The following is a 72,089-nucleotide window of genomic DNA, read 5'->3' as shown; positions in this document are numbered from 1 at the left end:
TAAACTGTCATCTGTATTACTGATCTTACACATTCTGACTGATGTAAGATGGAATCTCAAAGTAGTCTTGATTTGCATTTCCCCGCTGGCTAACGATATTGAATATTTTTTTTAAGTCTTTCTCTGTCATTTGAGTTTCCTCTATTGAGAATTCTCTGCTTAGATCTCTACCCCATCTTTTAAATTGAATTATTTGGTTTTTGATATATAGTGTCTTGATTTCTTTATATATTTTAGATAATAGTCTTCTATCAGATATGGAGCCATTAGGTAAATGATAACCAAGCTATATTCTGTAGACCCACACAGGTTAGCTAAAGAGGAGGGGTATAGGTCAGAGCATCTCTATCCCTGGGAAGGAGAAACAGAATAGAATTTAGGGGCATACTGGGGGCAGGTGGGAATGGAATGGGAGATCAGATATTGGGGGGGGGGTGAGGTGGAAGGAGAGAGTGTGGGGAAAGACAGCTGGAAATGGAGACATATGGGGTGGTGTCCTTTTGCAATGGAAACCTTCTGGAACGTATGAGAGGGTTCCTAATGAGGACTCCTATTAAAGGATATACAGAGTCCCAACTGGTCATCTCATATTGCTAGGCAAGGCTTCCAGTGGCAGGATATGGTTGCATGGGTTGCATATGGTTTTGGCCAAGGGGTCCCATGAAAATCCCCAAACAACCCAGGCTGATACTAAGACAAAGGACTTCTTTCTACAAACTGATAACAGGGCCCCATTGCTGAGGACAATACCCACACATCTCATCGAACATGGAGAAGATAAGCTGGTGCATACATGGGACCCTCATCTATACTTTTTAGGCTTGCTGCTGCAGGGTACTGAAAGAGAAATGTAGACACCAAACCAGGCACAAATCTTTTGACCTACAGTTTATACTGCCTGCAAAATACACTAAGGCAATTGTTGCACAGAACTAACCAATGACTTATTTTACTTAAGGCCCATGAGAAGGAATTGGACACCACTTGTGTAACCAAGAAAAAGAGACTAGATAGCCCAGAGACCTAGGATAAAACCAAAACCTATTAGTCAAAAAAAATCAATAAAATGACTCCTGCTGATATTCTACTATACTCATAGATTATTGCCCATTCAGTCATCATCAGAGAGGCTTCTTCCAGCAGCAAATGGGAAGAGATGCAGAGACACAGCCAACATTGTGTGGAATGTCTTCATGGGTGGTCTCCATCAAATCTCTCTCCTTGGATCTCAGGTTGTAAGCATCAGAAGGGATGGAGGACACCAAGAGAATAAGGACCTCTGACTCCATGAAGCAAGGACCATATAGCTCACAGGGACGGAAGTGGCAAGAACAAAGACTACATGAGTCATCACCAGAATATATTGTATGAGAAAATAATTCATGTTCAATAAGAGAAAAAAGAAAACAAAAAGAAATGTAGTTATGTACAGATACTGTAATTGTTCAGACCATTGACATGATCAGTTACTGCTGTTTTATATCTAGGAGAGGAACAAAAGATAATAAGACAGTAAAAGCTTGCCTCTTTGTTGTAAAGCTGAGATATATTTTTGTTTCCCTGTAAATTTTGTAAAGACTAGATGACTTGATTGAAATTTTTAGTGACCTAATTAGCACTTCATTAATTACCATAGCACATATGTGGTCTGTAGGTACTTACTTATCCTAAATATCCAGTTGGTATAAGCTCTCTACACACCTGCATTCTGCAAAACATTGTGCTGGGACCAGATTCAGATCAGATAAAATAGAGGGAAAATCATATCATTTCTGCCTCCTCTCAATCATCCTTATTGAAAGAAATTCCCTGGGGAAAAGTAAAAATGTGACTCTCAAGTCAGGATCATTTCTGTTTGTTTTCTTCCCATCCTATTCTAAGATCAATTTCACACACACACACACACACACACACACACACACACACACACACACACACACACACAAATGTTCCTCCTAGGTTTGGACAAAATGAAATCTAAGTCTAAATAAAGTTATATGCTCTTTAAAATCAGTGAATCTTCTGAGAATAGCCCCCAGACTGATTGCTATGAACAAAGTGCTTCTGTATCTTTCTCCTCCTTTCATGAAAATGAATCCAAGAAATGGATTAGTTTCATTCATTTATTCCTCACCCTGGTGAAGCATATTTGCCCACTTGTCTATTCATTGTGAAGTCATTCAGTCAACATATACTTATGATGCCAGGACCTGGGCACAGGTGTGTGTGTGTGGCACACTGCTGTCACTGTGGCTCAAAGGTCATTTGTATTTAGGTTGTGTAACTGGGCCACCCTTAACAGTCCTGTAACCTTTTCTGACAAAGTGGGTGTATTTTTCAGGGTTCTCTAGAATCACAGAACTTATGGAGTGAATCTCCTATTTCTTCAGATAGGAACAATGATAAATTCTGGTATTTCCCCTCTGCCCTATGTGTGATGGTTTCTCTCGGTCCTTTCCTTTGAATCTGTTCAAAGAGCATCAAAAGTATGTCTTCTTAATTCAAAATCTGGAACTATACCACAGTGACTGCTGCTAAGTGAGAGAATTATTTCCTCTAACCAAGTGGGATGTGAATGAGGCAAAGGACAATAAAGGAAGAGAGGGATGGCCATGAAATTCACAACCAGAATCACCAATGTTTGTATCTTGCCTCTACCATTAACAAGCTACATGACATGGGATAGTATACACACATTGATTCTTACGTTTCTTATTTATTTGCTTTAGTATATCTATGATTCTGCTCAGCCTTTTTTTTTTTTTTAGAAATTCACTAATGTATTGTTTTAGTTGTTTTCATGCTATAACAGAAAACCACAGACTAGCTAATTTATAATGTAAATGTACATACTTAGCAAGGATGTTGGTCTCAGGAAATTCAGTATCAAGATGCCAGTATCTAATGAAGACTTCCCTGATGCATCATAGCATGGCAGAATGCTGCCCATTTCAACAGCAAGGGAATGTGTATGCTTGGCATTTACTTCAGAGCAAGACCTGCTCCAAAGTTCCTTTTATGGTGTGTAAGTCAGTGGGCTTTCATGATATGCCTCACTCTGAGGGATTCCATATTATAGTCAACATTTGATTCCTTTGAGTGCAAATACAGAGGCAGAATGACTCTGCACCTTGGTGCTTGTGTCAATGCCACCGTCTGGCTGTTACCACACAAAAAGCACAGACTAAAAACTCATGGCTGAAAGTAAGATGAATGCCATGCCTTAAATTTATAAATGTGAATTAGAACTAAACTACCTCTTAAGACTGTTAAAATCATGTCCAAGAGGCATTAGCTTGGTTTTGTCCCTAGTGTTGATCTGACCTACTAAAATCTGACGTGTTTATTTGCTCACTCACCTGTCCAGGTCTGGGCTTACACTTTTACTCTAAGGCTCCAGCATCTTCCATGCTCATCTCAGTTCTGCTGTTTGACTTGACCCTGAGGCTTGGCACTACATTGACCAAAAGGCTTTTGTTGGCAGTAGCAAAATCAGCATGTTTCTGACAGGTTTCTCTATCTAATTCCCACATAGTTAACACATTGAATCCATATCAATATTTTGCTTTCTCCAGAGAAGCCCTTTTGGAAGTCCTCAGACTCTGTTTTTGGTGTCCTTGTAGCTAGTAGCCATTCTGTAACCTATATAGCTAGGTATATAGACAAATGGAAGCATGGATGGATAAATGATAGAAAGATAGATGATAGATAGGTAGGTAGGTAGATAGATAGATAGATAGATAGATAGATAGATAGATAGATAGATAGATAGATAGATGATAGATTTACTCTGAGAGGTAATATGTGACCTGAGATTTAATATTAGTAGCTAAGTTTGTAGTGAGTAAAGTCATGTTTTCCTTAGTTATCTACCAAGAAAAATGTGGACTACATGGCAAATCACTGCCAGTGGAACTAATGTAACATACATTTACTGCTACTCAATAAATTCTTTAGCTGAGGGTGACTCAAATGTGTCCATCTGTGTTCCTGACACAGTGCTTCCTTTTCTTATGAAGCCACTAATCTCAACATAGTCCCCAATCACCCCCATGACCTTCCTTCTTTAATTATAACCATTTCCCAAAGGCACAATTTCAAATAGCAGTGTATGAATCTGACAATTTAAATTTCAAGACATGAGTTTTTGAGGAAACATTGAAACCATATGGAAGTAATTTGAAAAGACTGTAAAGTTCATATCAAATTAATTATTACCTTAATCAAATTTTATGTGTGACTATTAGTGATTAAATCTATAAACTTTGAAACTAGACAATGTCTAATATTAAGTATGTGATATTTACAATTTTATTCCCTTTTTAAAACTTAACTTTTTATTAATTTTATTGCCATGATTATCATGGAGTTTTATGACATTTTCAGAGACTAATGTACATAACATTCATTGCAGAAACTTTGGGGTTTAGAATAATCAGGAATGCCAGCTAATTTTTTGTACATGTTATGAATGGATAGAAATTACTTTGATTAGTAAAAGCTTAGGGGCCTTAAAACATTATATAAAAATTAAAGCAGAAATTCTTCCACGGACTCGAGATTACCTTGATCGGCTTCATGTTGCTTTAGCAGAATATCATGGACTGCTTAAACCATCCTAAACATAAACAAATTTTCCTTATGTTTATGGACAATGTTAAGTCCAAGCTCAAAGGGTGACCATCTCATAAGGGCTGTATGCATGACAGTATACTAGAAATGAGAGCAGGAGAGCTAGAAAAAGAGATAACAAGAAAGAGAGAAAGAAGTAAAGTAAGAAGAGAATGATGAAAGCAAGGAGAAAGAGGACAAAAGAAGGTAACGAGGAAAGAGAAAAGAGGGAAAAGAAAGAAAGAGACAGGAGGATGAAAGAGAGAGTGAAACAGTGGACCCAAGAAAAGAAATAGCATTTATGCACCCAATGGAAAGAAATGTAGAGTAGGGAGCAGAGGAAATTAAATGGTAGTTATTGCTTCTTGCTCCATCCAATATTTGGGCATAAACTTCAAGAGAAATGATAGAAGATACATAAATAATTTATCAGTAAGGGAATTGAATGCAGAAATGAGTTTTAATGATTTTGAGTTCACCCTATGTGAATACATTGCATGTAAACCATGTCACTATATAATAGTGCTTTAGAGAAAGAGCAGTATGCAACATCATACAAACTGGATGTAGGACCAGTTTGCTAGAGAGTAAATGTGATGAAAGATGGGTGTCCTGGTTAGGTTTTTATTGCTATGACAACTTTGACCACAAGTAACTTGAAATTAATGGTATGACTTACCTTGTAATTCCACGTCTCCATCCATCACAATAGAAAGTACGTATCAGGACAGATACCTGCAAACAGGACCTGAACCAGAAACCATGGAGGAGTGCTGCTTATTGGCTTGTTCTCCACACCCGTTTTAAGCCTGCTTTCTGAAACTACTCACTGTCCACAGTGAGTGGGGCCCTTCCACATCAAACATAAATGAAATTATAGCGCCTATACTTGCCTGCAGGCCAAACTGGTGGGGGCATATTTTCAACTGAAGTTCCCACTTTTCCTGACCACCTTAAGTTGTGTCAAGTTTACACACATACACACACACACACACACACACACACACACACACACACACACACACACACAGAGCACAGCACAAAATAGCAAAGTTTAGGATGACAGCCTTGGCAGCAGTAGGGTAGAAAACACAATGGTGTATCAGTGATTAATATATGGGCATAGGAACCAATGGTATCAACAGAAAAACTCTGGATTTCCATCAAAAGGAGAGCATAAACAAAGACCAGCAGCAGTGAATGCAATCATTACATGGGCGATATGTTTCTTAGAGAATTAGAGGCTTGAGAACAACAGACAAACAAATACAAGAGCCAGTACAGGATCATCTGCTCCATTTTCACCAGCTTGAAGACACCTACATGCTGACTTTATGTTTACAGATCTTCCCAGGTAAGGGTAAATAAACCCACCATCCTTGTTGTGGTCCTAATTCTGGATTCCAAAATACATAGTTTTTTGTTTTTTCATTTGTTTGTTTTTTAAGAAAAAGAAAATGCTACCTTCTAAGACATACTAATGTCTCTTATGGGTTTGTTGGACCCAGCAGTTTTCATTAATGGTGAATGGATTGTTTGGGTCAGATGCCATTGACAATTGCTAAAATCATTTGAAAGTTTGTCTGGTCTGTTTTCTTCATTCACAAGCTTGCACATCTGCAGGAATGACTAGTGTTTCCCATTACCTTTTCCCTGTCCAGAGCACTGTCTTTGGCTTCTTCACAATAAGCAATTACAGGATAAATTCAACTGCTTAGGTCACTAGAGTCCAAAACACCCAGAAAGAAATCCTAGAATTTTTAAGAGCTTATTTCAGAAGTTACTTTCATAGCGTTTTACTTTTAGAGGGGGCTATGTTACATTTAGTAGTGAATGGTTCAACAGAATGAGTGTGAGTGACATAGTTTGATGCAGGAAATTTTTAAATATATAAATGCTTTAGATTATAGTGTGTGTGTGTGTGTGTGTGTGTGCGCGCGTGCGTGCGCGCGCGCGCGCACATGCTTTAAATTATAATAAAATTATAATTCCCTCTACCCTATCCTTCCGGAAAAGCTTTCAAGATAACTGCCCCTTGCTTTCTTTCAAATTATTGTCTTCTTTTTTCTTCAATTACTGTTAGAAATGCACATGAGGTAGCTTGTGTGTGTGTGTGTGTGTGTGTGTGTGTGTGTGTGTATTCCTAAACGTATAAATACAACTTGTCCAGTCTGTATAATGTTGCCTGTATGCATATGTTTTCAGGACTGACCATTTGGTACTGGATAACCAACTGGTGTTCTCTTCCCTAAGGAAGGCTATTTCTCCTAGTCTCAGCACTCCTTAGTTGCAAACACCAAAGGACAAGAGAGTTTTCCGTAGTATTCTACATATTTTTCTCCAGTATTCTACACAGCAGTTCACACTTTGAATACATAGGTTAAGTAATCCCATGGGGGGAGATTTATATGAGAATCAACAGCCACTGAGATGTTACCCCGTAAGCTTCTTCCATTTAATGTGAAGTAAAAATGTCTCATATTACTAGTAATAGGCTGTGTTAGACTTTTTCAATTAGTCCTTTAAAATGAACTCAATATCTTATTATTACCTTAACTAAATGACACAGCTGTTGTTATGCTATTGTACTGCTGCAGAGAAAGATGAGAGGTGAAATCAGGAACCTTGTCCTAGTTAACACACCTCGTTAATGCCAGAATAGTGACTTAATCTGTACTTTATTGATGAATGTTTTTCAGTAACTACCAGTTCTGGAAATCTTTAAGGTAAATCTAAAACTGCTTCTAATGAATGCATATTCTAGAATAAGTCGCACTGGTGGCCCAGTAAAAGCTCATGGAAGCAAAAGCAGTTGGCTGTTATTTAAACACACTCTTGCTTCTTTCATCTCGAATTTTTAGGGGAACAAGGACTTCACAGTGGCAGTAACTTTACTGAAACTTGATGACCAGAGCCTGGGATGCTCTGAAACCCTACTCAAGGTCAAAGATACTTCATTTTTCTCTGTAGATGGTGAAGTCAAAGCAAAATTTGTATGGAATGCAGAACCATGTTTCACATTGGTCTTTGTGGTGCCAACTGTAAGATAATTTCTCTTGCCATTTCATGCCTCAGAAGACTTTTAGTTACCGTGGTTTAAGAAATCAGAATCTTTTGCAATATTTTAAATTCAGTGTTTGCTCATCGGATTGCTGATTGATGCATATATGAAACACCCAACCATCAAAGCTGTGTAGTATAACAAAGGCTATACACTCCAGTAAGGAACTTCAGTGTTAATAACAAGACAATGAACTGCAAATATAACATGAAAAGTTAGAAATATGTTTAAGATATTTTTCAAAATATGAAATCTTTTTTTTTTTTTTTTTTTGGTTTTTCGAGACAGGGTTTCTCTGCGTAGCTTTGCGCCTTTCCTGGAGCTCACTTGGTAGCCCAGGCTGGCCTCGAACTCACAGAGATCCGCCTGGCTCTGCCTCCCGAGTGCTGGGATTAAAGGCGTGCGCCACCACCGCCCGGCTCAAAATATGAAATCTTAATATAATATTATGGATTTATTTTTACTTAGTCACAAAAATCAGACTTTTTGAAAATGACTTAGTTTCTAATTGTCCTTTTTTAGAAAATTCTGTTTGAGCAGTAAATCTGTTAATGCAGTAGATATATGAGAACGTAAAGTAGATGCTATTTCTAATTGGTTGATAACTCACAGAGAACATGGAGTGCTAAGTATTTTCCATATTTAGAAGTTGTGACTGCAAATAAAATTTCCTTCCAGTATAAGAAAATTCCCTACAAAACCAAATAAGTTCCCATGAAATTTGTTATGATTCCCAGGCAATTTGCTAACAGATCACAAGAACAAATTCTTATCTTTTTGTTTGGTTCTATACATATAACTGTGTGGGGGGAACAAGTCATCTTGACTATACAACTGCCATGGCAGGCTTAGAGGCACAGACACATCTTTTGTGATAGGTTTACTGACAGGCAAAACCCAGATCCCGGAAAAGCCATAAGTTAACACCACCCAGGAATCCACCCAGCATCTAAGGGGAAGTCCCTGACATCCCAAACATTCCAATTATTATGCAAATTTAGATAAGATTATCAGATGTCCCTGAGCCTAGCACACAACTATTTTCCTTTTACAGATACCCCTAAACAAATGTCAGCCAATCAGGTCCTGAACCCTAGAAATCCCCTCACCCCAACCTCTGATAACGATTAAAATCCTACCCTACCTGGGCTCTGGGCTCTCTGCTCTCACCACAGCATCAGACAGAGAGTCCAAGCTCCAAGCTTGAAAATAAAGGCTCTTTGCTTTTACATATGGGATTCAGTTTCTGTGGTGGTCTTTTTGGGGTTCTTGCTATCTGGGCATAACAATAACTGATTACATACATGCTAAGACACACAGTGACGACTCCTCATGAGGAGATGATAGAACCACATGTTATATATAGTGCATCCTATATTCACATTTGTCTTTGAGAGGATTATCAGTTGACAATCCACAGGAAGAAGAATATACCTTCACAGTGGTAGGTTGGGACTTTGTGGACTGAGTTTAAAGTTAGGGATCTCCCCTCCCACAGAAATTGGGAGGGAAGAGTAGTGTTTTTTTAAATGACAGTGATTCAGATATACTATTTTATTGCTACTAATCTCAATTCTTTGCTTCTATTTTGATTCTTCAAACTTTTCTTAAGGTATGAATTTTATATCAAAATTTATAAGATTAATATATATATATACATTTTAAACTTTGTTAATGGTCATATAGAGTAATAACCAATTCTAGGACAAAGGCTTCATTTAGCTGCCTATACTTGTCTTTGTGTTCGAATCTCTCTCAGTTTTCTGCAGGAAATCACGACCAGGCCTAACATCAAATTTGAAGTCTCCAGAAAGATGATAGGGCCCCACAACAATGGTTCCACATGGACAATAATAATACTGCTAAGCTGACAAACATCACCCAAAGATCAGCTTTGGACTACAAACTGCTGAGAACAATTTTTAGCTGAGATGATTCAGTTTCACAGACTCCTGGAACAAGGACTTGAGATAAGCCTTGGACTTTGGCATTATGTAGAGACTGGACAACAAACAATATAGCTATCTTTCTTAGAACTTGACAATTAACCCCAATTTTTTCTTTTCAGAATCCCCTAAAGATGCCTTAACCCACAAACAGCAGGGAACAATTTTAAGAATACAATGCCCACATTCCCAAAGAGGTGGGGTGGGGCAGGTGGTTTTTGGGCTTTCAATGGTCTTGGGTTTGGGATAATTTTCATTGTTTAGGAGGGTTGGTTACAAGTTGCTGTTGTTAATGGTTAGGGTAAGGGATAAACAAAAGGAGATTAGATTTAATGGTATTGTTTGAAAAAAAGAAGAAATATAGAAATGATAGAATAGAGGGTAGATTATTGAATCTACTCTGAAAAGAAAAGAGAGGATGCTGCCAGCAGCCACCATGAGAAGCAAGATGTAAAGATACCGGTAAGCCATGAGCCACATGGCAAAGCATAGTTTTATAGATATGGGTTAATTTAAGGTGTAAGATCTAGCTAGTGAGAAGCCTGAGCCAATAGGCCATACAGTTTGTAACTAATATAAGCCTCTGGGTATTCATTTGGGTCTGAGAGGCTGTGGGACCTCAAGGATATGGGAGCTGGGTGGGCACAGGAAAACTTTCAGTTACAGGGAGGGAAGAGTATTGTTTTATAAATGACAGTGTTTCAAATAAATGGTCCCTACATCCTTGAGAAGTATAGTCCTGGGCCTAAGAACTGGAAACAGACAGTTTAACAAACAAACAACAACAACAGCCATAAAAATCTTCTATATATCCTAAAAAGGAGGAATAATTTAGATTTGCATTTTCCAAAACAGATATTTAAGCAAACTCCATGAATTTTATTTTCTTCTTTAAGGTGGGAGAATTAACTCTCATAGTTTTAATTTTTATTAGCTCTATGTACTGCTTATGATGGACTCTGGTTTTGAAAACAGTGAAACCACTTACAAAAAAAAAATTGCAGGGGTAATCTATAAAAATCAAGAAAACCAGACACTATCCTTCGTGTATGAAGAAAACACTTGGGATTACTACTGCCCTGTGCGTGCCCTAAGTTTCATATTTAAAGATACTAGCAGAATATTCCACAATATTTATATTAAATGCCCTTTTAAAGACAGATAATTTACACACAACCCCACACTATTTATGTGATGGTTTTATTTGAATAGGCTTTTTATTTCTAGTCTCTTTTATCCTCAACCTTTCAAGATGCTAATATTTGCTTTATGCATGGTCTAAATAGGTCCCTGGTGAAACTTATTGTAACAGAAGTCATGTTTTATTCATAATTCCCTTTCTTTCAGAGGATTTTTATAATTGCAATTGATTAATTGAAATATAGTTACTAATTGTCATTGCTCATTGCAGAAAAGCAGACATTATTTCTTCTATTTATGTATCTAATTGCACAATTTCTCATGATACCTCAAATTACCTACAAAGTAGCATCATGAGGAGGAATTTTTCAAATGTAAGTATTTTAATGACTATGTGAGATGATTTTTTTCTCTTACTAAGGTGAACATAGAACAACAAAGTTGCATTAAACGTGAATATGGGCAGTTTGGCTATGACACAGTGATAATGAGGGTGCCAATCCCTGTAGGGGTAGCTTTCTTGTGGAGATTATGACGTATAAACAACAACCTCAGAAAAATGACCTTTAGACTTGAGTGTCCCACGGGAGGCTAATAGCATCACTTCCCAGGGAGGGACTCTCACTGAAATGTGTGTTAAGGTAAACTCTAGATTCCAGAGAACTCTTTATGGCAAAATCAGGGTGCAAAGTTTCAATCGGTTTTCCTTGGCCAGATACTGGAAAGTGTTGAGGACTTCTGTATAATGGCAAAATACAAAAACTTAAGATATCTGTACTTACCAACATGGATCATGCACCCTGCTAACTGCTGAAAACGCAGAGCCTCATAATGTGATAGTGTGTGTGTTGTGTGTGTGTGTGTAATAGGAAAATTAAAGTAGCTAAGATATTTTCATAAGAATTTAGGGTAAATATGATTCTGGCTATTGTTGTGTTGTCCTATAAAGCAAAGAACACTGAGAGTTGCTGCTGTTCACCAGAAACCAGAAGAGGCATGGGGCATGCTCTCCCCCAGAGGCTCAAGAGGAATCAGCGGTGTCAGTTCCTTCATTCTATACTTGCAGACTCCAGAAAGATGGGAGAATAAATTCCTGCTGTTGGAAGCCTCTTCCTGTGCTAGACGTTTTTTATTGCAACCCTTGAAAAATAAATACATTGCTTTTCTGGCAACCATTTCCTTTAAGTGTCAAGTGGTAAAATATCCTAGGCTTATGTGTGGCATGTTTTCTCCAGGGCATTACAGTTTTAAGATGGTTTACCATGCAAAATTGTTTCTAGACATGTGAATCACTCATATTTAGGTCCTATCACATTTGACACAGAAATCATAAATTTTTACCATACCCTATTCTTTGATTTTATTGATTAAAATATATATCCATATCCTTATTCTGCAAGATGAAGCAGAGTAAGTCTGTATAAATAGACACCAATTTGGAAAACTGCTCTAATTTAGTTTGTGACTCTCTCTCTCTCTCTCTCTCTCTCTCTCTCTCTCTCTCTCTCTCTCTCTCTCTCTCTCTCTCTTCTCTCTCTCTCCCTCCCCACCTCATGTATGTTCTCTCACATTTGTGTTACTTATTAATTCAGCAACTAGTTCATAATAAAGCTCAAATAGTGGAAGCTCTTTTTATTATGAATATGTTCATTAGCATAGTTTACTGATAACAGAAAAAGAGTCTGTCTAAATGATTAAAACAACAAGATCAGAATTATACCAGATCATTTTCATCATTACCACCATTTTTGTTTGTTTTGTTTTCCATCTATTATAGAGTGCATATCCTTGGTCAGTGTTTGATTAAACAGTTGAGTTATTTATGTCAGTTAGTGATAACACAGAAATGTTAAAGTGTGGATTTAGGCGTTATTATTAGGTTAATTAGGTAAAATCAATGTAATCAACACATTGAACCACTTATGAGGCTTTAAATTTTTTTTATTTTGTTAATTATGTTTTATTGGGAAGGGCAAGTAGAAATTCCCACAATTTTGAGAATCTGAACTTTGTATTACATTATTACCAAGTAAAAGTAACAACAAAAAATGTGAAAATCAGTCCTCAAATATAAAAGTTATATTATATGCTGCAGGGACTATCAGTGGCATGGGTGTCAATGGAGTTAACAATTTTTTTTCTATATCTTTAGAGTAAATCAAACCTCTTCCGTCCTCTCCTTGTTTCTGGGAGAGACACAGGACTCATATAAGCGCAGCATTTAATGAGGTGGCACTGATAATGGAGTAGAATAAGTAAATTAATAGACTTCTTATTTAAATGGTTTACTTTCCTAGGTGTTTTCATTTGTCAGGACATTTTCCTTACTGTCAAAATCATATATGGGCCAAGGAAGCATTCAGTCAGAGACAATTCCCCCAGTCAATTCACCTTGCATAACACATATTCTCTATTGACTCCAAATGTAACAATGTATTACAGTACAAAACACTGTGTAGTCTTTCATTTATAACATCCTTCTGAACATTTCTCTCTAGATCTTACAATTTGTTTTCTATTAATTTATTTAGTTTTCAAATTAAAATATTGAGAGAAAAGGTTAAAGCAGTTGTTGCGAGCTACAGAATCAAACTCTTTAGAAGCAAGATTTTAACTCCCAGCCGTCTCACTGTGTCATCCATTTCTCCTCTGCTTCACTGGTTGCTTACTAATCAAAGTGCTACAGTAATTTGGTTTGTGAGGCTACATTTCCTGCAGGAGATGCAGAAAGCCAAAGTTTACTGTTCCAAGATGCTAAATATTTAAATAAACCTTGTGTCCAAGAGGCTTTGAGGATTCATTTGCCTCCTAAGTTTGTTGTACTCTGGAATTCTATTAAAAACTGGATGGTATAAACAGTTCAAAACAGCTATGAATAAATGAGCATAATGTCTTTTAAAATTGTTCCTCAAAGTCTGTTACACATTGGTGTCAAAACTCTTAATGTAAAGACATTTCTAATGTCAGTTAGAGTTCAAAAAAGATCGATGGGAATTTTTATACTTATTAATTTATGTATTTATTATACTTCATTTAAAAAAGATTTCAGAAGAATCTGTAGATGGCTTACTGTTTTTGCCATGGAACCCAGGAACCTACATAATCTGTATCTATCTTTAAATCAAAGTTGATAAACACAATTGAATATAAATACTAAAGCAAACTTAAAGATTCCTATACGTCACAGTTGTCTAATTGTTATGGACAAAATTCTCTGAATCAGAAATGATTTGACAGTTATGATCCAAACTCTTGTCATAACTTTCTATGATAAGCTCTGGAAAGAAATATCTGCAGCTTAGATTTTGCATGAGAAAATTAATTTAACAGGAATTTAAAATATCTCCATTTAATGTTTAAGTCCTAGCACCACCGACTCTTGGTAAAGTCAAATTTCTGTGCAGTACCATCTTTCTTAGCTCAGTTCATTTCTTAACTACAGAGAGACAAAACAAAAGACTGCACTGTTTGTACATAAATACTTGTCATGCTACGTATGCTTTTCAGAAGATAAAATTCCATCATCTGTGGCCCACCAAATATAATTTAGGACCTTGTGATAGATGAGGCCTCAGATAATCTTTCTGTATAGGAAAGAGAGTTTGTCAGAACCAGGGACATAATTCCATAGTAAGTATGAATATATGCATTAACCATTTTCTAGAAGAGGATAAGGAAAGTATGATCAATATTATTCTTAAATCCTTTTGTCATATTCATATATCACAGTACAACTCCTACAGCTCTATACTGAATGCTGTCATACTTATGACCTACACCATCATTTTCTCACATATATTTTTTGAATATAAGTTCATTTTCCTTAGCTTTTGTTTATGGTATGGCTTTGCATTTATTTCAATAGAGACTTACACTGAGGTTTTCAAAGAGGATGGACATTGTCTAGATTGTGCAAGGCCCCATATACAATTAAATATAACAACTTATATAAAACACTCAGCCAAAATCACACCTGCAGACACAGAATGTATTTCACCAGAGTGGACTTACTGGTGAGAGATTTTTGAATGTCAAAGCATTCTCTGGAACAAGATGCATACAAGCCATTGATTGTTATTACACAGCCAGAAAAAAAGAAACAAACAAAAAAAACCTGTGAACTCTGAGCAGAATAAGATAAATGAGCACAGTTTGTCCTTTTTATAGGGTGTAGTGGGTAGTTGTTCCAGTTTTGACCTGGAAGTACTACCCCCAGTGAGGCTTCCAGTAACTGTCATGCCTACCTATGACCTGCCCCTGTGGTGGGTCCCAAATGGGAGCCCTTAAGACCCTAGATCTGGTCGTGCTGCTCTCTTGGTTCCTGGTCATCCTGGATGCTGGATGGTAGACCGAGCAGAGTTCTCCAGAGAATACCACTGGACTGCACTTCACCTCTCCCGTATCCTGAAACCTACCCTTTTACTTGTAAGTTACCCCAAAATAAACCTCCCTTTCAACTACATGGAGTTGCCTTAATAAATCCCCCATTATCAGGGGCACCCTTTTAGTAAGGAAAAGCTAATAGAGGGAAGCTCTCTTGTCAGTGAGAAGATAAGGTACTTCAAAAGTTGAAAACTGGAAAGGAAACATTTTATGTCATATCTGGGCAACCAAAGATGGCATGTTAGGAAACTCAACAAAAGCATACAAATGGGGGAACTTTAAACATAAACAGATCTGGGATTAAAACATGGTATGGATGCCTAACTATTTTCTTTACATCAGTCTGCTACACACTTGGATTTTCTGAGCTCAGTATCTTTCCTCTAAACAGTATTTTTCACATGACAAGTTTAAAAATTAAAAATTGCTAGCAACATGCTTCCTGCATTCAAGTTACTCAGTTCATGATAGTTTTAAATTGATTATTGTAATTACTAGTACAGTCAGAAATAGAACACATGTACCAACTCTTTGTACCTTTATATTCTTAATGAAAGCATCCCTTGACATGAAGCATAATGTTCGTGCCAATTTTGAAAATGTGGATGAAAGAGGTAAGTTCCACTTGCAACTGATACATATGCTGATTTATCCTCACAACACAAATGACCATAGGCTTGAGGCAGAATCAGTGAATTCAGAAGACTCTGATACATGGGAATGTTTTGTTCCAGACATTTGACAGGGAGTTTTAAATTTGAGACAACAGCATCCTTCATCACTGCTCTTACGTTTCCCTGAGAACAGTATATGCAGAACCACTTAGAACTGTTTTTTCCAAGAAAAGTGATAGTAGCCATAATCCTGAAGAGATGTTTAGCCTTGAGTGCTTCTTATGTCAAGTCAGGGGGTCAAGGGAAAAAGAGAAAAGGCCCTCTTTCCAGATGGGATTGCTTAAATGAAGCTGGTGGTTCTTGCCAAAGTTAATGTCACTTTATTACCAACTCAGGTCCTTGCCTATGAGAAATATGCAATTTCCCTTCATGAAAACAGAGAAGGTGAGCCTGATGTTTTGTTTTCCATGTGTGGTGTTTGGAATAGGAATGGTCCCATAGACTCATGTGTTTCAATGCTGGGCCCATAGAGGGTGGCATTATTAGGAGGTGTGGCCTTGTTGGAATAGGTGTGGTTTTGCTAGAGGAAGTGTGTCATTGTGGAAGCAGGCTTTGAGGTCTTAAATGCTCAAGCTAGGACTAGTGCAGCAGTTTCCTTCTGCTGCTTATGTGCATCAGGATGTAGAAATCTCAGCTCCTCCAGTACCATGTCTGCCTGGATGCTGCCATGCTTCTTGCTATGGTGATGATAAACTAAACCTCTGAAACTGTAAGCCAGTCCCAATTAAATGGTTTCCTTTATAAGAGTTGCTGTGGTCCTGAGTTTTTCACAGCAGTAGAAACCATAACTAAGACAGAAGTTGGTACTAGGGAGTGGGGAACTGTTGTGATAGCCAGACCATGTTTTTGTTTGAAGGAATATGGACTTTGGGACTGTGGATTAGAAAAGTCTTTGAGCACTGTAAGTGGGGTTTAATGGGCCATCCTAGTAGAACATTGAAGACAGTGGTGCTGTGATGATTTGAACTGTGGGGGCCTTGCTCAAGAGGCTTTAGTGGAGAATGACAGTATGTAGCCTTAAAGACCAATTTTGTGATGTTTTGGCAAGGAATGTGGCAGGGTTTTGACTTTGTCTAAAAAGTCTGCCTGAGGCTAAATTGAAGAGTTTTGGTTTAATTCTGTTGGCAGAGGAAATCTCAAAACAGCCTAATATTGACTCTGCTGTACAGCTATTAGTGTTCACTCTTATGAAGATTTATAATGAAAAGGAGCAAGCTGAGCAAGGAAAAATACAAAATGTACAGCTCAAGGAGAAGAGGGGCACTTGGAAGTAGAATGGAGTTGTCTTATGTTCAAGGAAATAAACAGATTAAATGAAAGCCTTGTTTTTAATGGAATCGAAGAAATAGAGACCTCAGGGCACAATCCTATCATGCTAAACTTTTAACTTGTGAAAAGGAATTTTAAAAAAAGCTCAGAACTAGGTGTGGTGGTGCACTCCTTTAATTCCAGCACTCAAGAAGCAGAGGTAGGCAGCGAATCTCTTTCAACACTAGCCTGGTTTACAGAACAGGCAAGCTTAGGCAGTGAAGGAAGCCAGCAAAAACATAAAGCTAATGAACCAGGACAAATGAAGAGGTGTTGGAAAGGCATAAAAGATGGAGGATCAAAGAGGTTTTTGTTTGTTTGTTGTTGTTGTTGTTGTTTTGGCTTATTTTTTGTTTTTTCTTTTTATTTGCTTATTTGTTTGCTTGTTTTATTTTAGTTGGGTTTAAAATTTCATTTGGTGGGCAGCGTCATGGGGAAGGGGAGATATGGAGGGGCTTGGAGGTGAGCATAATGTGAAATTTCCAAGTATTAAATAAAAATTATAATAGATATAAAACATAAATAAAATATTATTTAAATTTTAAAAAGAGAGAGAGGTAACCGAATGAGGGCATCATGTTCCAGTCCCAGTAAGCAGCTGAATTTGGCTGCTTTGTTCACAAAATTTGGGCTTTACAGTTAAGAATAAAAGAAAGAGGTTATGGAACTACCCTCTCTCACCCCACCTCATGATTAAGGAAAGTTGCTGAGGTCAGGCACGTGTCAGGGTGTCCCTGAATGAAGGCCTAAAGAAACCATTGTGTGAAGATGTGAAGGGAAGCCTGGATTGCCTTGGAGTGCCCAAAGATGCTGAAGATGCCAGAGTCATGGAATACCTGCTGAGAAAAGCTGCTAACAGAGAGTGGAACCAGCCCAAGAGAAAGAAATGCACTGCAGTCAACAAAGCTGAAAGGAGTTGGCTATCTGAAGAAAATTTTAATATCAAACGAGTTTGGAGTTTGTCTAGCTGGTTTTCTTGCTTCAGTCCAGTATTTCCTCACTATGCTCCTTTTCTTCTTTTTTGGAATGGTAATATGTATCCTGTGCCATTATATGTTGCAAGTATGTGATCTATTTTTGGATTTTTATTTTATAGTAGATTACAGTTAAAAATTACATGAAGCCAGGCAGCTGTGGTGCATGCCTCTAATCCCAGCATTCAGGAGGCAGAGCCAGACAGATGTCTGAGTTTGAGATCAGCCTGGTCTATAGTGTGAGATCCAAAGCTACACAGAGAAGCCCTGTCTCAACAAAACAAAACAAAACAAAAAAATTTTACATGAATCTCAGAGTGCTGTGGGTGTTCTGCATGCTGTGAATGTGTTGCTCTGATTGGTTGATAAATAAAAATCTGATTGGCCAGTAGCCAGGCAGGAAGTATAGGCAGGATAAACAGATGAGAATTCTGGGAAGAGGAAGGCTGAGTCAGGAGATGCCAGTCTACCGTCCAGGGAGCAGCATGTAATGGCACACAGGTAAAACCAAGGAATGCATGGCGACATATATACTTTAACAGAAATGGGCTGAATTTAAGTGTAGGAGCTAGTCAGTAGTAGGCCTGAGCTAATGGCTGAGTGATTTTAATTAATATAAGCCTCTGTGTATTTACTTGGGTCTGAGCAGCTGCGTACTGGGCAGGATACAGAAAAACTTTCAGCTACATTAGAGAGCTTGAATTTTGGCCTTTTAAACAAGTTTGAGACTGTTTTAGACCATGGGGACTTTGGAAGTTGGACTGAATGTATTTCTTCATTATGGTATGCCTACAAGCTTCTAGGGACCAAGGAGTGGAATGGTGGTTTGAATATATTCATGTTTGAATGCTTTGCCCATAGAGAATGGCACTATTAGGTGTGGCCTTTCTGGTATAGGTGTGGCCTTGTTGGAGGAAGTGGTCACTGTGAAGCTGGGCTTTGAGGTCTTATATGCTCAGGCTAGGCCTAGTGTGGCAGTCTCCATCAATTGTCTGCAGATCAAGACTTAGAATACTCAGCTCCTTCTCCAGTACCATGTCTGCCTGCATGCTGCCATGCTTCTTACTATGAGAATAATGGACTGAACCTCTGAAGCTGTAAGCCATCCACATTAAATGATATCCTTTATAAGAGTTGCTATGCATGGTATCTCTTCACAGAAATAAAACCCTAACTTAGATGGCATGCTTAGTTTGCTATGCAAAAAGTCCCATCTATTTTTTTATTCATTTTATGTACTTCAAGGAAGATCATGTATTTGATTCTTCCCAAGCCAGTTTTATCCTTTAAGATCAGTTATGTTTTTGCAGAATTTGTGCATGTAATTGTGAAGCATCTTTTCCCTCAAACTCGAGAGTCCTGTACAAATTTATTATTTGTCAGTAAATTTAACCGAGTGAGTCTCTTGGAATCTACCCTTCTCTGAATATCTTTTCTGACTGATGCATCAAGCAAGGACACATACTTAGATATAATTAGACCTCTTATGATCTGTAATGTCTCTGCTCAGCTAAAATATAGGGGTGAGGAGAGAAAAATATAAATCAAAGCAAAAAACAAAAAAAATGGGTCGATTCCATTGAAATTTGTGGAACTCCTGACCTATGTGTTTTCTGTAAAGAATGAAAAGCTATCTCAAAAGATGAAAAACAGTGCATATATGTTTCTTGAGACTGGGTTTCTCTGTGTAGCTTTGCTCCTTTCCTGAAACTCACTCTGTATCCCAGGCTGGTCTTGAACTCAAAGAGATCTGCCAGCCTCTACCTCACAAATGCTGGGATTAAAGACATGTGCCACCACTGCCCAGCTCCAGTGTTTATATTTTGTTGGTTCATAGCTACTTAGACATCTAAGAAGAGTGATATTATGGCTCAGCATTAGGGCTAGATTTTGCTAGATGTAAAATTTTGATCTGTGACTTCCATTTTCTCGACCCTTATAGTATTGTTCTAGAAGAAGGTAAATCATTTCCTGCAGGGCAATTGTATCCTGCTGTCTGAAGAAATCTTTATTTAAAAAGGCATTCTACTTGGAGGATTGTGAAATTATTGCATGTCTTCTGCACCAGTCATCTTGTTTTTCTTCCACTGACTCATGTTTCCTTCAAAAACCATTGTAGATAAGACCATTTAAGCTTGGTTACCCTCAATAGAGAGCACGGTAAATTCAACAAACACTGTTTCATATTCTGTAAGAATGTGCGGATCTTGTTAAAATTTCAAAGTGGTGCCTAAGAAATTCTTATGAAAAGTGGGCTAACTCTCTTAAATAATTGTGTTTTATAGTTGGCATTTTCATTTGACCCCTGATCCAAGCCAGAAGTGATTCATAAGTTCTCAGCAATAAAACTCTGAAGACTAAGGGCAAACCTGTGGCAAACACTCAGCCATCTTCTTCAGTCCAGAATCCAATGTTGGAGATTTGTCTAGAACTGAGTGTAGAATGGAACAGATTCCTCTGTAATCATAGCGTAGAATTCAAAATCTGCCAGTGTCTGGATCTTTTCAGAAAGATCCATGCCATGTACATTTCTGATACAATATGTGCCATTCTGGATGTTACTTCTTTTTTTTTTTTTTTTTTTTTTTTTACTTTTCCTAGTCCCAATCTGCTGCTATGTCAAATGGTACATAATTCCTTCCTTTCTTAAAGGCAAAGCATCACACACTAGGTTTTGAGATATCTTTCTAGTCTTAGATGACTGTAAGAGGTGCTCAGAGACATCTCAGGCCATCATCACTTCACTCGCCCTCTGCAGACCACATATTAAAAGTGAGGCAATTATGAGTCCTGTCAAACTTCAGGAGTAACAGCTGCCAGCTACTGTTGAAAGAAAAGGAAAGAACACCCATACCCACACCCACACACTCACACACTCTCACACACAATTAAGTTTGTTTAAAAGACTGATTGGGTCTATTCATTTGAATGTGACATTGTCAGAATTTTCTGATCTATGTTTTTTTAGAAAGAGGAGTTTGTTGTAGCATCCGGAGAAATGTACAATTTGATCTGCTGTCATGAATTGCCACTTCCAATTCAGTGGCAACAAGCACAGTTACTAGACAGCCTCTGGCTCTTAACACTTTGCATTTTACAGCACCACTCATCATGAGAAGCCCCAAGCCCATTACTGAACATAGTGGAACTCTAAAATGAAGTAAATTTCCTTAATGCATGGTTTTTACAGCATGCAATTTTCAATCCAGACCATCCTGTGGGATATTGAATATCTTACGATATTTTCTTAGCAGTTTGACACTTCCTCTTTCTAATCTTACTTCCTGCATCTCTTAAGCACTAGATCTCAAAATCTCTTGTGTTTCTTGCATATTCCTCAACATCTACTTCTCAGACTATCTGACTCACATGTTAACATTTAGTGCCATATTGTTTTGGTTCATAAACAAATAAATTGGTAGCCAACTTGCTTTCACACAGATATTACTTCTTAGCATTGTAGTGTGTTCAATAATTGTTTGATATTTATGTTTTTAATCTTCATTCCTAGTCTTTTGAATCATCTATCTATCTATCTATCTATCTATCTATCTATCTATCTATCTATCTATCTATCTATCTATCTATCATCTATCTATCTATCTATCTTCTCTAAAATTTTTCTTTATTTTTAATGTGTTGAATATTAGGAAATTTTTATATATTTGCTATAATACTGTCAAAAACTTGTTTGAACCTTGCAATGATGAAATTTCTTGCACCAACTATTTTTCAAACCATATTGCATAGTCTCAACTTTGCTCCTCCAAAAAGTGTTAAAACAATTCAGTAAAGTCAGTGGTATTCAAATGATTCACTTATCAGAAACTGGAGTCTCTCAGACATGAATGATAACTTGTGTGCCTTAGTCACTTTTAAAATGTCTCTAAGAGACACCATCAACAAGGGAACTTATAAAAGAAATCATTTATGTGGAGGATTTTTTATAGTTTCTGACGATGTGTCCATGGCAGGGAGTTTAGAAGCAGGCAGGCAGTCATGGTATTGGAACAGTAGATGAGAGCTTTCATCTAATTAGTAAGTTGTAGGCAGAGAAACAGAGAGAAAGAGTTAACTGAGAATGACAGGGGTCTAAAGAAACCTCAAAGCCCACCTCTAGTGACACACCTCCTTCTACAAGACTACACCTCCAAATGTTTCCTAAAATAGTCCTATCAATTGCAGACCATGTATTCAACTCTATGAGCCTATGGGGTCATTCTCATTGAAACCATCACAACATGGATGGTTCTTTTCTCTTTTCTATCTAATTTCTGTTTGTCCCCCACTTGTCTCTCCAACTCTGTAATATCTCAGACAGATCTGGAGTTAGTGCTGTGGTTTATGGCAGGAGTAGGTTCAACAATGTCCTAATCGAAGTCTTGAGACTTGAAACTATAGTAATTCCTAAGACTTTATCTTTTATATATATATTATTTTACAATACCATTCAGTTCTACATATCAGCCATGGGTTCCCCTATTCTCCCCCCTCCCACCCTCTCCCCTTACCCCCAGCCTACCCCCCATTCCCACCTTTTCCAGGACAAGTCCTCCCCCAAGGACTGCGATCAACCTGGTAGACTCAGTCCAGGGAGGTCCAGTCCCTTCCTCCCAGACTGAGCCAAGTGCTAAGACTTTATCTATATCTTTGGTAAATACATCCTGAGAAAGAACTCAACATCAAGGTCTCCTTAGATATTCTGCTAAGCATTAGTATATGGATATTATAACAGGTAAGTAAATGTTACTGACAGAGAAGCAAGGAACAGTGACCCCATAACTGTATATCATTATGTCAGATAAGGTACTTCTGTTTCCAGGTGTCTTTGAGATACTTAAATCATTTTGCTTGCTATTTATACAACATGGTTCACTGAGTTTCCTGTCTGGGAAACTGGGAATCCTAGGAAAACCTCATAGGTACTGTGAGAAAAATACATAGGCATTATTTGCATAGTTACTAAGCTTGTTATGTGTCATATAAAATTAATAGAAGGATTCAGAAGGCTGAGGCTCTTTGTCAGCTTTACTTCTTAATGTCTATGGAATCTCGATCTAGTGAATATTTCTCTGAATTTCACTGTGAACATGTAAAAGTACATATTCCCACCACAGAAATAATAATAATGGCAAGACTGGAAAATATTGGAAAATTAATTTGCATGTAGAAAGATGCTTTACAAATGGAACACCTCAGGTAAAACTTTAGACAAAGGTTATGAAAGAACTCAAGTCTTGTTCTTGTTCCTAGATTGTATCAAATGAATTTTAAGGTACAAACTTGGCAGTGACTTGTTTTCTAGTCATAGAAACTTGTATTTAAAGTTATTAGGCTCTAGTATTCAAACTAAATACCTGGTTTTCTGAAGCCATTCAGATTTCTGAATTAAAACTGCATTAATAACCAAATACTAAAATTATTTGATAACAAATGATAAATATGCACAGAAATAATTTTAAGTGCCTTAACCTCAGAAGGCTTTGTCTAAAATCAGGGAAAGATTTCATGGAGGTACCAAGGTTAGAGATGTGTAAATTGATGATTAGAAAAGAGTTCCATTACTTGTTTCCTGCTTTTCTTCTACAAATACAACTATATTTTCAGATGCAAAAATTAAAATTTACTTTTTGTAAATAGTGTGTCTGATCACAAAACATCTGAGAGTGACATTTAAGCAAAGGAACCTGTACGTAGTAGAGCTTAAGATAATGTATGTAACTCATCATAATATCAACCCCAAGCATATGTGGACAGTCAAATAAGAAATAAAGTTATGAAAGCCAGGCGGTGGTGGCACATGCCTTTAAGCTTAGCACTAGTGAGGCAGAGCCAGGTGGATCTCTATAAGTTCAAGGCCTGCCTGGTATACAGAGCAAGATCCAGGACAGGCACCAAAACTACACAGAGAAACCCTATCTCAAAAAAAACAAAACAAAACAAAACAAAAACCAAGCAAACAAATAAAAAGAAATGAAAGTATGAAGAATGAGAAAGAAAAGAAAGAGACAAGGAGGAAGAAAAAGTACTTCATAATTAGCTATATACATAAAGATATCAAAGAATATAAAATTAAATATATTTATAACATCATTTTAATGAATACTTGCTCTAAAATTTTAATGCAGTATAACAATTGTTTATTACATCCTATGGTGTTTTGATTGCAACACATACATAATCCTGCTATTATGTAATTTAAGTTATTAACATTAGAGAATTGAACATTTGTGGATTTTAGTACATTTCATGTTCTGGACTGAAATTTCATATGAATAATAAAGATAGAGAAAATCCCTACTTTCCTAAATGATACATTGCAGTGTTTTAAACAAGTTATTTGGTATTATTATATCATTTTGTCAATTTATGTTGTTTAGAAATAATAACATATACTTTCATGAGGGAGAAGTTATAATTATGTTTACTAGGTGTCTTATTTTAAAACTGAGTCCAAACAAAATGATAATAACTATTGCGTATAGTATGTAAGCACTGTTCACTATGTTTATATTCAGGCAACCCAATAATATGAGCATTTTCTCAACCTTGATTCTTTGATGGCTGTTTATATACATTTTTTTTTAGACAGGGTTTCTCTGTATAGTTTTTTTTTGCCTATCCTGGATTTCCCTCTGTAAATCAGGCTGGCCTCAAACTCACAGAGTTCCACCTGGCTCTCCCTCCCAAGTGCTGGGATTAAAAGTGTGTGCTGCCACTGCCTGGCCTATACTTTTAAATGTTCCTGTACCATATACATTGATCATTAAACACAACAGTCACTCAAAAGCATATTAGAAGAAATGTGTATTTTATTTCTCATTCACTAGTCTAATAAGTAAATGTGTCAGAAAGCTAATGCAATTTGAAAGGTTTGTTGTACTCAATGAATTGAGACATTTTGAAAAAAAAATAACCAAATTTCACCAGGGAAAAGGGAACTGAAGCTCTCATCAGCACAAAATAATTCTTGACATGACAGCTGTGTGACTCAGTAAGGCAGCTCAGGAGATGGGCTATGGGTCTTAAGTAAATCCAAACTTCAAACTCAGTGAACTTCTTATAACATACTATATTAGTCACTGTGCTGGGAATAGCAAGGAACTTAACTGTGTCAACTCTTGATTTCTAGCATGTCCATCTTGTAAACAATCCAATCTAACCCCAATAGCTTTTATTTAGTATGCTTGCCAGAATCTTGAAGCTTCCATTTTGATAACTTTACTATTAGAAAGAGAGGAGATCCTAATATTTGAACTTATGAAAACCTTTTTCTTGTTGTTGAATTAAATATTTGAAAATGTGCATGAGAAGTAATTACAGATATTTTTCTTATAGGGTTATATTTCTAAGATTTCATTTGCCCTTTTTTATGTTCTTTCTGAAATAAATACAAATCAAACTAGGGATAAATGTTTTTAGTAAAATGTTTATCACTGTGCAAAGTTTAGGAATCATTCAACTGCATCTTGTATTATCAGTGGATAAGTGCAAATGATGTGAGAGGTGGTCATTGCAGCAGAAGAGGATAGCAGAGGCCAAAAGTATAGTCTACTTTGATGAGGGGGAAAATGCCATGCAAGATGTTCTAACATACACAAAACTTACTTGTAAATTATTTCTGCACTAGAAAATGTATATGTAAGGATATATTTTTACAACATGAAATTAGAGAATAATTAGTGAAGAACTAAAATAATAGACTTATATGAAAAATCAAATGCAATTGAGGTAGTTATAGGGATACTACCTATAACTCAGCATTCTCTTCCAGATAATCTGTTACTAAGAATGACCAGGAACTTTACAGTGAGACTGTGCTTTCTAGCTAGGAGAAGGAAGCCACACCTGTTAAATATAATCTGTCTTCCTACATAAGAGCTAGACACTCTAAACAACACTGACATCCCAAGGTATATTGATAAAAATCCCAAGGGACTCTATCCTTGCATAAATAGCTATAAGTAGTTAACAACAACAAGAAGGAAAATTACTTTCCCTGAGGGATTAGAATCTGATTGGTTTTCCAATATCAAATGTTTAGCCCTTGGAACATATATAGTCAGAGAACATTTAACAGAATCAGTGAGTTGTTTTTATATGGTTCTTCATTCATATGTATATCTGTAACATGAATCTTAAAGGGTCTTATTAATTAAAAAAAAAAGCCTCAGGAGTCAGATATTGGGGTGAATGCTAAAAGATCCAAGAGACAGAACAAGCCATAGCTAACCTCACCTCGCCAACTTCTCAGCTGATCTTTGTTGCTGGAGGATTCTCTCCAGGTTCCACCAAACCCCGCAGTCCCACAATCCACTTATAAAATAATCACTCAGATGCTTATAATACTTATAAACTGTATGGCCATGGCAGGCTTCTTGCTAACTGTTCTTATATCTTAAATTAACCCATTTCTATAAATCTATACCTTGCCACGTGGCTGGTGGCTTACCGGCATCTTTACATGCTGCTTGTCCTGGTGGTGGCTGCAGTGTCTCTCCCCCTTCTTCCTGTTTCCCCAATTCTCCTCTCTCCTTGTCCCGCCTATACTTCCTGTCTGGTCACTGGCCATCAGTGTTTTATTTATATAGAATGATATCCACAGCACTTCCCCTTTTCTTCTTTTTTTTTTTTAAAAAAGGAAGGTTTTAACTTTAACATGGTAAAATTACATATAACAAAACAATTATCGAGCAAGAATTACAGTTATGATATTAAAGAAGATGTCCGATGTCCTATCTATCTTATATTTGTGAGTTTAAAGTTTTATATCTAACTTATCTTTTATCATAACTGTGGAAATTACAAATATCTAGTCTTCAACCACATCAAAGACCTCAGAAGGATATAATGGTACCTGAGAAATGGTAGATGGATGCAAGCAACTTTCGGGAATCTTGCAAGAGTAGACCAAGACAGCTGGCAGTCTGGACAGTCACCTAATGTTTCTCAGCATTGTTGGTGCATTCAAATTGGCTACAGGCCTAGAGTATCTGACAGACCATTTTCAGAAGCAGGAATTCTGAAAGACCATCTTACCCTGTCTTAGCAGAGTACAATGGTCGCTTTTCTTGTGTCCCGCTTGTCCAAGAAGGACAGCATTGCATTTGTACTGTCAGCCGTCAAGGCAAGGGCAGTTCTTTGCCCAGTAGGCCATTTTGTGCCAAAAAGACAAACTTCCAAATGGAAATGTCTTAGAAGCCCAACATTCTCTCGGGATCAATTGGTGCAGCCAGGAGCAATTGTGTCTCATGTCAACAGAATTCTAAGTTATTTAAATGCCATATTCTCTAGGTCTATGAAGTGTTTGAAGATTACCTATCTATCTGAAATATATCTATGTATACCTAGAAGACTTAACTAACATGACTACAAATATGACTATCATAGATGACTAATTATTAATATATTTTTAAATTATCCATTACAATTTTCAATGAGTTACATAAATGTAATACCTTAAACAAGAATAGAAATATATATATGTATATATATATATACAGTATAACAAAATTAACTTCAAGTTTGTATCAACAAACTAAAATTTATACCAATGTAAAACATTTTAAACATGAACTAAAATCTATACCAATGTAAAACCTTTTAAACAAGTTGTTCTTTAAAAGTAGGTTCATTAATCTACCCTTTTATCTTATCATCTCTATATCCTCTTATATATCTATTTCATATCCCCTTTTCTTTTTTAGAAAGGATCACATTTATAATCAACCTGTTTTAAATAAAAATATTGGTTTTTCTGTATCCCACACCAGAGGGCTCTTCTGATTTGGGACACAAGAATCTCTTAACCATTTTTTTAAGCAATATGTCTGGGTTTAGAGGGGGAGTGAGCCAATTCCACTTCTAAAGCCAGCTTGGTATATTTGGGAATTTGGGTGTAGCATCTCTTATTACTTCCTGCTAGAGGGAGGCACTGTATCTTATGGGGACACAAAGAAAATTTTAGGCCTATGGGGTAGTCCTTGAGGTGGTATTGTGGGAGCCAGTTGCCTTGAAACCATTCTGGATGTTGGATCATCTGGGCCATGGTGTCATCGGAGATCTTTCAGGGGGTCTTGGCTGGTCAAACCTGATGTATCCTAATCTGGAACAAATCCATAGCCTCTGGTTTTCTGTGGAAACAAAAGCAGAACCTCTTTTCCAAAGTAACATATCCTTATATCCAAATTTTGAAATCAAGGTACCTTTAAAATTTACATTTTGAGCCAGGCGGTGGTGGTGCACGCCTTTAATCCCAGCACTCGGGAGGCAGAGGCAGGCGGATCTTTGTGAGTTCGAGGCCAGCCTGGGCTACCAAGTGAGTTCCAGGAAAGGCGCAAAGCTACACAGAGAAACCCTGTCTCAAAAAACCAAAAAAAAAAAAAAAAAAATTTACATTTTGGCATAACTGAACAGCTTTTACAATCAAATGTTTTTGTTTAGTTACAAATATCAAAGACAACATAATCCAGATTTTGTGTGTGATAGCCATCTTTACGTGGCTTATTACCTTTACTGTTTTTTTTTAAAACAATTTATTTTTAGATACTATTTGTTTATATAATGGTATATTTTTTTTGTATTTTAAGCCTATGTACATTTTTACATGTATTATAAACTATTTTATCAGAATCAGTCTTATTGACTGTAGCCTTCTAAGCCTGAAATGGTGCTGTGGCTGCTGGCTCCGCCCCCTTCAGCTTTTCAACATGGCGGTGTATGTTTGTTCCTGCTCTGGGAGTCATCAAGTCTCAAAGCAGAGTGTAGCCCAGAAACCTCTTTTTTTTTTCTTTAATACTAGTAATGACTAAATCTACAACACAGTGTAATGTGCCCCTGGCAGACGCCTCATTACCGCCATACTGCTGGTCAAATGCACACGCCAGGAACCCGCCAGTGTTCAAACCTGCGTTTTGCTGTGTCTAGCTGCCCGTATGAGACAAGAAGCAGGAACCTGTTTTTGGCTCTGTTTAGAATTGGTTATTAAACATTCTCAGGTTTAAGGTGGAAACTCGAGCCTTTGGGCGCCATTTGTTACTGGTGGTTCCCTGACCAGGAATACCTAACAACTTTATTCTTTGACATCCAACACTCATTTCTCATATCTTGTCCAGGGGCAGCTCCTGCTCAGCGGGGCAGGGCGGGAGACCGCAGCCGCATCCACATCCCAGCCCTGGCGACTGCCGCTGCTCTAGCTCCATGTGCAAGTTGCAGACGGGCTTGGCTCCAAGCGCAAGGTGTGAACGGGCAGCCCCAGCGGGGTCGGGGCGGCTCCGGCTCACCTTAGCTCCAGCACTTGCTGCCGCTACCACTGCACCTCCCAAAAGTTACTTGAATCCATCTTCCATTTCTCAGGTACCGTTATGTTCCTTCTCAGGTCTTTGATGGGATTGAAGACTAGCAGTTATAGTTACAACTTAGTATATATAATATCTTAGATAGAACATATTAAGTATTAGATTCAGGTTCTTTAGGATAGGACACCTTTTGGAATGATCTTTATAACATGCCATTTACCTATGCTCTATACTTCTCTGGATTTTAGTATGTGTTTCTTGCTTGATATTGTTTGCATTGGTTGTAGTTCCATCTTATCTAGGTCATCATCCCTCATTATTCCTGGACAATATTTGATAACCATTCCTTTGTATATAGTCTTGTACTAGTTTAGAACCTTCTTATTTAGACAAAAAGGGGGAGATGTAGTGGGTAGCCATTCCAGCTTGGATCTGGAAGTTCCAACCCCCATTGAGACTCTGGCAACTGTCACGCCTATGAGGCAGGGCCAAGGGAGGCATCTGGAGACCCAAGACCTGGATAGGCGAGCGCTCTCTCTGTTCCTGGACCCTAGACGGTGGAGGTTGACTGAGCAGAGCTCCAGAGAACACCACTGGACTGTGATACACCTTTCCCAGACCCCCACAATCTACCTATTCCTTCATTTGTAAGTCACCCACTAAATAAATCTTTCTTTTAACTATGTGGAGTGGCCTTAATAATTTCACCAATAGATCCCGTTTCCTCAAACTAGAAGCCTCTGAGTCCTTATCCAGAATGGATCTCAGCTGAACTGCTGCTAAAAGCCTAAAAGTTTAACCAGGCTCTAGTTCCTGGTCCTCATGCCTTATATACCTTTCTGTGTCCTGCCATCACCTCCTGGCATTAAAGCCATGTGCTGTGGGATGGTTTGTATGTCAAATGTGTTGCTCTGATTGGTCAATAAATAAAACACTGATTGGCCAGTGGCCAGGCAGGGAGTATAGGTGGGACTAACAGAGAGGAGAATTAAGAGAACAGGAAGGCAGAGGGAGATACTACCAGCCGCTGCCATGACAAGCAGCATGTGAAAATGCCATTAAGCCTCGAGCCATGTGGCAAGGTATAGATTTATAGAAATGGATTAATTTAAGATGTAAGAACTAGATAGCTAGAAGCCTGAGCCATTAGGCCAAAGAGTTTAAATAATATAAGTATCTGTGTGTTTATTTTATAAGTGGGCTGTCAGACTGCTGGGGCTTGGCGGAACCCAGAGAAAAAACTCTCCAGCTACAGGCATGTGTCACCATGCCTGGCTGTTTCCAGTGTGGCTTTGAACTCACAGAGATCCAGACGGATCTCTGCCTCTGAAACGCTAGGATTAAAGATATGTGTGCCACCATTTTCTGGCTTCTATATCTGGTGGCTATCCTGTTTTCTGACCCCAGATAAGTTTATTAGGGTACGCAATATATTGGGGAACACTGTCACCACATATATGTAACAATCATGGTTAAAAAAAAAGAGGAGGTCAAATGTTAGGAAGAAGTTGTGGTAGTAGATGAACATGGAGGAGGCAAGAGAAAGTAGAGAAGGGAGCAAACGATATAACTATAGTTTAATTTAAAATTTTGAAAAGGAATAGTTCTGAGTGACAGAATGTAGCAGTTCTATGTCAACATGAATATTTTATTAAGACAAAATTCCAAGAGAATACATTTAAATAAATAAAAGATACATTTTCTTTCACTGTTGTAGCTATGTCTTGGCTTATTCATTTTGTGGAGACAGCATATCAAAGCTTTGAGCACATGGTACAACATGTAAATTTCTTCATAAAACTCTAAAGAATGAGAGAGAAAGAAGAATAGGCTGGGGTTGTATTAATCTTTCAATGTAATACATCCAATTAATAAGAACTGACCAATTAACTAAAGTAAATTTATATAAATAAAAAGAAAACATGATGGGTGGAGAAAAGGAATTTTAGAGAAGAAGGAGGAGGAGGAGGAAAAGGAGAAGGAGGAGGAGAAGGAGGAGGAAGAGGAGAAGGAGAAGAAGGTAAGGCAAAGGGACTATGAAAAGGAAAATGGGAAATGAGGTGTCTTAACTGTGGAGGAGGAGAGCATTACAGAGTAAAAGGGAGAAAGGTAGGATAGCAAATGATGTTTGAAGGAGCCATAGGAAACATAAAATATTATGTTTACATAAAAGTACATATATAATATAATATATGAACACCCACACCCATATATATATATATATATATATATATATGTATAATTTATTTTTTAATGAAGTTATAATACCAGTGTTAATAGTTCTACTCCAAGAACAGCAGACTATCTAAAAAACCCCAGGGTCAGGTACGGAAGACCTTCCTTTGAGTTGTTCCTTGAGAGAGTTTAAGAGACCCCTCCAAAGCAATATAACTTACTGCTCTTGCTCTTCGTTTCTCCTGGAACGTGATAGTAACACCACATTGCTGAACATACAACCCCCTTTTGGACCCAGAACTTGGAACAATTGAGTTGAAATTGACCTGTAAATCTCTATGCTAAGGACTGCCTCTCATAGTATCTAAAATTGCTATGCAAGCTGCATATGCAAGTAGAAGACAACAGCCCTCAATGACCAACTGCCAAGATAGTACCAATGGTAGAGTAGAGACATGTATATCTTGGAGGTAACTAACATCTGTCTAATTGTACTTAAGACTCATGCCATAGGAGAGAATTCATGTCTGGTTCTGCAACCTAGCCAACTACTCATGGCTGATGAGTTCATGAACCCAGGAAGAGAACCTACTATTGCCATTTTCCTAAATCAGTGCAATTTCTAGCTGTTCTAAAAGTGTATGCTTCTACACACAGAAAATTGTAGCCTTTACTCATTCTCAAAGACACTTCATCATACAATAGAGGAAGACTATTACAGAAATTCAGCACTGGACAAAATGCAAAGTGATGTACTCACTGTGTTGCACTAAACCAAAACTGATACATCTTCAATGCAAACCTTTCATCTAAGGCTCAGGGAACATCAAAAGAGGTGTCTGATTATAAGAGCCAGAGGAGCAGAATGTATGCTTTGAGATAGTGTCTTTTTTATATTGCAGAGAAGCTGCACTCATGAAGTCTCAAAAACATGGTAATCCAATCAAAACCTGAAGAACGACAATGCCAGTTGACCTGCCAAAGTGGATGAGGGAAACCATAGAGGGATAAATACAAATTGTTAAAAAGTGTAATGGATACTGTAACATGAATTTCTAAATGGTCTTATTAATTAAAAAAAAAAAAAAAAAAAAAAAAAAAAAAAAAAAAAACCTCAAGCCAAATATTGGAGTGAAAACGGAAAGATCAGAGAAGAACAAGCCACAGCCAACCTCACCTCGCTAACTCCTCAGCTGATCTTGTTTCCTCAGACTGAAAGCTTCTGAGTCCTCATGTGAATGGATCTCAGCTGAACTGCTTAAAAGCCTCTATTTCTGGTTCTCATTCCTTAAGAGTGCTGGTTCCTGTTTCCTCACACCTTAATATACCTTTCTGTATCCTGCATATTACTTCCTGGGATTAAAGGCATGTGTCCTAAACAAGCAAAGACAAGCGATCTCAAGTGCTTGGATTAAAGGTGTGTACCACCATGCCTGGCTCTGTTTCCAGTATGGCCTTGAATTCACAGAGATCCACATGGATGTCTGCCTCCAGAATGCTAGGATTAAAGGCGTGTGCTACCACTGCCTAACCTCTATATTTAATATAGTGGCTGTTCTGTTCTCTGACCCCCAGATTAAGTTTATTGGGGTGCATGATATATCAACCACAGGATACATTGTAAAGTGCTTAGTTATTGTCAGGGTGAATGGAGTTGGAAGGTAAATTAATTCCTGTAAAATTTCTTTCCATTTCAAGATATTAACGTAAACTTATAAGAAAATGCATAAGCAATTATTGTATTAGATGGTGTTAAATTTTTGCAAAGTAATTTAACAATATTTGCATATAAGTCATTGAATGAAGAACTTTTGTTAAACTTGCATTTTTCTTTTTCATTTTTTTATGAATTAAGCTTCTCCTTTGGCAATTTTATATATTTATGTGATGCATTATAAAAAGTCCATCATTCTAATTCTTTTATATCTGTTCGACCCCATTCAACACTCCTTTATCACCATGTTCATGAATTTTTGCTTTGTTTTGTTACACAATATGTTTGACCAGAGTGTGACCACAAATGTGGAACTCTCCACTGGTGCTTAGTGGGCTCCTTAGTGATAGCCTTGGCAGCAGGGTGTTAGTCTCTGTAACATTTGGCATACATTGAGGCATTAGAATTAAGAGCAGCAGGTTTATGCTGGCACAATTAGAAAATATTATAGAGAGCTCTTTTAGACACTGTCAGCCCCTTGTGTATCATTGTGGGGGTTACTGAAACTGACAGTTGTTTATGACACAATGATGAGTCAGACTTCTCATAAGCATATGTGGGCGAACTGAGTTCCTCCAGGCCTTTGGTACTTTAAATACCCAGGACATTCTTTAGAATGAAACTGACTGGCACTTCTTTGGTGTTGTAGGATTGCTTTTCAGTTAAAATCAAGTGTCATTTATATCTGAGCAGTCATTAGTTTCTATAGTTCTGTAAAATATCATCTTGGGGAATATTGTACAGATGGAGCCTGTTGCCTGAATACTAAACAAAATCATATTGATTTCAGTTGCACTTTGCCTGCTAGCATTTGCATCATAAATATCAGAAATGTAGAGCTCAGATTTCACACAATGGAGAGTGAACATCATTCCACAGTATGACAGTCTCAAAGACTTCATTTACATCACCAAAGGTCTAGATAAGAAGTTCTGATGCCTTGAGAATAGAAATCTCTTTATTTCCTATATTTATATGATTGAAATTGGTATCTTAGCTGTGAATAGGAAATTATACTAACATGAGATTAAATGGTTATTTGTTAACTGGCTGGAATTTTAAGTACATTTCTTTGTTATTGCATGTAAGCTTGTATCTCCAGGTGTCTAGCTCAACTCTCAGGAGTTTGACTCATAAGTGTCGTCTCCTTCCTGTATTGCTACCGTATAATCCTCACTAAAACCATGGCCAAAGAAAAGCAACTGTGTTCATGATGATGAGCTTAATGATAAGCTAGGTTCTGCTTAGTTCCACCTTAGAGTAGTGTTCAGAAACCTCACTGAATATTGTGTTCAAATCCCAAAGTGGAATGGAAACTCTTAAATTCTTAAATGGATACCATTTAAGAATGTGCATTCTTAAAAGAATGCTGCCTAACTACTAAGAATAAAGATGGAGTCTATCTTTTCAATGAGAACATTCTCTTTCCAAAATTTCTTGTTGATAAATTAGAATATAAGGCACTGATAACTTCATTGACTGCTTTAAAGATTTACCAAAAGTTACTACCTGTGAACACTGAAAGCCACAATAATAATGCCTAGCAAGCTATGCCCATTAACTCAATAGTGCTAAGAATGTTATGAGGATAGCCAGATACTTTCTTATTGAATTTAAATTCTCCTTCCCAGACATAACACTTGCCTGGCATTGAAAATGGGGCCAGGAATCCTTAGCTAGTAAGTTATAGGCCTTAGATGAGAGTCTAATACTATTACTTTGCTGTTAGGGTATACATAAAATTCCTGATAAATATTTATTCTTAGACTAGTGTAGCTTTCAACCCTTCACCAGAGAATTGCTTTGTAGTTAGCTTTGATTATTACAAAGACTCACTGTAGCTGGAATCTTAAAGAGTCTTATCAATAAAATCAAACCTGAGGCCAGTTATTGGGGTGAACACTGGAAGATCAGAAAGCCAGAACAGGCCACAGCTATCTCACCTCACCGGCTCCTCAGCTGGTCTTGTTTCCTCAGACTGGAGGCCTCTGAGTCTTCATCCAGAATGGGTCTCAGCTGAACTAAGCTTAACTTTAACTCAGATTAACCAGGCCAAATGCCTAACCAGACAAATGCTTCTAGTTTCTGGTCCTCCCACCTTATATACCTTTCTGCTTTCTACCACCACTCCCTGGGATTAAAGGCTTGCTTTCTGGGATTAAAGGTGTGATGAGTCACCATGCCTGTCTGTGTCCTTGAACACATGGATTTCTGCCTCTGGAATGCTAGGATTAAAGGCGTGTGCTACCAATGCCTATCCTTTATGTTTAATATTGTGGCTGCTCTGTCTCTGACCCTAGATAAGTTTATTAGCATGCACAATATTTAGGGGAATACAACACCACAACTCACAACCAATGAAAATGCAGAGAATAAGTGACTGTGGCTTGCTCAGTCCTCAGTAGGAAAACATCTCTATCACCCCTCATTTTGTATGTGTAAGATCAAAAATTTGCTTTTTGTTTATTTTTAACTTGTGAAAGGATCTTTTCTCAGATGTAAATGTTAATGGAACTTTTAAGAGTATTTCACGTGCTGAAAATCATCAGTCTCCTAGTTTGCTTTCTATTGCTGTGATAAAAACATGAACCTCAACTAGTTTGAGAAGGAAAGCATTTATTTTGCTTGCATGTTCTCATCACATTCCATCATCATCATTGTGATGCTAAGGGAGGAACAAAAACAGGCTTGGAACCTGGAGGTAGAGAATATGGAGGAATGCTTTTTATTGCCTTTCACTGCATGGCTTTCTCAGTTTATTTTTATACAATCCAGGACCACCTGGCCATCACTGGCAAAACTCACAATTTGCTGGGGCCCCACATATTATTAATCAAGTAAATGGCTCACTTACTTGCCTCCATGACAAGCTGATAGAGGTGTTTTTTTTTTTTTTTTTTTTTACCTTAAGTTCCCTCTTCCAAAATGACCCTAGCTCATGTCAAATTAATAAATATTAGCCAGCTAAATTGGTGATAAATTATTTTGAAATATATGTGGCAGGGGAGATGATTCAGTTGGAAAAATGACTGCTGTGTATGCATAAGACCTGAGAGTGGATCCAAAGAACTCATATAGAAAAGCCAGGCATGACAGTGATGGCCTACAATCCAGCATTAGGGAACTAGAGATAGGAAGATCCCTTGGAATGTGTCCAGCCATTATAGCTGAATAGGTGATATCCAGACTTAGTGAGACAAAGAAAGAATCACACTGGAGACCACAAACTAGAGGATCATCAACCTCAGACCTCGATATATATGCACTAATATGAACACACAGATCACACACACACACACACACACACACACACACACACACACACACAAACACATTTACATACACACACAAATACATTCATACATGTATATACACAAGCACATTCACACACACACATACACACACACATATATATGAGGAAAATATTTTCAAGTAACAATTTTAATATATCTAAAAACAATTATCTACAAAGAGGAATAAATTCTCTTCAAGGGTCTACTCCATAGATTGTTTCCTTAAAATAAAGATTTTCTTCAAAATGATTGATCTGAAAATTTAGATCTAATACCTCAGAGAAACTGAAACTATCCTATGGCTTCTTCACCCCCTAGAAATAAGTGATCGTTTACTTGGACTTATGGGCTATAAAGTCACTGAAAGGTACTTTCCACACTAAGGTGTTGTCAGTTATATCTTTTTTTCACTCTATGTGCACCAGATATTCACAGCTGTGGCACTACATAAAATCCATAATCCATAATCCATGCGGTAGAAGAATCCACATATAGCTAAATCCAAACCTAACTGTCCAAATCCATTAGCTGTGTCTTCACTGGATACATACATGCACATATATGTGTGTATTTGTAGCTTTTGGAAAGGCTTGCCTTTCCTCCTTACAAATGATTATGGTACCTATCATTTGTATGTTGCTACTCTTTTAAGGGCTACCTCCTATTAGTAAGGCATTATATAGCGCACACACATGATGACCTTTCCAATTAGGTAGGCCACTTTGACAAGGTCAACCAGAGTGTGAATTAACTTGTGAGAAGTCTGGAATACTTTTAGTTGCTTAGCCCTTTCTTCTGGGATGTCTATCTACCCAGAAGATTCCCTTCATAGTTGATGCTAGTATAATAGTTAACCAAATCACATGCTCCACTATTCTAGGAACCAGTGATATTTTCTGACATGGTGAAGAACTTCCAAAGGCTCTGGCATAAGGTCTACACTTGTCACTTTCTCTTAACCATCTTAAAGATGAAGAACACTTGCAGTGAAAAACAGTAGTGGCTGGAATCTGAACCTGGAGAATAGGGACAGCTGGTGGGTGTCACTGGTTCACTCACAGATGAGATGGCTCTGAGGAAAAGACGTGACTACAGAGGAGCCAATGGCTATGTGTGGATTCATATTCCCTCCCTCTCTTTCTCATTTCATTCATTCCTTTGTTCCTTCATTCCCTGCTTTCCCTTTCTTCATTGATAAAAATTACTTTAAGTTAGTAGGCTAGTTCTTCTAGCACATATTACCTAGGTGTCACCGGACAAAGTAAAAGCCATTATAAGTGTATCCTGTTGAGAACAGCACTTTTGTAGTGGGACCTAGATAGAGAACGCATGAAACAAATGACTTTTGTCTAGAGGAGATTGTCAGTAAACATAAATAATGCAAGGTTTCTTAAATAAAAAAACAAAGCCTTCAATTTTAGTTTTCTTTTCTATGACAGATTTCCTTCAACAACTACATTTTCCTTCAGGATTCTAAGCCACGAAGTTATTTATAAACAGAGAAAGTATTTAAGCTAGTATAACAGAGAGGAATCCTTGCTCTATTTCCCCGTGTAGTTAAGAAAAGGGGTGTGCATGCAGCTCTAAGAAGTGGTGAAATGTATGTGATGGTGTGTAAGTGCTGTCCATGGTGCTGCCAGTGCCCATGCCTCCAAGGCATCTATAGTGATGTGCATCAACTACATTTAAATAGTAGAAACAAACATTACCTTGCTATTTAGGGATTTGCTGACAGGATTTTTTATGTGTTTTGATAGCACACCCATTGATTTGTTAATAATCTGACTTAATAGAGTCTTCATGGAGGAGTACTAAGTGCAAGACAATCGCAATGGAAATACACTAGGAAACACCAGATGAGATACCAGTGATAAGAATATTTTAATGGGATCCCAGAGAAAATTATAAAAAAAACTCTCTTAAATTATAATTGTGAAGTCTACGTCCTCCAGAACTGCAGAAAGAATGGCACTAAGGGAGACATCACTGTCACCACCTCCATCAATCACCATCAATGTCACCACCACTGGACCCCAGAAAGGCTTATATCAGAATCCTAAAGAAACCATTCCATTAAGGCAGCCCTAGCAGAAATCACTCATTGAACAATTACTACAAGAATTTGCATTTTTATTTCATGTAAATAGAAAAGTTAAACAAGATTGAAATATATAATGCCATCTTGTAGTAATGATACTGGAGCTTCTAGAAAAAACAACAACAACAAATTACATAGCCTTACATGGTACTTTGAAATTAGAACTCAATTTGTCAGACCTAGGTTTTTACTTATAACTTTATACTGATGGGTTGACCCAATTTTATTCAAATGCATTTATTTTATGAGGAGTGATTATTGAGTTTCTGTTTCCTGTGCAACAAAGTTATAGTAAGGCCATTTATTTTAAGTAAACAAGAATGCAAGGAACCAGAGACATAAAACAGAGTTTATGAAAAAGTCTGGAGACTAAGAAAGATACATAGACAAAATACAGAATCAGAGTTAAATAATACAGTTAGTCGAAATTGAAAAATCTAAAGCTTTAAATTTTGCACATGACTACACCTGTGATTTTCTTTCGATGTTCAGTTCAGAGTCAGCTTTCCAAATGGCAACACAACCAATTCCCTCCAAACTTTAAGAACATGCCTTCAGTATTTCATATCTGTTTTTATTACATCATTTCCCTTTTCAGTTCTTGCCATGGGTGATTTTTGGCATTTTTACTATTTATATTTTATGAGTAGTTTTCTTGAGCATGAACCCCAGAGAGATTTTTGCCTGTTTACCTTTATGATATGCTTTATAAACTATGCATGGTTACGATGAAATATGATAGAATTTTGTGGGAATGATGTAGTAGAGAAGAATCAGGGACTGGTGTCAGTGCTATCAAGAGAAAAAAGATGATTTCCTGATTCTTGCTGCATTGTAGATCTTCATATACAGATATAGTAAAGATTTCTTTATTCAGTCATTTTCCTAGAAAGAAGAGAGCTCATTAAGGGAAAAAAATTGGTCTTGGGCAGAAATAGAAATTGTACCAGTGAGGAGATGAGTTTTGTCTTGTGTCCTACCAACCTGAAAGGGCAGTGAATACTTGCTTTGCCTGTGTCTAGTCTGAGGCTTGGAGGTTACACTAAGTATTGTCTATCTTGACTTTGCTTTTAGAGTATAGAATTCCAAATGATCCCAAGTCTATTCTGGAAAAGAGAAACCAAGGAGAGGACACGTATCTGTTCTATTATGAAAAATCCTACTAACAGTAAAAGAAAATGCTAGCAATTATTGAGCCTCTATTATATACAAGGTATAGCTTAAGGGCATTATATGCATTGTGTCATATGGTAAGCTGAACTGTTGTTGAAGATTTTGGGTTTTGTTTTAAGCATCATAGATTGGCTACTTCTAGATAATGAACATTAATACTTTTTTACAAGTTTTATTTATTTATTTATTTATTTATTTATTTATTTTACATCCAGACTGCAGTTCCCTCTCCCTCTTCTCCTCCCATTCCCTCTCCCAATCCCCAATCCACATCTCTACTGTTTCTGTTCAGAAAGGGGTAGGCCTTTCCTGGTTGTCAATAAAGCATGGCATATTAAGCTGAGGTAGGACTAAGCTCCTAAGCTCCCCCCTTGTATTAAGGCTGGGTAAGGCAGCCCAGTATGAGGAATAGGTCCCTGGAAGCCAGTCAATGCATTAAGGACAGACCCTTGTTATACCACTAGAAGTTCCTTGTCTCTTAGTATTTTACTTTTTTTTTTTGAGACAGGATTTCTCTATGTAGCTTTAAACCTGTTCTGGACTCTGTGGCTAGGCTGGCCTTAAACTCACAGAGATCCCCCTGCCTCTGCCTCCCAAGTGCTGGGATTAAAGGCATGTGCCACCACAGCCCACCCCCACTATTATTCTTTTGGGGAGAACTTAGAGGTTACCAATTTTAAATACCTTGTAGCACAATTGTCTGGAATTTTTTAGTTTTCCTATAGTGTGTGTGTGTGTGTGTGTGTGTGTGTGTGTGTGTGTGTGTGTGTGTACATTCGTGCTTTTGCATGAGGAGGAAGGGTAAAATATTAGTATCTGTTTTTATACTATACTGTTTTGCTCCCCCGTGTTAATAGTTTCTACATTCTTCTATTGCACCCATGTAGATGCACATCAATGTAATGTATCAATTTAAGTTTCCAGAGATAAATAGAGATAAGAGATAAAAGAACACTGACTGATCAAAATATCACATGTCAAGTCACAGCAAGAACTGCAGTCAGGATTTTCCAATTTAAAAAACATCTAAGCCATGACTTCATTTCTTCCAGAATGAGTTGTCTTACCTGTCAAGGAGAATAGGAATGTCTACCTCACAAATGTACATTCTCATTCACTTTTCTGTTGTTGCAATAAAATATCCAGAGAAAAGCAGTTTAAGGGAGGAATACTTTATTTGGCTTTTAGTTTCAGGAGGTGACAGTCCTTCATGACAGGAGGATATGACAAGAGGTGGAGACAACAAAATAAGAGAAGTAGGAGGCAGACTGAGGCAATGGTTTTCTGAGTTCATAATTTCCTATGTACAGATCTGTATCACTATTCCATGAAATGGGAGAAACAATGAAATTCTCTGGCTAGATTCATTTCTGTAAGTTCACCCAGTTTATATGTATACATCTGAATGTTTCCTTCTTAAACTAGAAGAGACATTTTATTTTCAGCAGAAGCTTGGAAAATTCTTTTTCTTTTATAAGATGAAAATCAGGTTTGGATAGCTTAGGAAATCTTCTGGTCAGTTTTAAATAAGAGTGGCCTCCATAGGCTCCTAGATTTAAATGGTCATTAGGGAGTGAGTCTACTTGACAGGGATTGGGAGGTATGGCCTACTTGGAGTAGGTGTGGCCTTGTTGGAGGAAGTATGACATTGGGTCTGGGCTTTGAGGCTTCAAGTGCTCAAGCAAGGCCCAGTCTCTCTCTCTCTCTCTCTCTCTCTCTCTCTCTCTCTCTCTCTCTCTCTCTCTCTCTCTCTCTCTCTCTCTCTCTCCCTGCTGCCTGCCTGCCAGTATGGATGTAGAACTTGCAGCTCCCTCTCCAGCACCATGTCTGCCTTTGTTCCACTACACTTCTAGCCATAACAGTAATGGACTAAACCTCTGAAAATGTTAGCCAGCCCCAATTGAATGTTGTCCCTTATGAGAGTTGCTGTGGCCATGTTGTCTCTTCATAGCATTAGAACTTTGACTAAGACACCCCCTAATTGTGTTTCATAGTGCAGCATGGTATAGACATATGGTGACTGAAATAATACCATAAAGCCAATTTAAGTGTCTCATCGGGTTCATGCGATTTATCTTTTAGCAATGTGATGCAAACTGCCCTATGAGTTTGAGGACACGGGCTCCTTCAACACATATAAACTCCTATAAACACGATAGCCAAGCTTATTGTTATATGAATAGCTTAGCTTAAAATCTCCTTATAAAAGAAACAGCTGTTAAATGGTCCTGAATGAATATAGGTGTGATTGAGAATAAATAATTCATAAAACCTCAAGAAAGGAGTCTAAATGGAGTCCCACCAAGTGAGTGAACATTAGAGCCAGGATTACAAGTTTGTCTTTAATACTGTGGATACCCAAATAAGTCTCTGACTTATACACTTCTTAACCAAGTGCTGTGGGTGATTGATTGATAAATAAAGCACTGATTGGCCAGTAGCCAGTCAGGAAGTATAGGCAGGACTAGCAGAGAGGAGAGCTGGGAACAGGAAGGCTGAGTCAGAAGAGATGCTGCCAGCTGACACCATGAGTACCCACATGTAAGATACTGGTAAGCCTCGAGCCATGTGGCAAGGTATAGATTTATAGAAATGGGTTAATTTAAGATGTAAGAACTAGATAGCTAGAAGCCTGCACAGCTATACAGTCTGTAAGCAATTTATGTGTTTACTTGGTTGGGTCTGAGCGGCTACGGGACTGGCGGGTAAGAGAGATTTGTCCTGACTGTGGGTCAGGCAGGAAAACTCTAGCTACAGAAGGTGGTATATTGCTAAACATTGACATTTGTAGTCCAACAATAGTTAGGCACTACAATATTATAGTAAACTATGGAAAAGTGAAAATGAAATATTAGATAGTTTATTTTTTACATTTATAGTTTTCTTCTTCAAAATCAATATAATGAATTCCAAATTCTGATTAATTAGGGAATGGGGTTCTCTATTATGTAATTATTATGGAGTATCACAATTACTGTTTCACTATTTTGGCTTTACTATACTATTAACAACATATTGGCTTTAATCTCACATTGAAGAAATGTTTGCTTTTTTTCTTTACCTGTTAAAACAAGATAGTAATGTTCACCACAAACATGAGGTATTTCTTAGGTACTTTCTGTATTTCTGATAAAATACTCTAAAAATGCAACTAAAGAATAGTTTATTTTGACTCATGTTTCCAGGAGAAAACCATCCATCTTGGAGGGAAAGATGGGACAACAGACAGAGAAAGCACATTGACAGAAGCAAGAGACTGGCTGGTCACAGTACACTGACCTTCAGGAAGTAGAATGTAAACACAAATGGAGTCAGGCTATGGACTTCAAGGCCTGTGCCACATGATCTACTTCCACCAGTGAGAAGCCAACCATGTCAGGTTTTGCAACCTTCCAAAGCAGTGCCAAAAAGTGGAGGCACTAATGCTCAAACATGAGAGGATATGGGGACATTTTATAGTGAAACTCTAAGGAGATGATATATATATATACAAACCATGTATAAACTACGCATCTCTGCCCATATGCTCACTGGCTAATATTAAAGAATATGAGAACATATAAAATTGTCCATTTAAATAAATCCACCCTCCTGTATCCTTATAGAAAAATGTTTGAGAAATTTTATTGTTCCTTTCTTTGCTGCCTTTGATGCAGTTAGACATAAGTTAAATGGTTGTGATTTTAAAGGTACTTAGAAAACAGAAGATATATTTGTTGACAAATTTGGACCAATATATACAAAAGTGAATCATCGTTTATCTTAGCTTATTTTGATAGCTAAAATAGAATAACATAAACCCGATGGCTTATAAACTGCCAAGATGTATTTGTCACAATTATGGGGACTTTGTAGACTCCAAAATTGAGAGACTGGGAAAATTGTTGTCTTGTGAGTGTCTGCTTCCCAGCTGAGCTGCACATTGTCAATATTTCTCATTATACTCTTTGATGAAAAAAATGAGTTAGCTTTCTTGATCCCCTTTAATCCCCTTTACAGGAGCACTGTTCTCATTTCTCAAAGTATCACATTACAACCAAATCACCTTTGAAGATTGAATTTTTTCATATCAGCATATTCATAATTAGTTCCACACAGAAGCTATGAATGGACATAAATATCCAAACTAGAGTACTATTCAATACATACATAGGTCAAAAAGAAAAGAAAATTCTAAAACAAGCACATTGAATTTAGCAGTCTGGAAATGAACACCCAAAGGAGTTTTTAAGTCTAACAAATGTTGTTGGCAATTTTTTCACTTTAAGGACACAGGCGAAAAAATCTTTGAGTTGTTAATCATGAACAAGAACTAACTTGCTAACATTTCATATATCAGAAATTAATTTGACTGAATCAATATATGAGCAGATAGATTTCTTTTGTTGTCCAAACATGTTAGTTGAAATAAATAGAACAATTGTATAAAATTAGTCAAAGAAGTATGATCAATAGGTTTCATATAGTCTTGGATCTAAATATTAGAGCTAACAAAGTCTTTCTTTGTAACAGTTAATTATCATAAATATACTTTAAGCAATCTAGGATCACATTTATTATTTATTTTGATAGAAATATCTCATTTTCAATAAGAAGTATTAAACACCAATTATCTAAATACAAATAACAATTTTATAAAAATGAACAGGGTGCATGAAAATCAGAAGACTGCTAATTTATTACATGCAAAATTTTAGGTTCATAAATTTGGATGCATTTCTGCTATGTAATTTCTCCCAACATTACTTTGATGTGGTTCTTCATTAACTAAAAGGCAGATGATGGAGTTGAACCTCTGTGTAGCTCCACAGTTAGTGAAAGGTAAAGGACAGGTTTTAACCTCTGTCAACTTCCAAAGCTGTATGCTGCGCAACACTGGTCCTTCCCTTTCTAATTGTGTCTATTATCAGGCTAATCAGAACTACTTTGTAAATATAACAATCTTTTCAATATACTAAACTCAAACTTTGTAGTATTAACCAAGATTTCATGACATAAATTATAATACACATATATGTAATTATTTATATTCATCATAATTTCATAGACTACAAGGGGCTAAGGATCATTCCATTCACTATCTTCATTAGTAGAATAAATATTCATATTTTAAATCATTCTCTAGTAGTCCTTTCTGGTAATGAGAACATTATTAAAAGTCAGAGTCACAAATTATGGAAGTACGTGTAATACAAATGAATAGTCATCATTACTGTAACTAATCTCCAAATCTCTCTTGTCTATGGCCCCAAGCATCTTCCTTCCCTGAAGCAAACTGACCCAAAACAGTGAAAAACCCATGTTTTCATATATTGTCTATACACATAATTTAAGCAAGGAAGAAGATGAAACAATTCATGTTGCAATATCCTACTTTTGTACATAATCTTTTACCCTTTTTTTTCTATATCAATATAAATTCACAACTATCATTTTTTCTGCAAAACAAAGTAAGTAGTTTATTATGTACTTACTTATCAAGAAATTGTTTAAAGGGATTATTGGTATAGTGCTAACCTAGTGTGTGCAATGTTTAATCTTGCTCATTCTTGAAAAATTAAAAAAAAAAGAGTTCACTTAAGCAACATTTCAATGCTTCTGATAAATACTGTTTTAGATACTGTTTTAGGCACAGGAAAAATTCATCCAAACCAAAGAAGCCTCACTGACTTTATGGAACTTGGGCAGGGGAAGGATAATTCTCCTGGAAAGGGGGTGAAATTTTAATTTTCAAAGTATAATACCCAGTGCAAATTCTTACACATGCCTAGTTTATGTAATAGGTATAGAATTATGAAGGAATAAAGAAATAACTTAAATTCTACCCATGACTATGTACCTAACTACACTTTCTTTTAATATTCTGTTGCTTGTTCTTATATTATCACAGGTAAAGTCATAAGAGCTGTCACTACTCATAGAAACAGAAGCCTGATTCATGTATTTCAGAACAATGATGGGCTATATTGCCTCATAGCACCATCTGCTTTCCAGTTACTTAACTCATTTAATTACTTTTGTTTAGAGGTAAAAGTCACAATATTTTGAATCAAGGTAGTCATAATATAATCCAAAATAGTATTTGAAATCCTGCTTCCATTAGGATTTAGCACTGACTCAAGACACTACTATTTGAAAGTGCTTTATGTGTTTTTCCAGATGGGGTATCAGTCTTTCAGACCTTGTTTTTACCATTGCTTCCTTTCTAGTAAACTAATGCATGCACCCAATACTCTGACATAGAATCTTTTGTTCTTTCCATTAGTTTAGTGTAAACTCTCCCCTGATACTCTGACTAGAGGCATTATTGTTTCTTCTAATTCTTTTCATAGTACATGTCATTCTGCTGCCAAATACTTTTCTAAATATGTCTTGCCACTTTCCACAAGAAAAAGAAAAGCAGATGGTGTCTTCTTCATAATTCTGTAACTTTCAAACCATGTCAGAGGTTCAGAAAACAATATGTAGAATATGCTGTAGAGTATTCCCTTTCAGTACAAAACTTCAGTATATAAAAGCTTCACTCTGGACAGTATTAATAATAAAATGTTTGAGCTTTTAGTAAGTCAAATATTCCATACCAGAAATCTTAAATTGCATGACAGAAATCTTTGTAACTAATTATAGATAACTGAAATACTATGTCATATATTAAATTTCTGGTACTGTTGGTAGTGGGTTTTGAGAAAAAGAACGTATTTCCCAACTCTAAACCAAACAGAATTCTGCTCCATAAAATAAAACTGAAGACATTTATAATATTATTTTTATTTGTGTCTAGGTAATTTAATGATTATTGCTATAGTGGTCATATTTTTTATAAAGTTTTTTTTTCTCTCTCTTTCTCTAATGGAATCTGTGAGTCCTTTATCACACATATTATTACTTCCTAACTTTTAGCATGTTTAATTTTTCTGTTTTCATCTATAAAGGCTGAAAACAATTTCAGATAACATGAAAGGGAAAAATTCTCCTAATGAAATAGCCATATAATAAATATGATTAGTTAGACATATTACAAAATAATGTTGACAAAGATCCATACAGATTTCATTAATTAATGCATTTTATTATTCTCACTCTATCAGCCGACATGGTGGGGAGGCTGTCTGTGTGGGTGTACATGGTCCTTTCCAGATCAGAGGTCAACATTAGGTGTTAATTCTCAGGCTCTGTCCCCCTTAGCTTTGGAGCCAGTCTCCAACTGGGAAGTAAGTTAGTGTGGCTAACTAGTGAGCTTCAGGGAGCCTTCTCTTTCTGCTTCCTCATCACAGGGGCTGCAAGCATGAATCATTTTTTCCCCCAGATTTCTTGTATGAGTTTTGGTGATCAAACTCAGCTCTTCGCACTTGCAAGGCAGTCTGCCTACCCAGTCGTCTCTACCACATCTTGCAAAAGTGACCAATGACCAGACAGAAGAGTTTCTGTGTTTCATCTCCTCCTGTGAGGTCAAGTTGGTGTGAAAGAAAGCGAAAGTATTAATTGTACAGTTAAGTTCTGACAAGAACATGTATTGGGTAATTAGTACTGAAACGGAATGCAGGAGATAACATCACAGTAAACTCCCAAGCCAGTTAATCTAAAGATATTATTTCTATATCCTTAGATTAATTGTGTTTATTTTTAGGCTCAACATTTAAAAAGGAGCAAACATTGAAAATTCATTGTGGGAAAGCAAGAAGCATCCTAAAATATTTGCATATATACATATAAAATGAATTTTAACCCTATAATGTATTAACAATTCCCCTGATAGACATAACCAGCTAGCAAAAACAAAAATACCAACTCTAAGTATGGGTTACCTTTTTGTGAGTTATTCCTCAGTATGGTCTTACAGATCCCCTCAAACATTATAGTCTATTTGAATTGATCTTTGTTAACCTCTAGAACTTAGTAGTAGAGTGTATTGCAGAAAACATTACCCACTTGAGTCACTGGGCACAGAGAAATCAAACTGTTAATTACTGCAAAGCTTCATGCTTATTGGCTAGCTTTCGTAGTACTCAAAGTTTGTACTGATGTTACTGGGGCAAAACAGTATTCACTAATCTTACCCAGTATATCATGTGAGCTACAAGATATGTCCCCTGGGGCAATAGTGACATAAAGGTTTTGGGGAGTAGACAACCACTTTATTATTGGATTTAATTCCAGCTCTATAAGACTGAACTTAGAAAGGTAGTCATAATTGAGACCAAACTCCATTACTAATTAGATTCTAGGCCCTAGATAGGAGCCCAATACTATTATTTGCTAAGTGGATATAGTATTAATCTTCCCTCTCAGTTCTTTATATACATAGCTTTATGTATGTCTCATCCGAGGACCTTTATTTTATGGTAGACAATGTTTAATATACAAACTCACAACTGGTCAAAGTGCAGAGAGTGAGAGGCTGTGGAGTACCTACCTCTATAGGGACATCACATTGCTCTCCACTAAGAGTTAGGGACCAGTGTTGAGGAGATGTCAGAAAGATCATGAAAGCCAGAGTTAGTGTACATCTGCAGCGGAACTTAATTTGCTGGAATGATGGGACCATTGAACACATGAATTCCTGTGGTTGTGACTGCATACACAGGATCAGCATAAGAACAAGCCAGAACCAAGGCCAATACCACCATGTAATGAAGAGGGGTTCTTGAAGTCTCACACCTAGATGAGAAGTTACTGGAAATCAATGTCTACTTGTGGAAGGAAGGTAAGTATATTTCAGGGAAATGGTCCTTGAAAAGTCTACTCATGTACCAGTATATAATGCTATACCAATGCACATGCACACAACACGAAGAAGAGTCAGTCATTTTTTTTAAATAGCACATAAAATTGAAAGATAGAAGTTGTATGGGGAGATAGGTTGGAATTTTAGGGGAGTAAAGGTGAAGGGGCAGAACATGAATGTGTGAAATCGCAATAAAAATAAAATAGAAAGTAAAAAATTAAAATATAACATGCATTTATTTTTTATCTGGCTTACCTATTCATAGCACAATAATTTTAAAGTTTTATGTTATTATATATATTTACATGCAACAATTTTTACTGTATAAACATATAAAAATATATTGCCAGTTTTATATTCATTTTCATTCAAACCCAGATTTGAATAACTACATGAAGAAAAACACTATGAGCCCATTTCTGTATTTTTCCTGCAAATACATCATTCTATATTTGTGTAAATATATAGTGGAATAATTAGGTAAGATAATAGAGAATTAAATCAAGAAATGGATGGACCAACTGTTTTCCAAAGTAAGCCATTTTGCCTTCCCAGCATCACTCTAGGGCAATTTTTGGCAATGCAGATTATTTATTTCATTATTGTTATTTAATTTTTTATTGAAAATATGTTCTTCTCTCATATACTGCATCCTGACAACAGTTTCCACTTCCTCCACTCCTTCCTCTGCCCTCTCCTCCAGATTCACTCCCTCTCCATCTCCTTTGAGAAAAGTGCAGGAACAACAACCAAACACCACAAAAAAATATACAATAAGACAAGGCAGAATCCCTCACATTGAGGCTAGAAATAGAAACCCAACAGGATGAAAAGAGTCTTAAGGGCTTAAAAGTCAAAATAGTCAAGGAAACACTGCCTCCAACAGTTAGGTGTTCCACAAAACCACCAAGCTAACAGCCACAACATACATACAGAGGACCTGGTGCCAACCTCAGACCCCTCGTACAGACTTGTGCTCCAGTTCTCTGTGAGCCCATTTGTGCCCTACATAGTTGATTCAGTGGGTCATGTTCTTCTGATGTCCTCCATCCCCTCTCCCACAATCTTTCCTCCCTCTCTTCTGCCAGATTCCCTGAGCTCCAAGAGGAAGAATCCGATTGAGACTTCTAATTTAGACTCTCTCTCCACATAATGCTTGGCTGTGGGTCTCTGTATCAATTTCCAACTACCACCAGAAGAAGCCTCTCTGATGACAAACAGGCAAGGCAGTGGTCTATAAGTATAACAGGATAACATCAGGAATAATTTCATTGTTTTGTTGTTTGTTTTTGACCAGTCCTGTTTGGTACTACCCTAGGTCTATGGGCTATCCAGTCTCTGGTTCCTGGCCATCCAGGCAGTGTTGGGCATGGGCTCCCACTCATGGAATAGGTTTCAAGTTAAATTAGACATTTGTTGGTCACTCCCACCAGTTCTGTACCACCATTGCCACAGCACAACTTTCAGGCAGGACAGATTGTAGGTAAAGGGTTTTGTGGCTCAGTAGGTGTCCACTTTGCTTTTTTAGTATCCTGCAGAGTAATTTCCAGCACCAAAAGAGCTAGAATGTAAAACGGAAGGCACCATGCCAGATCCAGCTCAACATCTCCACATTTGATGAACTGTGTGGATGTTGTCCTCAGTAACAAGTCAGCTCGTGGAAATCAACCCTCTGTTCTAGAATCAGCCTGGGTTGTTTGAGCATTTCCATAGGACCTTCTCAGCCAACAACTCAACAAAATGCAACTTAGTCCTGCCCCTGGGAGTCTTGCCAGCTATTAGAGATAGCCAGTTAAGATTCCCTATCCCACATTTCTAGGAGTCCTCACTAGGTTCACCTTCATAGATTCCAGGAAGTTTCCACTACACTAGGTTTCCACAGTGCCCTCCCAATTCTCCCAGTTACAGATATCTCTCCCTATATTCTCTCCCTCCATCCCATTTCTCCCCACAAAGATACCTCCTGCTCCATCCCCAACATTCCACCAGTCCACCCACAAAATCTATTCTATTTCCCCTTCTCAAGGATATCCATGTGGCACCATAGCGCCACCCCTTTATCTAACCTTTCTGGTTCATCACATTGTAGATTGATTATCATTTACTTAACAGCTAACATCCACTTATAAGTTAATACATACCATATTTGATTTTTTCAGGTCTGTGTTACCACACTCAGAGTGATCTTTTTCTAGTTCCATCAATTTGCCTACAAATTCCATGATGTCATTTTTTGAACAGCTGAATAATACTCTGTTGAATAAATGTGCCACATTTATTTATCCATTCTTCTGTGAGGGACATCTAGGTTGTTTCCAGTTTCTGGCTGTTATGAAAAAAGCCACCATGAGCATGATTGAATAAGTGGCCTTTGGTAGGATGGAACATCCTTTGGGTATATGCACAAGAGTGGTATAGCTGGGTCTTGAGGCAGATTTATTCCCAATTTTTTGAGGAGCCACTATATTGATTTCCATAGTGGCTGTAGTAGTTTGCACTCTCACCAGCAATGGAGAAGTATTCCCCTTGCTCCACTTCCTTGCCAGCATGAACTATCACTTGTGTTATTGATCTTAGTCATTCTGAAAGGTGTGTAAGATGGAATCTCAAAGTAGTTTTGATTTGCATTTCCATAATGGCAAAGGACTTTAGAGATTTCTTTAAGGGTTTCTCAGCCATTTGAGATTCTGCTATTGAGAATTCTGTTTATATCTGTACCCCATTTTTAGTTGGATTTTTTGATATGTAGTTTGTTCAGTTTTTTATATATTATTGATATTAATTCTCTCTCAGATGTGGAGTTGTTAAAAACCTTTTTTCATTCTGTAGGCTGCTGTTTTGTGTAATTGAAAGTGCCCTATGGAGCCGGGCGGTGGTGGTGCACGCCTTTAATCCCAGCATTTGGGAGGCAGAGGCAGGCGGATCTCTGTGAGTTCGAGGCCAGCCTGGGCTACCAAGTGAGTTCCAGGAAGGTGCAAAGCTACACAGAGAAACCCTGTCTTGAACCCCCCCCCCAAAAAAAAGTGCCCTATGGTAGAATAATTTAAGGTGTGTTACCTTTGTTCATGTTGCATTTGTTTAATTCTGTGAAGCTGTATTACTGTGCCTGTGTAAAACCTCCAATGGTCTAATAAAGAACTGGTCAATAGCAAGACAGGACAAAGGATAGGCGGGACTGGCAGGGAAAGAGTATATATAGAGGGAGAAAACTGGGAGGAAAGATCAAAGATGTAGAAATCAGAGAAGGAGGATGACTCCAGGGGCCAACCACCCAGATACACAGCAAGCCACAGAGTAAGACTAAGATTTACAGAAGTAAGAGAATGGTAAAAGCCCAGAGGAAAAAGGCAGTCAGGATAGTTTAAGTTAAGGAAAGTTGGCTAGAAACTAAGCCAAGCTAAGGCTGGGCATTCATAAAGTCTCTGTGAGTGATTTATTTCAAAGCTGAGTGGCGGGTCCCCCAAAATAGAGTTAAAAAAAACCAACAACAATAGTGCCCTTTGCCTAACAGAAGCTTTTCAGTTTCATGGGGCCCAATTTATTAATTGTTGATCTTAATGCCTGTGCTATCAATGTTTTGTTCAGAATGTCTTCTGTGCCAATGCATTCAAGGTTATACTCCACTTTCCCTTCTACCAGGTTCTCTGCATATGGTTTTATGTTGAGGTCTTTTATCCAAGTGAAACTGAGTTCTGTGCAGGGTGATAAATATCAATCTATTTGCACGCTTCTACATGCAGATCTCCACTTTGACTAGTTTCATTCTTGAAGATGCTGTTCCTTTTCCAGTGTGTATTTCTGCCTTTTTTTTAAATCAAAATCAGGTGTTCATAGGTGTGTGGATTTATGTCTGGGTCTTCAATGTGATTCTATTGAACAACCTGTCTGTTTTTATGCCAATACTATATGGTTTTTATTACTCTAGCTCTGTAGTACAATTTGAAATCAGAGATGGTAATATCTCAAGCAGTTCTTTCATGGTTCAGGATTGCATTAGCTATCCTGGAATTTTTGTTTTTCCATATGAAGTTGAGAATTGGCCTTTCAAGGTCTGTAAAGAATTGGTGTTGGAATTTTAATGGGGATTGCATTGAATCTGAAGATTCCTTTTAGTAGGATAGCCATTTTTACTATGGTAATCCTGCCAGTCCATGAGCATGGAAAATATTTCCATCTTCTCATATATTCTCTAATTGCTTTCTTCAAATACTGAAGTTTATGCCATACAAGGGTTTCACTTGCTTGGTTAGAGTTATCCCGAGATAGTTTCTATTATTTGAGGCTATTGTGAAATGTGTCATGTCTCTATTTCTTTCTAGGTCCATTTGTCTAGGAGAGCTATTGATTTTTGTTTTTGAGTTAGCATTGTATCCAACCACTTCATTGAACGTATTCTCCAGCTATAGGAGTTCGCTGGTGGAAATTTTAGAGTCATTTAAATGTACAATCATGTAACTGTAAATGAGTATACTTTGACTTAATCCTTTCCAATTTATATTCCTTAATCTCCTTCATTGGTCTTATTGTTCTAGTTAAAACCTCAAGTACTATATTGAATAGATATGGAGAGAGTGGATAACCTTGTCTTGTTCTGATTTTAGTGGAGTTGCTTTCAATTTCTCTCCATTTAAGCTAATGTTGGCTCTAGGCTTGCTTTAAAGTGTGTTTTTTATGTTTTAAATATGTTCCTTGTATTTCTTATCTCTCCAGGACTTTTATCTTGAAGGAGTGTTGGATCTTGTTAAAGAATTTTCTGTATCTAATGAGATGATCATGTGCTTTTTATCTTTCAGCTGTCTTATACAGTGAATATGTATCGATATTTGTATATTGAGCCATCCCTGAATTTCTAGGATGAAGCTCACTTTATCAAATTAGATGATCTTTCTGATGTGTTCTTCGACTCAGTTTGCATTTTTTTTTGTTTGTTTGTTTGTTTTTGTTTTTTCGAGACAGGGTTTCTCTGTAGCTTTGCGCCTTTCCTAGAACTCATTTGGTAGCCCAGGCTGGCTTCGAACTCACAGAGATCTGCCTGGCTCTGCCTCCCAAGTGCTAGGATTAAAGGCATGCACCACCACCGCCTGGCAAAGAACTTTTTTTTTTTCCTGGAGCTGAGGACCGAACCCAGGGCCTTGTGCTTGCTAAGCAAGCGCTCTACCACTGAGCTAAATCCTGAACCCCAAATTCAGTTTGCAAATATTGAGTATTTTTGCATCTATGTTCATAAGGGGAATTAGTCTGTAATTTTCTTTCTTTGTTGAGTCTTTATATGGTTTGGGTATCAGGATAACTGTGCCTTCACAAAATCAACTGAGCAATGTTCCTTCCGCTTCAATTTTGTGAAATAATTTGAGGAGTATTGGCATTAACTCTTCTCACCACGAGAGGGAGCCCACACCTGACATTGCCTTAAGGTCCAGGACCCGAAGGCTTGATAGCTCAGTAAGGTAGAATAGAACCAAACAGGACTTGGAAAAATAAATAAATCAAAAGATTCCCAATGATATTCCACTATTGTTGTAGACCAGAATGTAGTATAGTCCATAATCACGGTAAGAGAGGTTTCCACCAGCAAATGATAGAAGTACATGCGGAGACTGGCAGCCAAACATTAGGAATCCCAGTTGAAAATGGAGAGGAAGGATTGTAGGAGCCACAGGGGTCAAGGACACCACAAGAACATGGCCCACAGATTCATCTCATAGGGACTCACAGATACTGGGGCAACAATCAGGGAACCAATATGGGTCTGACAATCACTGAGCCTAGGTCTTCCACATATATGTTATGGTTGTATAGGTTGCTGTTCTTTTGGGACCCCTAACAATGGGAGTGGGGACTGGCTCTGACTCATTTGTATGTTTTGGGGACCCTTTTCCCCCTACAGGTTTGCCTCATCCAAACTTGATCTGAGGGTTTGTGCCTAGTCTTAGTGTAACTTGATATGCCATGTTTGGTTGATGTCCCTTGCAGGCCTGCTCTTTTCTGAAAGGAAATAGAGGAGGAGTGGATCTGGGGTAGAGGACAGTTGGAGGGAGAGACTGGGAGAAAAAGAGGTAGGGGAAATTTCAGTTAGGATGTAATATATGAGGGAAGAATACATAAATAAATTGATTAAAAAATAACAATAAAATGAAGAAGAAAAAGAAATTCAAGTAGAATTCTGCACTAAAACACTCTGCCCTATGCCTTTTTATTTTTATTTATTTATTTATTTTTGCTGGGAGACTTTTAATGACTGCTTATATTTCACTATAAGTTATGAATCTATTTAATTATTTATATGATCTTGATTTAACTTTGGTAAGTAGTACCTCTCAGAGAAATTATCCATTTATTTTAGCATTTCCAGTTTAGTGGAGTACAGGTTTTTAAAGTATATCCTTATGATTCCCTGGATTTCCTCCATGTCTGTTTTTATGTCTCCCTTTTCATTTCTGATTTTTATTAATTTAGATATTCTCTTTCTGCCTTTTAGATAGCTTGGATAAAGATTTGTCTATCTTGTTGATTTTCTCAAAGAGCCTAACCTTTGTTTCAATGATTCTCTTATTGTTCTCTTTCAGTCTATTCTATTGATTTCAGCCCTCCGTTTGAATATCTCTTGCCATCCCCTCTTCTTGTGCTTACTTCTTTTTGACCTAAAGCTTTTATCAGGTGTGCTGTTAAGTTGCTAAGATAAGAAAACTTAAAAGTCAGTGCCCTTGTGTTTAGGGTATAGGTGTTAAGTATTGAAATGTCACTTTGCTGGATCTTTTCTTTGATGGATATGAAGTGTTCTTTCCCATCTCTTTTGATTTGTTTTAGTTTGAAGACTTTTTTGTTACATATTAACATAGCTATACCACTTGATTTAGGTTTTTTTCTTTTTTCTTTCTTTTTTTTTTTTTGCTGTGAAGAGACAACAGTCATGACAACTTTTATAAGGAAAACGTTTAATTGAGGGGGCTCACTTACAGTTTCAGAGGTTCAGTCTATTGTCATCATGGTAGAGAGCATGGAGGTGTGCAGACCATCATAGTGCTGACTGAATCTTGATCAGAAGGTAACAGGAAGTTGACTGAAATACTAGGGGTGGTATTCTGAGGATAGGAAACCTCAAAGCCCACCCCCACTGTTACACACTTCCTCCAACAAGGCCATACACATCCAACAAAGCCATACTTCCTAATAGTGCCACTCACCATGAGATTTTTATTGTCTCTTCAATACCTGAGATTCTCCCTTCCATCTTTTCTTATCTGTTAGTGAAGCTAGCCTCTGTAATTCCTGTTTGATTTCCCAAGATTTCCTTTCCAGAATTCCATCAGTTTATGTTTTCTTTGTTGCTTCTATTTCCATTTTCAGGTCTAGAACAGTTTTATTCATTTCCTTATACTGTTTGTGTTTTCCTGGCTTTCTTTAATGGATTTATTCATTTCCTCCAATTGTTTGTTTGTGTTTTTCCATAATTCTTTAAGGGATTCATTCATTTCCTCTTTAGGGACCTCTATCATCTTCATATAGTTGGTTTTAAGGTCTTTTTCTTTTACTTCAGCTATATTGGAATACTGAAGGCCTGCTGAGATAGGATAGCTGGGCTCTAGTGGAGATAATCTGTCCTGGCTGTTACTAGTTGTGTTCTTATGTTGATGTCTAGGCATTTGAGTTTGGGGTGAATATAGGTCCAGGTGCTGGTGCTGATTGCTTGATTTGTCTTTGTTGGGTGAGTGTTTCATTACCTGGTTGTTTTTCCTGTTTTCCTGGCCTGCATACCTGATTTGCAGCTTAGTGTTATTGTGGGACTCCTAATAGTGAGAGTGGAGGTGTCTCTGACTCTTTGGGCTCTTTGGTTACTCTTAGAGTGCTTTTCCTCCTACTGGGTTGCCTATTCCAGCCTTGATATGAGGGTTTGTGCCTAGTCTTATCGTAACTTCGTTGGCCATGATTAGGGAATATCTTTGGGAGGACTGTTTGATTTTTTTCCCCCTAAGGGACACAGAGGAGGTGTGGATTTGAGGTAGAGAAGAGGTGGGACTGGGATGAAGGAGTGGAGGGAGGGAAAACTGGAGTTGAGATGTAATGCATGAGAGAAGAATAAAAGAAAAAGAAAAAAAAGGAACAATATAGGCATTTGTGGAAAATTTGGGCATGTTTGAAATGCAGCATTATGGCCATAACTAAATAATACTGTTTTAATCTCAGAGGTAAGAAATTTAATTGCTTTAATGTAGAATATTTTATGAAATTAAAACTTCACAGAAACCACATGAAATTTAAATTATGAGGGCATCACAGAGGGCAGTGAGGTTGGACATGCAGAAGAATGATCCCACTCAAGAAGGTGAAAAATGGTTAGTTTGATGTTTTTAAAGTAGGCATTTGGAATAAAGGCTTGACTGTTTTCTTTCAGTAGGAGGAAAAATAGAAATGTGAACTTGTAGAAGAGTATTAAGAAACACATATCAGAACTAGGAAACTAAGAGGAAAAAGACAAAATCATAACCTGATAGTTACATTTTTTTTGTTTGTTTTTTTGAGACAGGGTTTTGTAGATGTAACCAACCGTCTTATTAAATAAGAAACACAGAACCAATGCAAAGAAGAAAGCCAAGAGATCAGAGCTAAGAGCCTTACTGTCTGCTGCAGCTAGCCTCTTAAGCCAAGAGACCTCTCCAAAAAGGAACTATTTCCTGTGTGTTTGTCTTTATATAGTCTTTCTGTTCTGTCTTCACATTGGTTGTAAACCCAAACACATGACTGCCTCATTACTGCCTGTATGTACAGCCCTCCAGGTCTTCTATGGTATTGAAATTAAAGGCGTGTGTCTCCAATGCTGGCTGTATCCTTGACCACACGGAGATCTACCTAGCTCTTCTACCAAGTTCTGTGATTAAAGGCATACACCATGAACAACCAGCTCTGCTATGCCTTGCTAATAGCTCTGACCCCCGGGCAACTTTATTTATTAAGATACAAATAAAATCACGTTTCAGTACAAATAAAATATCACCATAGGGTTTCTCTGTGTATCTTTGTGCCTTTCCTAGAACTCACTTTGTAGACCATGCTGGCCTCAAACTCACAGAGATCTGCCTGCCTCTGCCTCCTGAGTGCTGGGATTAAAGGCGTGTGTCACCATGGCCCAGTGATAGTTACAATTATGACATGATTATTCATACATAATGTAATGGAAAAGGAAACATAACCAAAGAATGCTAGAGCTGTGTAACTTTCAAAAGTTTCTCCATGGTAGAGGAAACTGAAATGGAAGATGTTTTCAGGGGGGAAAACAGGTTAAAAGGAAGAAATTTCCATTAAAAAAACAACTGAACTGCTAAGATTTTTCTTATTAAGTAAGAAAATTTGCTAGATTTTTTTCTCTGGAGGTAGGAAAGACAGATTGGACATATGGACTTTGCTGCTAAGGACTCTTTTCATCTACAAGTGTATATGGCAACAAAATGTTCATATCACCAGGCAGGGAACAAGAGGGCAAGATGGAGCCAAGCTCCAATACCACTAACAACTCTCTAGCATGAACTACTCAGTGGTCTCATGAAAACTACCTTCATATCTTCTCAAAGGCAACACCCTCTGTTGACCTAAGCTCTCCCACTATGCCTGGTCTCTTCAAGTTTGCACCTACCTCTGAGCTATTTGGGAACAAAGTCTTGTCACATATGTTTTGAAGAACTCCGAACCCATATTGAAACCATAGCATCACTGCACCAAATGCAAGGAATGATCCATTAATGCCTGAGACACACTGGTGCTTATTAGTCAAATAAGATCTGAAGGATCAAAAGCACGGGTGACAAATAGATTTATTTGAAAATTCTTCCATTTATGTACATTTTTTGGTTATTTTATTGCTATTGTTTATTGGTTTTATAGTATTTTATGTGTGCCCTATATTGTTTGTGTTAAAGAATGAATCTTTATTGTTTGTTATCTTCAATTGTCATTTAGTAAGCCTTCAAACATCTCATTGATATAGGCAGTGATCTAGAGCAAACTTTGGAACATTTGGGAAGAGGGTTATTAGATGAAGGGCAGCCAGGGTGACAAGGTGAGTTTCACTTCAGCCTGATCTACTTTGAGAATTTGTGTCTCACCACTTCCCCAAAGAAAACCCAGCTAAGAAGAGCCAAAAAGAACAAAGAAAAATAATGAAATGACTGCATAATTCTTGAATCCAGGTGTAGACATTTTCTTGCAGAAGGGATGACTTCAACACATGGTCCATTAGAATTTCCTTGACCTCATAAATAGCTGGAGAGAAGCTACTCTCTGAGATTGTGATGGTGGGAGCATGGAAAGCTGCTCCAGTTTCAGTCTGGAACAGACAGGATCATATTAAGAAAAAAAAACAAAACATTGGAGAGGGTCCAAAGTGAGAAAAATGTTCCAACATGCACAGTATTCAGGTCATTCACAGAGCGTGCACATCTGCTGAGGAGAAAACTGGAGGAAAAGAGCAAATCTTGAAAAAACAAACCTTGTAACTTCAGTTGCAAACTTATTGAATCTTCCGAAGTAGATGGCACCAGCAAAGAAAAATTAGAAAAGCTAGCATTTGTGATGGAGAGGAGATGGACAAAATAACAGCTCCTCGGTGAATAAATCAGGCAGAACTGTCATAGCATGAGGGAGCTGTGACCACAGACAGAGAGAAGAGACAAGTCTCAGGGCATGAGGGAGCTTTGACCACAGAAAGAGAGAAGAGACAAGTCTCAGGGTATGAGGGAGCTGTGACCATTGTGGTAATATATTGTGTCCTCCAATATATTGTGTACCCTAATAAAACTTATCTGGGGTCAGAGAATAGAACAACCATTAGATTAGACATGGAGGCCAGATAGTGATGACACACACCTTTAATCTTATCACTCAGGAGGCAGAGATCTATCTGGATCTCTGTGAGTTCAAGGCCACACTGGAAACAGAGCCAGGCATGGTGCCACACACCTTTAATCCTAGCACTTGAGATCTCTTGTCTTGCTTGGGAAAGACACATACCTTTAATCCCAGGAAGTGATAGCAGGAAGCAAAAAGGTATATAAGGTGTGAGGACTAGGAACTAGAGGGTTTTAAGCTTTTAAGCTTTTTAGCAGCAATTCATCTGAGATTCCTTCCAGGTGAGGACTCAAAGGCTTTCAGTCTGAGGATTTGTGGAAACAGGATCAGCTGAGGAGTTGGCAAGGTGAGGTTGGCTGTGGTTTGTTGTGTTTCTCTGATCTTTCAGTTTTCACCTCAATACCTGGCTCTGGGTGGTTTTTTTAATTATTATTATTAATAAGACACTTTAAGATTCGTGTTACAGACCACAGAAAGAGAGAAGAGGCATGTATCAGAGCATGAGGGAGCTGTGACCACAGAAAGAGAGAAGAGATTTAGAAAACACAATTTGGATTCAGTGCTGATGGAGGTACAGTCTCACCAAACAAGGGTTCTAGAACCTGTGTAGCATTTGGGCCATAGTAAAGTTTTCTCTTCCTTGCAGTTGGGTACACTGCAGAGGCCAGAAAATATTTTGGGTAGGTCCCTCCTGAATTCAGGGCCCTGCTGTTAAATTTTTGCTTTCTCTTCCCCAGGAACCAATAAAAAGTGTCAGATATATAGGCAATACAAACTGACCTATAAACATGGTCACAGTGCAGGAGCAAAGCCACAGGAAGTACTCAGGATCTGGGCTGCAAACACAGAGGCTATAGGCTATATACATATCACAAGGACTTGTTATTTATTTATTTTTTCATAGAACATATTTTGACTCCTCCCCAATTCCTCCAAGATCCTACTTTCTCCCTACCTCCCAACTTCATCTTATTCTCTCTCTCTCTCTCTCTCTCTCTCTCTCTCTCTCTCTCTCTCTCTCTCTCTCTCTCTCTCTCTCTCTCTCTCTGTCTTTCTCTCTGTCTCTCTTCCTCCCTCCCTCCCCTCCCCTCCATTGTAATATTTACTCCAAAGTTTTTATTTATGTGCTGTGGTCACTTTCCACTCTTTTTGTGTGATTTTCATTCCTAAATAGTAATTTTTGTGGTGTTTTGTCTATTTTAACTTTAAATTAAATATTATGACACCATTTTACATTTTAAGTTTACACTCCACTGTGATGATTTATTTCATCTTAAGGCATACAGTTAAAATCCTTCAGTTTAGATACTGTGCAGTTGTGTAGCTATATGCTCTTTAGCCATATTTCAGGTAATGGCTACAGAATTGGCTTATGATGTCAGCCATTGCTGCAATAAAAACCAAATATATGTATATATATATATATATATATATATATATCTCAAGTACTTTTGAGTATGCAAATATATTTTTAACTTATTTCTTTGAAGCAATTTTAGATACTCAGGAAATTAAAACAATCTATACAGATGATTTCTGCACATCTTTCAGTGTGCTTCATGTAACATGTCTAGTGTGTATAACTACAATGCAATGATCAAGACCTAAGAATTATCTTTAACCTACTATTAGTGCACTACAGTTTATCTTGTGATTTCTGCAGTACTTATTGCAGAATACTTTTCCAAGTTGCAACCTGGGGCTGACATTTAATTTTCATATGCCCTTGTTAGATTGTAATTGTTTCTTAGTTGTTCCTTGTCTTTCAAGACCTTGAAACATTTCTTTGATTACTTGCCAGTAACTTAGTAGGATGTCCCATGCTAATGGCTTTTGGGATGTTTCCTCATAATTAAATTGAGACTGCATTTTTGGCAGGAAAACTGTTGAAGAGTTCGTCCTTTCTCTATGTCTTAATTCAGGAAGCTTATCAGGTCAATTTGTCTTACTAATGGTGATGCTAGCTTGATATCTTGTTTAAAATGGTGTTCACCAAGTTTCTTAACTATAACATTACAACATTCTTCTGACAATAAATTTCCTAGAGAAGATATTTGTGGACTCTGTTAGTATCCTATTTCTTTCCAAATTCTCATATATTACTTTTAGTGCTTAGTGTTGAATCTTGCAGCAATAATTACAGCAAATAACTCCTAATGGTGATTTTCTATTATAAACATTACTTCTGATTTTTATAATTGTAATTCTTCTAAGAAGAAAAACCATATTTTTTGTTCCATTCTTTCACTCAGGCAATAAGCTGCATTAATATTGAGTAATGAATATTTTTGGCAGCATTATTTATACTCATTTTTATTATTAATGCTTAAATTGTACATATTGGACCATTTTGAGCTCTTTCTGGTCAGTTGCCATGTGTCAGAAGTTCTTGCAAATGAAAAATAAAATGCCCAATTTTTTATATGTGGAAGTTTTGGATGAGTTTGCCTTTACTTGTGTCAGAAGTACACTGCAGAACTGCCGTACTTTGATGAAAATAATATTTAGAAAAGTAGAGTTTGGTGTTAAGAGTGTGAAAATATTTAATTGTCATGTGTTGCAATAAGTAGAACTGTAGAGTCAAAGGGGAATGAATAATTAAATTAATTGGGTATTGTCAAATCACTAACCAAAATAGCTTTACAATCCCTCTATGAGTCTAAAAGGAGTTTGCTTATAATATAGTCTCAACAGCATTTCACATTATGCGATCAAAGTGTTCACTAATCTAATGAGGCTGAACTGATGTTTCCTGCTGCTTAGAGTTCCAGAAATTTAATGAGGTAAAACATCCATTCTCTATATTTTAGCTATTTTATTGTTCTTTAATTTTTTGACACTTCCATGCATGTTTGTACTGAATTTTGGTCATTTTCACCCCCATTACCCTCTTCCATTGTCTGTCTCTCCACCTGAAACCTTTCATCTTCCCACAGCCCCTCCTACTTTAATGTATTATATGTTTTTATATTTTTATCCATTGAGATTAGCCATGGTTTCTTGCATGAGCATGAATGTGGGGGCTATTTGTTGGAACATAAATAGCTAACACCAGCTATAACCCTGAATTAAAGGATATTCCTTCTCTTAGCACTCCTTGACTCCCCAGAGCTCCTCAGATGTGTGTGGAGTTTCATGACTCTCTACCATGCATGATAAAATGGTGACTTGCCTAAACTTGTTCAGGTTTGTTGCAGAAAGGATGATATAAACATATACACACTAAACATGGGCATACCAGGCTTAAAACAACTGAAACTACTAGACATGAAGTCATAAATTGACCTGTGTTTTTACTTTTTTAATTTTCTCTTCGATGTCAACATAGCTTTATGTTACAAGTAGATTTTGGTGAAAATTTCCATTGCATTATTTATATTTTAATTGTTGATTTGTAAGTCGCCCCTTTATTGTTTGCTGTAAATAAAGTTATTACTAGTAATTAAAATTTATTAGGTTTGGAGTTATTTGCATAAGAGATATAATAATGGTTTAATTACGCCATAAATTAACTTCTAATTTTCAAAGAAACCTGAAATTGGTACTGGTGGAGAATCATGATGGCTTTTACATAAAATCAGAAATACAATGGTCTAATTTTTCTCACTATATTTTTCAACACATAATTTGAACATCATGGGTATTTTTTTTGGTTCAAGAAAGCTACTAGAATTCTACTTATCAATGGAATTTTTGAAAAATAAAACATTAGAGGCCAAGATAATTAAAATCTTCTTTATATTTTATTATTTTCTTTTCATTGAAAATACATTTTTTCATACAATATATTCTCATTACAGTTTCCTCTTCCCCAACTCCTTCTAGATCCTCACCACCATTCCAACCACCCAAATCCACACCCTTCCTTTCTCTCTCTGATTAGAAAACAATCATCTAAAAAGTAATAATAGAATAAGATGATGTAATGAGAAAAAACAAACAGAAGAAAAGGAGCCAAATATAAAGCACATGAAGCCATGTAAATGCAGACAGACATGTTCACACATTCCATAAAATCACAAAACCCAAAACCATAATATAGATGCAAAGAACCTGTAAGTAAAGGGAGAAAAATGCCCCCAACAAAGTGCTATGAGGTAAAGAACCTCCAAAAATGCCATTTAGCTGGTTTTGTTTGGTCATCTCATGCAGGGCATGAGGCCTACTCTTAAGAGTGGTCTTTATACCCAGTGAGATATCACTGGAGAGAAATAATTTTTCTTTGTGAGCAGATATCAATTAAAGATAGCTTCTGGATTAGGGATGGGAGTTTGTGTGTCCACTTAACAGGAACTCTGTCTAGCTTAGACCTGTAAAGGGCCTGTGCTTGTGGATAGTCTCTGTGAGTTCACCTGCACATTAGTCCTCTGTATTTAGAAGGCTTTAATTCTTTGGTGTCCCGCATCCCCTCTGGCTCTCACATTCTCTTTGCCTCCTCTTCCACAAGGTCCCTGCATCCAGACAGGAGGAATTTGATGGAGACATTGTATTTAGGACTGTTTCAAGACCTCTCACTCTTCATGGATGTCCACTTATGGAACAGTATTCATTTCCTTTAAATTCTTCTTTAAAAGTAGATTTTGTAATAATTTATTGCTCATAGAATTCTTTCTTTCTCTCGTCGATTGCACTCCTGGAGCTCCACCTTGGAACCTGGCCATGGATCTCTGCATCTGCTTCCATCAGTCACTGGATGAGGGTTCTATGATGACAGAGTATTCAGCCATCCAATCACAATGGTAGGTCAGCTCCAGCACCCTCTCGACCATTGCCAGTAGGCTCTGGTGAAGTCATCTTTGTGGATTCTTGGGAACCTCCCTAGCACTCTGCTTCTATGAGCAAGAGATATTAAGAGCATGATGGGAAAAAATACAGAGACAACTAGCCAAACTAGTGGAAACATATGAACTGTGGGGACCAATAGCTGAGGAGCCCCCATGGTACTGGACTAGGCCCTCTGGATAAGTGAGACAGTTGTTTAGCTTGAACTGTTTAGGGAACCTCCAGGCAGTGGGATCCCGACCTGTCCCTAGTGCATGCAAGCCGACTTTTGGGAGCCTAGTGTCTATGGTGAGACACTTTGTGTAGCCTTGGTGCAGGGAAGAGGGGCTTGGACCTGAATGTACCCGATTCTGCTGACTACCCATGGGAGACCTTGCCTTGCATGCGATGGGAATGAGGGGTGGGTTGGAGGGGAGGGTTGCGGGATGGGAGGAGGGAGGACAAAGGAATCTGTAGTTGGTATGTAAAACGAATAGAAAATCTTGCTTTTTTTTTTTTTTTTTTTTCGAGACAGGGTTTCTCTGTGTAGTTTTGGTGCCTGTCCTGGATCTCGCTCTGTAGACCAGGTTGGCCTCACAGAGATCCTCCTGGCTCTGCCTCCCGAGTGCTGGAATTAAAGGCGTGCACCACCGTCTGGCTTAGAAAATCTCTTAATAAAAAAAGAGAATTTGCCGGGCGGTGGTGGCGCACGCCTTTAATCCCAGCACTCGGGAGGCAGAGCCAGGCGGATCTCTGTGAGTTCGAGGCCAGCCTGGGCTACCAAGTGAGTCCCAGGAAAGGCGCAAAGCTACACAGAGAAACCCTGTCTCGAAAAACAAACAAACAAACAAACAAAAAAAAAAAAAAGAGAGAATTTCTTTTAAAATTTCCTTTTTATATAATGATGAAAGCTTAATCAAATGGTTTATCTCTAAATGAAATGGAGGCTAAGAAATACTTCTGTGCTAAGTAGTAAGATGATATTAAAAATCAGAGTTCCTGCACTGAAAGAGTATTCATGGAGATTCTGGGATAGACAGACTGCTGCCAGTCTTTTCTACAATGACCTATGTGCTGAGACAATCACCTACATATTCCATATCATGCTACTTCAAAAGTTAGTCGTTAAATGCTGTACATGCACTGCATCTTTGTCTCATGATCAGATAGCATGTAAAGTATCATGTTCAACATATTGTAATTCATTGAGTGTTTCATCATGACAACAATGTTCTTAGAGCCTGCTTCCCTATGGGAACTCCTTAGGTGCATTTCATGTAGTCTATTAGTCTCCACTATGTCTGAAGGAAACTCAGCATGTGACTATCAGCTTTTCTATAGTTACCAGAAGTGGTAAACTCCATTTGAGACTTAAATTCCTGCTGGAGAAAAAAATATCACTTTTCCTTCACTGTATTTGATAATGCATAACACAAAAATAGCACCAGAACTGAAGGATGAGAACATGAATTATAACTCTTCATTATAGAAGCTTCAGGGTCGCATTGTTAAAATGTGAAAGTATTGATCATAGAGAAAGTATTAAAAGTGTGTGTGTATGTGAATATATATATATATATATATATATATATATATATTCCCAAAATCATATTTGATGGATATTAATTGCTGTATCCATCCAATTAAGTTCTGTATGATTAATCTGTACTTTACAACGTTGCCACCCCTGAAAACATCTGTAATTGAGTTGACTTAATATATATATATGTACACATATGTGCATTAATCAATGATTTGGTATATGTATGTATATATGTATATACACATATACAAGTGTACAAACAAACCACAAACACACAGACAAAGATTACTAGCTCAAAAATTAGATACAGTAATGTCTATGAACTTCTACAGTATGGTTGGTTAGTAGAAAAGTATTTAATTATCTAACAAAAAAAGGTAATGCAATACAATGTCAATTAGAAGCAAAATCAACATATTTTGACAACGTGGCTGCCTATTTTTTATATTATCAAATGATATTGAGTTTAAAATAGTGTTATATAATTCATATTATATTAGACCTTGTCAAACAATTACAGTTATTCTCTAGAACAACAGAGTACAAAAATATAAATGACTAGGGACAGAGTCACTTCTTTATAAATCAAGTAAAACTTACTTTAAAATTCCTAACAGATACATGGCTAGCTAGATTTATGTGAAAAATATAAAAATATAATTTGAAATTAGACAAATGACTTCAGTGACATTTTGAAATGTCACTTTGAACAAGCTCACGGAATGTGCTTATTAGCTTGTAGAGTAGATGCCTAATGACTCAATCGATATGTTCATGGATTTACCTTTTAAAGTGTAAAACTTTAGCCCTGTCAAAGCACCACCAGGAAGTTTGCCCATGATTTCTTTAACCTGCTATGTAGTTTCCATTTCTCTGAGATCTGATCTACTGGGAAGAACCAGTAAATCGCTATCTAATAAGGATGCCCATTTAAACAACTTAACAATTTTCCAATATAAAATTTACATTTTCCACTGGTTTATTTCCTGATGATTCATTTACATCCATCATGATGTTGTCCTTTACAACTTAGTGATTTGTAAATTCTTTTGCACCGATCTCTTATCTAATTACAGCATAATTCAAGGAATTGGTGAAGTAACGAATTAGTCTCTGCTGACTGTGACGGCGAAGTTCCTTAACTAACTGTTTTTCCCGTGAAACACAACATAATAACAAAATAAATGAAAGAAAATGAAACACAAGAGAGTCTCAATTGAAAATTATTTCTATAAGAACAGTTAAGTAAATGATTTTCCAATTTTTTTGGGGGGGCAGTCTTAGTTTGAAATTATTTTCAGGGTATGAGTTATAAAGATGATAAGTGCCTACTATGTTTCCATTATCTACATCATACATTTGCAGAACAAGAGACAACTCTTGTTGAGAAGTATTGATCAAAATATTCTGAGGCAGATATTTTTATTCTGTCATTCAATGAAAAAAAAATTACACTTTGATATTTGCTGGAGTTTGCCTGAATTTTTCAACACATTCAAAGAAAGACTAAGAATGGTGAGAGTGAGATGGACCCCTGTGTAAAGACACTTGCATTTAGTGCTGATGACCTGAATTACAAAGTAGAAAGGGGAACTCTTACAAGTTGTCCTTTGACCTCCACATTTGAGCTGTACATGTAGTTACAGATATAATGAGAGAGAGAGAGAGAGAGAGAGAGAGAGAGAGAGAGAGAGAGAGAGAGAGAAGTGTTACTAAAAAGTAACTTTACATGGGTGTTTATGTAGTACATTTTGTGTGTGTATGTATGTATGTATATGTGTGTGTGTGTATGTGTGTGTGTGTGTGTGTGTGTGTATAGTACGAAACTTTAAAAAAGGAAAAGGAAAAAAGTAGTGACATTATGTAGAAGAAAAATATAGAGAAAGACAGGGAAAATAACACTAAGGTGTTTCAAAATGACATGGAAAATAATATTTCATATCCATCTGAAATTACATGTAATATATGCATATTCTTAGACATACATTTTACATGAAATTATGACACATGGTGTGATAATGTCCCCTCCCCCAATCATACATTTCTAATTAATAAGAATAAGCTAGGGGCCAGGAAGAGAAAACTTCTCAAGTTGTTGAACAGAGCCATCTAAGAGCTCCTCAGAGCAGTGCAGGCATTGCTGCTGCCCATGCTTGGCTCCCCAAACTGGAAGGTAAAGCCTTCTTTCTAAGACAGTGCATACCTAAGACACAGCACATGGAGGGATCAGACTCCAGCTTACATAGCTTCTCTGAGATGCAGCTCTTGTGGCATCAAGACTTAGTATGAAATTTTTTTGAGGTAAAGGAACAACCATTGGTTTATCTAGCTGTGAGCCAAACCAAACAATGCCTGGACCACCATGGTACCCTCAATGGTGCAGTAGAGACAGTTTTATCTTTAGGGTAAATAACATCGTATAATTATGGACTTAAGGCTTGCTGGACAGGAGCAATTTTGTGTTAGTACTATATACATAGCCGACTACCTCTAGCTTGAGAAGTCACAGACTTGAGATGAGAATCTGCTACTGCCATTTTGTTCTCAATACTTATCCGTTTACCAATAGGTAAGGGTCGCTCTCATCCCTCATCAAATAAGCTTCTTTTTGCAACAGATGTATCCTATCAGAGAGATCCACAAGTGGTCAAAATGCAGGAAATACATTATGGTTGGTGCCCATCGAAGAGTGACATGTCCGCATTGCAATTGCTGCATATAAGGATCAAGGAAAATCACAGAAGTGGGGCCATACATAAGTTTTAAGGAAGAGGCCCAGGACACACGATGTTTATGCCCCTTTAATACGACAGAGAAAATGCCCTCATGAACTCTTCGATATGGTTACCTATATTGCACGATAACACCAGTTGATAAGCCAACAGTGGGAAATCCCGCTTATTCTCACATAGATGAGGAGTTACAGGTGTACTCTGAGAGGGAGAATCAGTTTCCTCCAGGGATGAGCGCTCTATAAGTTCTTCAGTTAAAACTGGTCAGCCTAGGACACTAGTATATGCAGAAAAATTAAATGGACTCAGTAGGTGTCATATATATATATATATATATATATATATATATATATATATATATATATGAAAGAGAGAGAGAGATGTCAGATAGATAAATGGATAGATAGATGATAGATGGATGGATGGATAGATAGAGACAGACAGGCAGGCAGAAAGACGTGACAATTATTATAGAACAGATTATGAACTTGAGATGAGGACATGGGAGGGGTAGAAAGAAGGAAGGGATACATAGGAGTGATATGGAGAAGATGTTCATGTATGAAGTTCTCAAAATATTTTTAAAAAACTGACCAGATAAGAGATTTTCATCATTTTCTTATATCTTCCATATTTATTGGAACAGTACATAAATGTAACAATATTACATAAATTTATGGAAACGTTTTACTGTCACTTTATATAAAAAAAACAGTTTGAATTAAACTTTTTCAGGAAATTCAAGAATCCTTGTATTATGCATTATGATCTAATACTATAATCTCTATTATACTATATGATCTAGCAATTGTATTCTAGATAATATAGTATAATTATATATAACATATTGTAATATATCTTATATAAATGGAGGAAGAGAGAATATCAAGCATTTTAATCATATAATGCATGGCCTGAGTTTGAAGCACACAAAAAGTGAAATGTGTTAAATTAAAGAAATGGATCGTAAGTCCTGATAGTAAAGTCATTCACAATGGGAAACTAAGCTGACATTTTCATAAATCCCAGTTAAGAAAAATAGTTTCAGATAATCAAATTAGATAGCTAAACTGCTGTGGTAACTTAATTAAAACTACCTGAAACAATTTGTATAAATCAGACCATCAAATATTTCTCATGAAGTTTATTGAGTTGTGATTTGTATAAGGAACAAGCACTCACAGATGTGAAGAGAAATTCATTGTACTATTAGAAAACATTTGTTGACATATCATTTTTAACATTTTATAACATTTGAATTTAACTGCTTCAGAAAATCACAGGTCTAAATTATTTGCCTTCAATGATTTTCAGAGTAGAAAATTGGATTATGAAGTGTGATTATTTTAGTAAATAACTTAAAAGATTTATTTTATAGCATCAACACATGCTATTTTGCTCCTTAATTGCAATGTGATATCATTCTTTTTTCTCTCTGTGTGTGTATTTGTAGATATGATAAATACTTTTATTTTTATGCCTAATTTGCTTTTCAGAAACAATATATGTCATTCGTGGCATCTTTGAGGCCTTCCTTATTTGTAGATGATAAGATTTTATAAATAGAAGACCCTAAAATCTCCATGAGGATATTCCTACCATGGATAAAGGTTTTCAGCACAGTAGTAAAATACAAATTTAAAACACAAAAATTAATTTCCCTTCTATATACAAACGACAAACCTACTGAGAAAGGAATCAAAGAAACAATACCTTTTACAATGGCCTCAAATTAGAACATAGCATAACTCTAACGAGGAAAGAGGATGATGTTCATAAAAAAACAATTATTTAAGATACATTGAAGAAATTTGAGATGGCATCAGAAATAGAAAGGACTACTATGTTCACTGTTTGATAGGACTGACATTGTGAAAATAGCCATTTTACCAAAAGCAGTATATGGGTGGGTTCCTTGCAATATCCATTAACATTCCAACACAAGTTTTTACAGAAATTGAAATATTAATCTTAAGCACAACTTTTAGGATAGCTAAAACAGTCATGAACAATAAAAAAGAACATCTAGAAGTATTATTATCCAAGATTTAATTACAGAAGTATCCTAATAAAAACAGCATGATATTGGCATCAAAATAGACACATTGATCAATACAGTAGCATGAAAATCTAGACACAGTTCCACACACCTACAGGGATCTGATTTTTCTGTTTGACAAAGAAGCCAAGATTACTCACTGGAGTAAAGACAAAACCTTCAATGAATAGTAGTGATCCAACTGGATGGCTGCATGTAGAAGACTGAAAACAGACTCACATCTTTCAGGCTGGTAAATATTCAATTCCAAATATATAAGGACCTCAACACAGGCCTGATACCTTGAACCTCATAAAAGAGAAGCAGGGAAGCCTTGTAGATTTTATTTGTGTTTTCTTTTCTCTACTTAATAGTCAATGCCTGATTTTTACCATTGAGCTTCTTCATCTCATTGAATTTAAGCAATAGTTGTTATCTATGAATGAAAAATGGTTTATGTTTACTTGCTTTTTCTTTGTACCTGAAATTTCTTCAGTTACTCACTCAACATACTTTCGTTGTGTATCCACTCTATGTGAGGACTATGGCTTCATCTGTTTTAATAAATATTTAAAACTAAATAAAAAGTAATCTTAAAGGCAAGCTGATTTTCTATAAATTTAATGATCAATGGAAAATATAGTCATACAACTATTTTATTTATTTATTTATTTTTATTTTTTCATGACAGGGTTTCTCTTTGTAATATCTCTGTTTGTCCTGGAACTCACTTTGTAGACCAGGCTGGCCTCGATCTCACAGAGTTCTGTCTGCTTCTGCATCCTGAGTGCTGAGATTAAAGATATATACCCAATGCACAGCTAACTAAATATTTAAGTGATATTTTTTAAACATTTCAGGACAAAAATGTTTTCTCACATATTAAATTTTTAAGTATGCTTATTGAAATACCCACTTTTATTTTTATCTTTTTTTTTTTTATTTTTTTATTTTCGAGACAGGATTTTTCTGTGTAGCTTTGCGCCTTTCCTAGAACTCACTCTGTAGCCCAGGCTGGCCTTGAACTCATAGAGATCCGCCTGGCTCTGCTTCTTGAGTGCTGGATTAAAGGCGTGTGCCGCCGCCGCCGCCGCCGCCGCCGCCGCCGCCGCCGCCACCACCACCACATGGCGAAATACCTATTTTTAGATAAAATATAATAATTATATATGTACACGTGGAAGTAAAAATTGTGATAGTTAATATATTCCTAACTAAAATTTTTACATTACCTCATCATACAGGCATATATTTATGAGCTACATTTTTAACTGTCTGAACATGGAGACGATAATAACAAAATATTCTGCTTAAAAACTGAGATGAAATGGGTGAGAAAAAGGAGGATTCACCAGTGAAGACAACACATTAATAAGGAGTACATGTTCCAGTGGCAAAAATGATCTGCAATCAAATGTACTTAACAACAAACGCTGGGAAAAACTGCCCTAGGGAGCAGTACGAAGTAACAGGGATTACTACATACAGTTAACCCATCAGGGATGTGCTCACAGTAAAGCTGACTGATGAAGGAAGACCGGAAAGTAAATGAAATAGGCAGGCAGACAGAGCGCAGCAGAAACAGGAAATGGGAAGTCCTTCAG

Source organism: Peromyscus maniculatus, chromosome 10 (genome assembly GCF_049852395.1).
Source record: "Peromyscus maniculatus bairdii isolate BWxNUB_F1_BW_parent chromosome 10, HU_Pman_BW_mat_3.1, whole genome shotgun sequence".
NCBI lineage: Eukaryota > Metazoa > Chordata > Mammalia > Rodentia > Cricetidae > Peromyscus > Peromyscus maniculatus.
Note: the sequence above shows the minus strand (reverse complement) of the source record.